The sequence below is a fragment of the Ochlerotatus camptorhynchus genome, unplaced genomic scaffold (assembly GCF_037179485.1).
Source record: "Ochlerotatus camptorhynchus isolate MF236.1 unplaced genomic scaffold, CSIRO-AGI_Acam_v1.1 ptg000193l, whole genome shotgun sequence".
Taxonomy (NCBI): domain Eukaryota; kingdom Metazoa; phylum Arthropoda; class Insecta; order Diptera; family Culicidae; genus Ochlerotatus; species Ochlerotatus camptorhynchus.
Window position 1 is genome coordinate 42084 of NW_027040683.1, and position 72089 is coordinate 114172.

Below are 72089 nucleotides of genomic sequence, written 5' to 3' on the forward strand. Positions count from 1 at the left end.
CGCAAGTTCTACGAGAAACTCTTCGCATCCCGCCAAAGCTTTGTGCCGCGAGCCGAAATGTGTCGGTTTAAGGAAGGGGGTATCTTGAGAGGACCAAGGTAGCAGGATGAATGGCTTTGTCGGTACAGTGGATGAGGGGGACAAGCCAGCTCCCACGATAGGTGAAGTTAAGGATGCTATCCGACAGGTTAAGAACAACAATGCAGCTGGTAAAGATGGTATCGAAGTGGAAATTATTAAAATAGGCCCGGATAAGTTGCCACTTGTCTGCACCGACTGATAACCAGGATCTGGGATACAGAACAGCTACCGGAGGAGTGAAAGGAGGGAGTAATATGCCCAATATATAAGAAAGGCTATAAACTAGAATGTGAGAACTATCGAGCGATAACTATTCTCAACGCGGCCTGCAAAGTACTTTCCCAGATCATCTTTTGCCGTCTATCGCCGCTAGCAAGCAGATTTGTGGGAAGTTATCAAGCCGGTTTTGTGGACGGGCGATCGACAACGGACCAAATCTTTACGTTGCGGCAGATCCTCCAAAAGTGTCATGAATATCAAGTCCCTACGCACCACCTATTGATCGATTTCAAGGCCGCTTATGATACTATTGGTCGTCAAGAGCTATGGAAGATTATGAACGAGAACGGTTTTCTCAGGAAGCTGACCAGACTGATCAGGGCTACAATGGATGGTGTAGAGTGATGCGTGAAGATATCGGGTGCTCTATCCGACCCGTTTGAAACACGCAAAAGACTTCGACATGGCGATGGCCTTTCCTGTATCCTGTTTAACATTGCGCTAGAAGGTGTTATGAAATGTGTGGGTTTTACATGCGGGGACACGATCGGAAGAGCGGGACATTGTCGGAAGAACGTTTCGGGCCGTAACGGAGCAATACACCAGGCTGAAACGTAAAGCAGAGAAGGTTGGATTAAAGGTGAACACGTCGAAGACAAAGCATCTGTTAGCTGGAGGAACCGAGCGCAATAGGCCTCGCATAGGCAGAAGCGTGACAATCGACGGAGATGAGTTCGATGTGGTGGATACCTCGGATCATTGGTGACGTCGGATAACAACTGCAGCAGAGAAATTCTGAGACACATAATTGCCGGAAGTTGTGCTTACTACGAACCCATTTTTTACGAAATGAGCGTGAGAGAATTATCGAAAAATATTTTCGGTGGTTATATGTATATCTGTTTAAGGATCATGCACATAAATAAATAAAAATGTTAGCCTCAAATAGCAGGATAATCCGACAAAAATATAATGTTGTACATAGCGTTGATGCTGGGTAATACGCAATGCAGATCCCATTGAGATCACTAGCCTCTTCCCAGCAACTCCTATCCCTACCTCCCCTTGGTACCGGCCGGGAACTGTGAGCAATCTTAGGGAAGATCGGGTAACCAACCCCGGTGGGAACTTTGGTCATAGGCTGATAGGGAAGGAGGGGGGGGGGGGGGGTTTGCTTTGGCAAGCCTGAGCGTCTGTTCTCCAGGAGGAGTGGCTCACAACAGCGTCTGTTCCCCATGTTAGGAGCGGCTGATCTACGTCCGAGTGCCAGTGAAGGACTCTAAGCACAACTGTGCACCCTGGTCCTCCGGAAAGTTAGGGGGTTGGTGTCAGGCCCTGCGACCCAGCCGTAAAAAAAGCATTGCAACGGAAAATCAGCAACAGAGGAATACGAACCGAGACCAACGGTAACGACCCCAGCGACGAAATAGGACTTACGATTGGAACCTCGGCACGTGGAACTGTCGATCTCTCAATTTCATCGCGAGCACCCGAATACTCGCCAATCTACTGAAGGACCGCGGATTCGGCATCGTTGCGCTGCAGGAGATGTGTTGGACAGGATCCCTGGTGCGAACGTTTAGAGGTAATCATACCATCTACCAGAGTTGCGACAACACACGTGAGATGGGCACAGCTTGCATCGTGATGGGCGAAATGCAGAAGCGCGTGATCGGTTGGTGGCCGATCGACGAAGGAATGTGCAGGTGTTGAGGATCAAGGGCCGATTCTTCAACTTTAGCATAATCAACGTGCACAGCCCTCACTCCGGAAGCACTGATGATGACAAGGACGCATTTTACGCGCAGCTCGACCGCGAGTACGATCGCTGCCCAAGCCCCGACGTCAAGATCATCATAGGAGACCTAAACGCTCAGGTAGGCCAGGAGGAGTCATTCAGACCGACGATTGGAAAGTTCAGCGCCCACCAGCTGACAAACGGGAACGGCCTACGACTCATCGATTTCGCCGCCTCCATACGTAGCACCTTTTTCCAACACAGCCTCCCTTATCGTTACACCTGGAGATCACTACAGCAGACGGAATCGCAAATCGACCACGATCTGATTGATAGACGGCAGTTCTCCGACATTATCGACGTCAGGACCTATCGTCCGGATGTCGCCTTAGCATACGCGTAGAATCTTGAGGCAGCGTTGCCAGAGGAGGGCGAGCTCGATGTGCCCCCTCTAGAGGACTGCTGGAGTACAGTAAAAGCAGCCATCACCGACGCAGCCGAGAGCACCATCGGGTACGTGGAAAGAAGTCCACGGAATTAATGGTTCGACGAGGAGTGCAGAGCGATTTTGGAGGAGAAGAACGCAGCGCGGGGGGTAATGCTGCAGCATGGAACCCGACAGAACGTGAAACGCATCCCGCAACGGCTTCGTGCCGCGAGCCGAAATATGCAAGGATAAGGACGGGAGCATCTTGACGGACGGACGTGAGGTGATTGAAAGGTGGAAGCAGCACTTCGATGCGCACCTGAATGGCGAGGAGAACGGAGGCACGGGAGACCAGCGCAATGGAGGAAACGACTACGTCAGTGCAGCAGAGGACGGAATTGACCCAACTCCCACGCTGAGGGAAGTTAAGGATGCCATTCAGCAGCTCAAAAACAATAAAGCAGCTTGTAAGGATGGTATCGCCGCCGAACTCATCAAGATGGGCCCAGAAAAGTTGCCTGCACCGGATGATAGTCAGGATCTGGGAAACAGAACAGCTACCGGAGGAGTGGAAGGAGGGGGTAATCTGTCCCATTCACAAGAAAGGCGACCATTTGGAATGTGAGAACTTCAGAGCGATCACCATTTTGAATGCCGCCTACAAAGTGCTATCTCAGATCATCTTCCGTCGTCTATCATCTAAAATGACCGAGTTCGTGGGAAGTTATCAAGCCGGCTTCATTGACGGCCGATCGACAATGGACCAGATCTTAACCGTACGGCAAATCCTTCAGAAATGCCGTGAATACCAGGTCCCAACGCATCATTTGTTCATTGACTTTAAGGCGGCATACGACAGTATCGAACGCACAGAGCTATGGAAAATCATGGACGAGAACGGCTTTCCTGGGAAGCTGATCAGACTGATCAAAGCAACGATGGACGGTGTGCAAAACTGCGTAAGGGTTTCGGGTGAACTATCCAGTTCATTCGAATCTCGCCGGGGACTGCGACAAGGTGACGGACTCTCATGCCTACTCTTCAACATCGCTCTAGAAGGTGTAATGCGACGAGCCGGGCTCAACAGCCGGGTACGATTTTTACGAAATCCGGTCAATTTGTGTGCTTTGCGGACGACATGGACATTATCGCGGTGGAAACGGTGGCTGAACTATACACCCGCCTGAAACACGAAGCAGCAAAGGTCGGACTGGTGGTTAGTGCGTCAAAAACAAAGTACATGCTAGTAGGCGGAACCGAACATGACAGGATTCGTCTAGGAAGTAATGTTACGATAGACGGGGATATTTTCGAGGTAGTGGAGGAATTCGTTTACCTTAGATCCTTAATGACAGAAGAAACTACGGTCAAAAAAGATTCACCCCACACCAAATGTACCATTTACAGAACGCTAATAAGACCGGTGGTCCTCTATGGACACGAGATACGGACTATGCTCGAGGAGGACCTGCAAGCACTCGGAGTTTTCGAGCGACGTGTGCTAAGGACGATCTTCGGCGGTGTGCAGGAGAACGATGAGTGGCGGCGAAGAATGAACCACGAGCTCGCTGCACTCTACGGCGAACCCAGCATCCAGAAGGTGGCCAAAGCCGGAAGGATGCGGTGGGCAGGGCATGTTGCAAGAATAACGGACAACAACCCTGCAAAGTTGGTGTTCGCTACTGATCCGGTTGGCACAAGAAGGCGTGGAGCGCAGAGAGCACGATGGGCGGACCAGGTAGAGCGTGATCTAGCGAGCATTGGGCATGACCGAGGATGGAGAGCGGCAGCCGCAAACCGAGTATTGTGGCGTACTATTGTTGATTATGTCTTATCTTAAATGTGATGTTGTACAAATAAATGTATGTATGTACATAGCGTTGAAGATTCGTGGAAGAACTGTAGACTTCAGACCAAGGCATGACACATTGATCTTCCAAGAAACTCAATGAAAATTAATATGTTTTTAAATGGCATCATTTTTTCTCATCCTTATGGAGGAAAACTAACTAAAATTTATTTTTTCATGTAGATCGATTCCTTCGGTTGCATGTGGGAGCCACCCTAGGAACAAAGGTAATTGCAATTAGATATTTTTGTAAACAGTGACAGATAGTGGACATGAAGAACCAGTGGAGGTGCCGGGCAAAGGTGTTATATCCTAGACAAATGGTAAGTTACAAATTCGCGGTTGTCGTTGTCGTAGGCGCCGTCGTAGTCGCCGTAGGCAGTACCATTAGTATATTTAAAATTATCCATCAACCGCTGAGAATATGAATTATCGCGTATTTCATGCCAAGTGAAATTCTAGAACGTAATTTCATTTGAATAGCTTGTTTAACCAGGTCTTAAACAATCGTCACGTCGGTCATAGCTTGTTATGATTGCCTGAACCATGCGTAAAGAGAAAATCGAAACATTGTACGTCGCGTGAAAGTGGATTTTAATGCAGGCTTAAGTACGCTTTCGTAGCTTTTAGTTTTAGGATTTCAAAGGTCGTCGGTTGCAGTGGCTTGCTTACCAAGCAGAAAAACGCGGTCCCAGCTCCTTTCATATTAAAAATGTATGGTAAGATCGCTTGTTTATCGTGTATTTTGTAAAACTTTTCGTTGTCGTCGGTGCCGGGTTTGAATAGTTATAAAAACTTGAGTAACGCTATAATGTGATATGAGAGGCTTGGTGGCCTTAGAGCAACCGGTTTTGCTTACTGAGCAGAACATCATGAGTATAATCTCAAGCCCATCCACATTCAAGATTCGTCAATCGTTTTTATTTGTTAACATGACTACATGGTAATAACAGCAACTCGATGATTAAAAATGAGCTCGTCTGCCTAGTGGCAAACGTTTTTGCTTACTGAGCAGAAGACCGTGGGTTCAGTACTAAGATCCTTCGTGTTATATGATTGTTAGGACATCAATTCAGCTTACCGTTTACCAAAACAAACCTTGCTGCAAACCCAACCCTATTACCCAATATCCCACTGATTCTCGTGAAAATGCAGAGGTGTTCTCGGCTTCCATCAAAGCGAGTGTCACGTCAACACATTCCTACCCCTTCCTTTCTTGACCTGTGTTCGGGCGCGGCCGGCGCTGGTATTGCCTAGTCTGAGATCACCAGTTTTTACACATTGAGGATGATTGCTAGTCCCAAGCATTGTCTATTGGTTCTCTGTGTAATTACAGCTGGTCTGGCAATAACAGAGAAGCAACCGTGGGCGGTCAATCATGCTCATGTTCATGCATGTGGGAGCCACCCTAGGAATCGGTTTTGCCTTGATCTAGAATACTTTTTTTTTAACGATGTTAAAACAAACCCTTAAAAAATAAGCCATTATTGTTTTCTGCTTTTAATAATATTTCAATAAAAATTAATGCTCATATTTTTTTTTTATATTAATTTTGGATTCAGGAGCATCAAATTCCTTACGATTTTTTTTAATGGTTACGATTTTAAACAAAAAAAGTAGAAGGGTCTGTGCCTAGGGGCACGAACGGAAGCTTGACGTAGGACCGCTAGTGGACGGAATAAATGTGAAGAGCATTTAGTTCTTTTAATTGATCAGTTATCTATTTTCAACTCTATTATCTATTATCTACTCTTTCCGTTTTTGAATTGTAGGCGTACAAAATTTGTAGTAATTTTTTTCACAGAGAAAGTTGATTAAGAGAATCAATCAAAATCACTTGCACCCCTGCTTCCAAGTTTGGATACAAGATTACAACTCTGGAGAGCATTTTGTGTGGTCGTTGGGGGCTTATGGTTCTGAATATGGACAAACAAGCACTGATAAATTCTATTCCAACTCTTTACTGATGTAAGCTTGATGGCCCTGAAAAGGGCCGTTTTATTGAAGAGGACATCCATGGCCACTTATGCTTTGCGTGTTTAGTGTAGGTGACAGCATCACAGACCTTATTTTCCAGGAACACCTTCAGCAAACCTCGTAGATCAGACCGGAGATACGGTTGACACCACCACGGCGAGCCAGACGACCGATGACGGTTATCTCGAAAAACTTTGCGATGACGCTTGGCGCCTCCTTTGCCAGACATTTTCCTCCTTTGCCAAGTCCAGTCAATTGTTGCTTGTTAGGTGTGAAGGAGTGGACTAGCCACCACCTTCCTACTGCTGCTATTGCTGTTCACCACGCCGTCCGAAGCGAAAATGAGCTAATGCCATACAGCAGCGCTCTTTTATATCTTTTCAGGTTAAAGCAGAATGATGTGCAACCTAGTGGTATAAAAGCTACAAAGACTCCTCCCATTTTGAGAAGTTTGCTATCAAGTAGCGACACTGGCTCTTTTCCTTTTGCGTACATGGTGAATGAGACCGGCCCAAATTTGAGTTTAGTTCACTCATAATCGCCAAAAGTGCAGGAACTCAGCGATGAGAAAATTTGTCTCATGGTTTTGTGTGGAAAACCTAAAAAATCTGCCAGAAAATGAGGAAATTGACGAAAATTTTATTCAGTCTCGGAGTAGTACCAATAAACTGAGTGAATCCAATCTTTGCTTTTCTCAAATTCGGGAATTTTTCCCTGGAAAATCCTGGAAAATCCTGGGAAACATGAGGAAAATTTACTCATCGCTGAGTTCCTGCCCTTTATTTCTTATTTCTGAGATAAGGCCGGAACAAATATCAAGTTTTTCTTTTGTCACCCCCAGCCCCCCCCCCTTCAAAATTTTGGAATATCACCAAGGGGGAAATAAAATAAAACTTTCAGTGTATATTTATTTTTCGCAAATTCATTTGGGTATGGATACTCGCTTTGCTAGATTTTATTATGTTGTTGTTGTTGTTGTTGTTGTTATTTCACCTTGTTCTTTTAAAGAATTTTCACCTTAATTGGTACTTGACCAGTACGGCATGACAGGTCCTTAAAATCGGATCAGCCGATTTCAGTTGTTGAAAACGGATTTTATCGAACATCATTCCTAATCTTGTTTGGCAACTCACTAGGTAAGCCACCTTCAATCTGATCGATCCCTCTTGTTCGTTACGCACATCTTCGTCTTGTCCCAGTCACTAAAAAGAACCATTTTCAGTGGGTCGTTATCCGACATTATTACGATATGCCCAGCCCTCCGTAGTCACCAGATTTTTGCATTCGATCTGCATTTCTTAACTTACAAACCTTCTGCAATGCTACTTAATGCACAGACAAACAGACGTAACTCTTCATTGTGTATCTTCGTTCATGCATTTAACGGTTGATTTGAATATTATCAGTTCCGCGAACTACTCGCCGCAGCGCTGGCATCGGATCACTTTGACGTTTCTATACATTCTATGGAATTTTTATGCAATATTGTTTACGAGTTAGCGAGCAAGCTTGTTTTCCGCGAGAAGCCAGAGAGATGTCGTTACTGAGGATAGATGTTTTGAGATACTATGTTTTCAAGAACAAGTTTTTCAAAGAGCTACGTCTGTTTGTCTGTGCTTAATGATTCACTTCTTTTCTACAGTGATTCAACAATTTCCGAGCTAAATACCATCTTTTCAAAATTGGTTTAAATTTTTTAGAAGTGTGTGTGTGTGTGTTTGTACAATCTAACCATCACTGTCCGGCAGTGTTATTATGGAAGAAAACTGCTTTTTATTACCCTTAAATTAAAGCAGGTTTAGTCCGGGAGTTAGAAGGTGTTAGCTCTATTGCAGCTCCAGTGACCCATTTCAGAATGCCTGGTAATTCACGACCACTCCGAGGTCACTTTTACTTACAATAAGCCCCGCATGTTCACTCTACCTTTATCAAATGGATAATGGTATCATAAACACACTTCCAGATTTAAAAAATATTATTTCCAAATCTGGCACGTATATAGTTTTGAAATTTGTTAAACTGTATTAAATCGATTTGAATGGACATTTCTTACCAATTTTGTTTCGAATACCTCTTGATTCATCTGCTGGCAGCACTACCCGAGTAGCACACTTTCATCACAATAAGTTACAGCAACTTATTTATGACTGAAATAAGTCGTATATAAGTTTCTACAATTGATTTGTGACAAGCGTGCTACTAGGGTAACTGGCCCTTACCGGCGACCAACTCGTCTGCCCGCAAAAGCAACAACGCCTAAATCTCAAAGCTCTCCGGACGTCCCCTCGAAAATGCAATCGAGATATATATAAGAACAATCTTCAACTGGAACGTACTCACCAAATCAATACATCCGGGACCACATTCCCGATGCTTATTTGGTGGTTTAAAATTTTTAGAAGTGAGACCAAATCAGAAACGATTCAGGAAATTCCTAACTGAGGTGACACTTTTCAAAGCAGATTCAAAACTGAGTCTGGACTTTTTTGAAGTGAGTTCAAACTTTCGAATAAGTCATCCATATTTTTCTAACTGAGTCTAAACTTTTCTGTTATGTAATTCAATACTTTTTAAAGTTGTCAAAACTTTCCTGAAGTGATTCAACATATTCCAAATCCAATCTTTAAAAAATTGGTTTCACATTTTCTGAAGTGAGGCAACATAAGCTGATTAATCCTCTTCCTAAATGAATCCAAGGTTTCCTGCATTGATTCAACTTTTTCCGAACTGAAACCAAACTAGTCAGAACGGGTTTGATATTTTCCTAAGTGAGCTCCAGATTTTTGTTAACTGCTTTGGCATTTGGCAAAGACACAATCTTGATTAGTGAAAGTGTAGAAAGTTTTCCGAAGTGAACCGACAATTTTTTTAGCTTAGATTTTCCAAATGGTGTCCAACCCTTTCTGAAGTGGTTCAAAACCTTCGTTAGGGAGTCCAGACTTTTCTGTTGATTGATTGAATTACATTCAATGTTAGTCTGAGCTTTCCTGAAGTGATTTACCTAACTTTTAAAGTAGATTCCGCTCCCTTAGATCCCTTCCTTGTTCTTGTGAGATTCACATCCTTTGAAAATTAGGCTGAGATTTTAAAGAATGGACCTTCGTGTGTTATCTGATGGTAGATTTTTTTTAAAGCAAGCTCAATTGTTGAGAACACTGGGCTTACATCCACAAAAGTACGTATTTTATAGAAATTTGGGTTTCTTGATCAGCCAAGTTGGATTTTGGCTCCGTCCTTTGAAAAACAGGCTTGGATGTTACGGAATAGACCTTTGTGAGTTCATACGTGATGGTAGATTTTATTGAAGCCAGGTTGGATTTCGGTTCAATCTTTTGAAATTTGTGCTTGGATTTTATAGAATGGAACTTGCTGAATACCGGAAAGACGAATCTGGTTAATATTCATAAAAGAAGGTATTAACATAGAAAATTAATTTTTCTGTTTTTCCGAAATGAATTTTGGCTTCTATCTTTGAAAAATAGGCTTGTATTTTTAAAGAAGTTGCTGAATCCATACGTGAGGGTTAAATTTCTGAGAATACCGGTTTTAAATTCACAAATGTACGTATTTTCATAAAAACTTTGATTTTCTGTTCTGCTAAGTATAATTTCGGCTCCGATCTCTGAAAATAGACTTGCATTTTATAGAATTGTTTTTGCTGAATCCATACGTGATGGTAAATTTTTTGAAGCATGCACATTTTTTTTAGAAAACTGAGTTTTAATTCTCAAAAGTACGTATTTTATAGAAATTTGGGTTTTTTGTTCAGCCAAGTTGAATTTCGGCTCCTTCCTTTGAAAAATAGGAGTGGATTTTACCGAATTGCTTAATCCATCCGTATTTTCATAGAAATTTGGTTTTTCAGTTCTGCCAAATTGCATTTTGGCTCATATATATGAAAAATAGGCTTGTATTTTTTAGAATGGACCTTTGCTGAATCCATACGTGAAGGTTAAACCGGGTTTGCAATTCGAAAAGGTTTTTTTTTTGGTTTTCCTTATCTGCTAAGTTGGGTTTTGATACTGTCCTTTGAAAGTTATGCTTAGATTTTATAGAATTGACCTTGCTGAATTCACATGTGATGATTATTTTTTTAAGCACACACAAAACCAGGTTTAAATTGACAAAACTACGTATTTTTGTTAAAATTTGATTTTTATGTTCAGCCAAGTTGGTTTTTGGCTCCTTTTTTTTAAATATTACGCTTGGATTTTGTTGAATAGACCTTCCTGAATCCATACGTCTGAGTTATATTTGCATAGGGTGGAAGTTACGTTACGTTTGTGGTATTCTGCTTGATGATTTATCCGGAATTTATCAATACCCAAAAATCAATTGCTTTGATCCTATTCATCTACATTATTACCAATGTTCTTCCTTGAAAGGATACAAAAACTTATGCGCGAAATGTCTTGTTGATAACTCGAGTGTTACACATAATAAAGTCAACATTTGTGGCATTAGTGTCAAAAATCACGACTTCAAAGAAGTATAAGGCTAAAGCGAAGGCTAAGAAAAAAATGTTAGCGTTTGAAATATACGGTTTAGATATAATGTAAGACGAATTTTAAATGTTTTATTTTTTTTTTTTTTTTATCTCCCCGGTGCGAGCATCGAGTGACAAAAGAAAAACTTGTGATTTGTTCCGGCCTAACTAAACTCAAATTTGGGTCCTTCTCATTTGCCGCGATATCACATTGAAAGATATCCGCGCCGGTGGTTAGCGTGATTACCTCTCACCCCAGCAGGCCTGGGTCCAATCTCAGTCGGCGCCACCGGGATGTTCTAAGGCATAACATCTCTGATCACGCCTTCCTTCGGGAAGCAAAGCCGTTGGTCCCCAGTTGAGTTGATGGGTCGATAGGTAGGGTCCAGGTGTGGAAGCTGCCTCCCTGGCGTCGGTAGCATTGGAGCTCAGTACGGAAAACAAATCTCGCGTCACTTTTCAATAGGTCCTATCTACATTGATAGATTCTCTTCATCAACACTCTCTTTCGTAAATAACTCGGCTTCACAAATGTTTCCTGCCGTCTTCGTCGAATTAGATGCTAGATTGTTGCTTCTTCCATCGAAAATATCCGGCCGTGGCGATTCAAAGTTGATCAAGGTTGATCAAAATAATTTGTACCCTTGCTTCCAGTTTGATTACATGAGCATTTTGTGTGGTCGTTGGTTTTGAATATGGACAAACAGGCAAATGAATTATATTCCTACTCTTTACTGTAATAAGCTTGGTGACTCTGAAAAGAGCCGTTTTGTTGCCAAAGTTGGTGATGATTTAAACTCCGAAACCAAACAGAGTGCGTCTCTGTCACTTCAAAACGTAGATGACATCCATGGCCACTTACGCTTGGCGTGTTTAGTGTAGGTTACAGCATCACGGATCTCATTTTTCAGGAACACCTTCAGCACACCTCGTAAATCAGACCGGAGGAACGTCAGACAGCGCCTCGGCGAGCCAGACGACGGATGGTGGATATCTCGAAGAATTTGCGTTTGGTTCTGAATATGGCGATGAGTGTGCAAAATATAACGCAATTCCATCCTCCCTATTCGCACGTGCCCGAGGATCGGAGGCGAATGTCACTTCGACTTGTTTCGTCTACTTACTACTCTCTGATGACTGTGCTGGAGAAGCAGCATATGCATGTAGGTAATTGGTGGATTTGTTAGTTATTTCGACGCTTCTGGACAATGCTGGACATTTACCAGTTTTTCAATAGTTTGTTGTTGAAAATCAACATTTGGAAGCATTATTATCGATGCGTAGCCATATTTCTGATCGATTGGTGATAAAATTATTGAAATTGGACCAGGAGCAGCTGAGTTATTAACGTTCAAAATCTTTCTAAATTTGTTACATGTTCCATTTTCGGTTTTTACAAAGTGTGCCCCCATATAGAAATCAAAGACGTTGTCCTACGTCAAAAGCCCCAAGCAAACCAACATCAGGGACGGGTCGTCAGTGGCCCTCCGGAAAGACATCATCAAACTCACCCGGAGGAGCGGGAACTTTATCATCGCTGGCGATCTGAACGCAAAACACCAAGCTTGGGGCAACGGTCGGAGCAATCGAAACGCCATCATCCTCAATGAAGACCTGCAAAAGGGCCACTATACCATCTTGGCCCCGGACTCTCCCACCCGGTTGAGTCGGTCTGGGGTCCATGCGACCATCGACATCTTCGTAAGCAACATGGGACACAACATCTCGCAACCTGTGGCATTCCAGGAGCTGAGCTCGGACCACTACCCATTGGTGGCCGAAGTTGGATCATCGGTAAACCGATTCGAAGCTTCTCGGCGCAACTACCATCGAGTCAACTGGGCGCAATATCAACACTGCGTCGACACAAGCATCGACTACGATGTCCAACTGGGGTCGTCCGAAGATGTTGACCGGTGTCTACAAACCATCGAGGAGGCGATCTCCCGGGCCAGGGAACAACACGTGCCAGTATCCAGACAGGTGAGTAACACTCTGAACCTTGACAGCCCTACCAAAGATCTCATTAGACTCCGTAACACCATTCGTAGGCAGTACCAGCGTACTGGCCTGCCTAACTTGAAGACCAATTGTAATCGATTAACAAAGATCATTCAGGCCAGGATGGTGGATCTCAGAAATAACGATTTTGCTAGTAGGATCCGCTCTCTCCCAGATTGTGCTATGCCCTTCTGGAAACTTACAAAAATTCTTAAAACCAAGCCTAGGCCCATTCCCCCACTGACCCCACTGCATCGTCCCGGCGACCTAGTGGTTCATCTGATAACTCCTGAAGAGAAGGGTTCAGCGATAGGTCAACACTTCGTCAGCTCCCATAATCTCGGACAAAACATCGTCGGCCCTCATGAATCTGAGGTTGCTGAAAATGCAACCAATCTTCTTCAGATTCCTAACATTTTTCCAGAGGAATCCGAGATTACGGCTGACGAACTGTTGGCCTATATCAAATCATCTAAAAACATGAAGGCCCCAGGTTTCGACAACATCCTGAATCTGGAACTCAAACACTTGAGTTCCAGATTCTACAACCATCTGGCACTGATTTTTAATCAGTGCCTCAGACTTGGCTACTTCCCCTCGTGTTGGAATTCAGCTAAAGTCATACCCATCCGGAAACCTGGGAAGGATCCGTCCTCTCCTTCAAGTTATCGACCAATCAGCCTTCTCTCAGGGTTATCAAAACTGTTCGAAAGAGCATTGTACCACCGGCTCCTAACATCTGCCGATGAAAACAACTTGTTACTCGAGGAACAGTTTGGTTTTCGGAAAGGTCGTTTGACCTTCCACCAGCTGATTCGAGTAACAAACATTCTCAGACGGATCAAGTCTGTTTCGAAAACATCTGCCATGGCGTTGTTGGACGTTGAAAAAGCATTCGACAATGTCCGGCATGATGGCCTGGTGTTCAAATTGCAGCAGTACGGTCTTCGAATCTTCCTAGTAAAGATAATAAACAACTATCTATCAGACAGGACGTTCCAAGTCTCTCTGAATGGCATCATATCGGATGCTTTCAACATCGGTGCCGGGGTTCCACAAGGAAGCATCCTTGGCCCCATCCTATTCAACCTGTTCACCTCCGATATGCCGGCTCTCCCTGATGGTGGATTGTTGTCTCTGTTTGCAGATGACACATCCATCGTCTACAAGGGTAGGGTCATCGGAGCTCTGACTGCCAAACTTCAGAGAGGCCTGAATATTTCAACAGCTGGAAGATCCGTATCAACGCGGCAAAGACCCAGGTCATTATCTTTCCACACTCTAAGTCTCCCAGACTTGTTCCGTCGGAGAATAACAAGATCTGCCTGAACGGCACAGTGGTGGAATGGTCCAAAGAGGTCGTGTACCTCGGGCTAACACTAGACAGCAAGCTTCTTTTCAGGGAGCACGTTGACAAAACAAAAACCAAGTGCAACATCTTGATAAGATCGTTGTATCCACTTATCAACAGGAAGTCAACCCTGTCCCTGAAAAATAAGCTTGCTGTCTACAAACAAATCATCCTTCCTGTAATCCAGTACGGTATGCCAATCTGGAAGAGTTGCGCAAAATGTCATCACCTTAAACTCCAAAGGATCCAGAACAAGATCCTCAGGATGGTCCTAAACAGTCCCCCGCGGTCTAGAAATTTTGAGATCCACCTCCTGGCTGGAATTCAGACATTAGAAGAACGGAGAGTATTCATCCTGGCAAGGTTCAGAGACACCTGTCTGAGATCAAATCATCAGATCATACGTGATCTAGCACGTAAGGTTAAGTTATACTCGTAGTTAGGTAGGTTATCACTTTTTTTTCAATTCAAATAAAACAAATCCCGAAAGGGGTATTCTGTAAACTAGTTGAAAAACGCAAATATTAAATAAGAATATCAATTTAAACAAAGATGAAGAGCCAGATAGGCTAATCAATTAATATGATAAATCAATGTACTACCATAAACAACATAAATAAACACAATTTAACTACTACTACTACCTACGTCAAAACATCATTAGGTCTAGTTTTTGCAAGGAGTCGCCCCACTATGCAGTGCTGCGGCTAAGCAAGTCAAACGTTTCATCCAAGTTTCACCTACCTGCTCAATTAGCCCTTACTGGCATGGACTCTGCTGTGGCTAGAACTATTGTTTGCCTGATTCTGCGAATCCGTCGTCAGCCAATCTGTCGGAGATCGAAGTCAAAACAAACAAACGTTCGCACTCACTCACTAGTGGTTGGCGTTGGTTGGTCGTGCGTTTATGTTGTTGACCGGTAGATAGAGAGGAGCTGTTCGTGCAGTGTTTTCGAAAACAACATCCATTGTCGTCGTGGTCGTCGTCGTTGTCGACAGATTTCAGTCAGCCTCTAAATGATTAAGTCACAAAACCAGTTCACCTGAAAACAAATATGTATCTTCTGCTCCCGTCGCATTCGGCATTGCACTCGCCAACACGTGATGATAATGGCTGGGTGCGCTGCATGGATAATATGACGAGTTGTTTGGAGCAGTTTTCCTGACTGACTCTTTCATTTTTTTTTGTTATCTAGGTATACCGTAATGCAGCGGCAAATTGATCACTCTTTTCCCGAGCGAAGGTCTACCTGTGAACGCAGTCCTCGGCATTGCAACTCAACGACGAGCAAATGTTCGCGGCAAGAGCGTGCAGTATTTGTTTGTTTGTTTGCTTAAAAACTCACGCCGGGTGCGAAAAATAGTGCGGTTTTCCCAAAAAATGAAACGACTGTCCTTGTGATCCACCATCATTGACAGGTGATAAAATTCTATTCTTGCTAAATCCAGACCGTTATTTATTTACGTTTTGGGTTCAAATCGCACGATCGGTCGGTTCTCGGACAAGCACAAAGCTACTCGAGAGTGGCTAAAGTAAATAAATTTTGAATAATCAGAACAACTCTGGAACCTCTGACATATTTGATAACCATAACCACCAGCAAGAATTCACAGTTTCCCGTCACGAGCCATTTCTAATTTAGTGCCAAACGCGAGAAAACCTCACTGAACTAGGTGAATGCTCCACCCAGGTAGACTCCAACGAGAAAAAAAAAGTCATTAACAAACATGTAACAGTCGAGAAATTCGTTTTACATTCAAATAATATGCAAATTACAGCAGCAACCAACGACGACGGTGACGCTAAAACGGAATAACCTACACACAACGGCTCTTCGCCGGGAATCTAAAGCAAATCCGCTGAAATGTGAACACACACACACACACGAAAAAAAAGCATGCAAGAATACAACGAATTCTAAATGAAAATTTCCACATTTTGCAATCATCGCTCCCTCACTCTCCCTCTCTCTCTCTCTCTATCAGGCCCACAGGGCTGCAATGTTAAAACCCAAGCAAACCGACACATTCAGTGTAATTTAAATGTTATCCAGTATCGCCCGGTCGGTGGATTTTTTTATTCATACCGAACAAAACGTTAAGCATTCTAACCAACCCGAGCGAACCCGGTATGGAAATGACAAACAAAAAAAAAATTAATTACGATGAAATTCACACCCCCGCTTTCCAGGTAGACGTGGTTCTCGTGAAATGTGTACATGTTTTTTTCTCTGTTCTACTCACTTTTGGATTTGTGAACATGGTTTTCGTTTTGTATCGTCGGTGTCGAATGCATTCTTAGAAGACTGAATAATGCCGACTCTGGTTTTTATTCATCACGGAGAAGAATGAGTCTAGTTTGAAACAACCAAAAATATGGTTGAAGTTCAAACTAATATTCTTGTTGAATCAAAGTCAATATTTGTTTGTTGAAAACCAGTGAGTTAATTTGAAATAAACGACTTAATCACCTGGTTTCTACCCATAAAATCCTATTCTCTCAACATGAATTTTGGTTGATTCAAACTAAGGGTATAGTTATTTTCAATCATAAACAGATTTGTTTAAACCTAAACTTAGGTTGTTAGATACGTATTATTCTTAACTGTTATCTTAGTTTGAATCAACGTAGATGTTAGGTATAAACAAACTAAATTTTAGGTTGGGTAAATACCAATCTAAAAGATATTTGGAAACGAACCAACATATTAGTTTGTCATCGCTCGTTTGCTTTTACCTTCGATTTGTTTTGCTTGAAATTGTTTGTTTGCTGGCTGCATCTAAGTCGTTTCCAATCGCAAGTCGCATTTTCACACGGTAATGTGTTTAAATTTCAGTGAAATTAGTGAATACTCGCCTAAATAATCTACCTCAAGGTAAGAAATTATATTTTCCGTAAAGGTAATCCACTGTTCGAGAAGAAAACCATTTAGAAAGGACGATTAGAATCACAGCAAAAAAATAATTTTGATATCACGTCAAAGTGGATGCACTACAATCATGTCGAAAATATGGTGTAATATTACTTGCTAAAAAGGACAAAATTATCATTAATACAATGCATGAACTGACATTACGCTGCTTTTACTGCATTTGTTTATTTATGTGGTCATAAAAATTACATGAAATTTTCGACATGATTGTAGTGCATCCACTTTGATGTGATATCAAAATTATTTTTTTGCTGTGATGGCTTGTTACTGAACTAAGAGGCCTTTTACCTTGTGGAGTTATCTTTTTACATCAGGATTCTCGTTTTGATTGGGATTGTTGGGATGAATTGTGTATTCTAATGGAACCAGTGGTATGCCGTCAATGAAACATTTAACAGATACAGAAATCATGTTCCGGAGAGACTGGTACCGATCAATTCAGTTTAGTGTTTTGTTTAAAAGTACAGGAATTTTTCAAACAACGCGATGCGTAATTCAGTCCACCCACCCATGTGAGCATCCCGCACTCTGGCTCTGGACCTCCAGCCGCTCGAAAAAAAAACAGCGGGTAGTAGGTTCAATAGCAGTATGATATTGATCTTTCCTCAAACTAACAAACGGCCAGAGCACATGATGGTCACTATGCCCCTTTTACTCCTATATTTGTTTGTATTTCAATAAAAAATGGCATATGCACATTTTCGTTTAGAGTAGCCATGAATGACGAAAAAAAGGCAGAACGGTTAGAAACTAGTTCCTCAGATGAATCGAACTCGGATGTTCTCGAAGACGATGTTAATGAGGAAGCTAACATATCGTACGAAGAAGTAAATTTCGAAAACCTAGCTCTCGTACAACTGCTGCAATCCTTCCGTGTGTCGATCGAAGTGATCAACAAGTTTCTTGGTAATATGTCAATCTCAATTATACAATACATAACTTTAAGACTTGTTTTATAATGCAGTAAACGGATATGATTTGGAATCTCTCAAAATTATTGAAAGACAAGACATTGAGGAACTTCTATGTGAACCGTACCTTGAAGATAGGACAAAGATTATCCATGGATTGAATTTTTGGAGGAAACCTGTGAAGGATCCGTCCTCTCCTTCAAGTTATCGACCAATCAGCCTTCTCTCAGGGTTATCAAAACTGTTCGAAAGAGCAGTCTACCACCGGCTCCTAACATCTGCCGAACAAAACAACATCTTACTCGAGGAACAGTTTGGTTTTCGGAAAGGTCGTTCGACCGTCCACCAGCTGATTTGAGTGACAAACATTCTCAGACGGAACAAGTCTGTTTCGAAAACATCTGCCATGGCGTTGTTGGACGTTGAAAAAGCGTTCGACAATGTCTGGCATGATGGCAGCAGTACGGTCTTCCAATCTTCCTAGTGAAGATAATAAACAACTATCTATCGGATAGGACGTTCCGAGTAGTGTTTTTCCTTTATTTAACGTCGGTCTCTGTTCCGCAATCTAGTGCCAATCACCGACGGACATCGATTGCAATCCATTGACAGCAATCGAATGTGCAGGAAGGCAGCTTCCACACCTGCGTAGGATATCGCACCCATTCAAACACACATGGGCCGGGACCAACGGCTTTACTTCCCTTCCGAAGGAAGACGGGATGAATACTCTCCGTTCTTCTAATGTCTGAATTCCAGCCAGGAGGCGGATCTCAAAATTTCTAGTCCGCGGGGGACTGTTTATTTTTAGGTTATCAGGGTTGACTTCCTGTTGATAAGTGGATACAACGATCTTATCAAAATGTTGCACTTGGTTTTTGTTTTGTCAACGTGCTCCCTGAAAAGAAGCTTGCTGTCTAGTGTTAGCCCGAGGTACACGACCTCTTTGGACCATTCCACCACTGTGCCGTTCAGGCAGATCTTGTTATTCTCCGACGGAACAAGTCTAGGAGATTTAGAATGTGGAAAGATAATGACCTGGGTCTTTGCCGCGTTGATACGGATCTTACAGCTGTTGAAATATTCAGACAGGACGTCCAGGCCTCTCTGAAGTTTGGCAGTCAGAGCTCCGATGACCCTACCCTTGTAGACGATGGATGTGTCATCTGCGAACAGAGACAACGATCCACCATCAGGGAGAGCCGGCATATCGGAGGTGAACAGGTTGTATAGGATGGGGCCAAGGATGCTTCCTTGTGGAACCCCGGCACCGATGTTGAAAGCATCCGATGTGATGCCATTCAGAGAGACTCGGAACGTCCTGTCTGATAGATAGTTGTTTATTATCTTCACTAGGAAGATTGGAAGACCGTACTGCTGCAATTTGAACACCAGGCCATCATGCCAGACATTGTCGAATGCTTTTTCAACGTCCAACAACGCCATGGCAGATGTTTTCAAAACAGACTTGTTCCGTCTGAGAATGTTTGTTACTCGAGTCAGCTGGTGGACGGTCGAACGACCTTTCCGAAAACGAAACTGTTCCTCGAGTAACAAGTTGTTTTCATCGGCAGATGTTAGGAGCCGGTGGTCCAATGCTCTTTCGAACAGTTTTGATAACCCTGAGAGAAGGCTGATTGGTCGATAACTTGAAGGAGAGGACGGATCCTTCCCAGGTTTCCGTATGGGTATGACTTTAGCTGACTTCCAACACGAGGGGAAGTAGCCAAGTCTGAGGCACAGATCAAGTGTTTGAGTTCCAGATTCAGGTTGTTGTCGAAACCTGGGGCCTTCATGTTTTTAGATGATTTGATATAGGCCAACAGTTCGTCAGCCGTAATCTCGGATTCTTCTGGAAAAATGTTAGGAATCTGAAGAAGATTGGTTGCGTTTTCAGCAACCTCAGATTCATGAGGGCTGACGATGTTTTATCCGAGATTATGAGAGCTGATGTAGTGTTGACCTATCGCTGAACCCTTCTCTTCAGGAGTTATCAGATGAACCACTGGGTTGCCGGGACGATCCAGTGGGGTCAGTGGGGGAATGGGCCTAGGCTTGTTTTTATGAATTTTTGTAAGTTTCCAGAAGGGCTTAGCACAATCTGGGAGAGAGCGGATCCTACTAGCAAAATCGTTATTTCTGAGATCCACCAACCTGGCCTGAATGATCTTTGTTAATCGATTACAATTGGTCTTCAAGTTAGGCAGGCCAGTACGCTGGTACTGCCTACGAATGGTGCTACGGAGTCTAATGAGATCTTTGGTAGGGCTGTCAAGGTTCAGAGTGTTACTCATCTGTCTGGATACTGGAACGTGTTGTTCCCTGGCCCGGGAAATCGCCTCCTCGATGGTTTGTAGACACCGGTCAACATCTTCCGACGTCCCCGGTTGGACATCGTAGTCGATGGTTGTGTCGACGCAGTGTTGATATTGCGCCCAGTTGACTCGATGGTAGTTGCACCGGGAAGCTTCGAATCGGTTTACCGAGGATCCAACTTCGGCCACCACCGGGTAGTGGTCCGAGCTCAGCTCCTGGAATGCCATAGGTTGCGAGACGTTGTGTCCCATGTTGCTTACGAAGATGTCGATGGTCGCATGGACCCCAGACCGACTCAACCGGGTGGGAGAGTCCGGGGCCAAGATGGTATAGTGGCCCTCTTGCAGGTCTTCATTGAGGATGATGGCGTTTCGATTGCTCCGACCGTTGCCCCAAGCTTGGTGTTTTGCGTTCAGATCGCCAGCGATGATAAAGTTCCCGCTCCTCCGGGTGAGTTTGATGATGTCTTTCCGGAGGGCCACTGACGACCCGTCTCTGATGTTGGTTTGCTTGGGGCAGTAGGCCGCGATGATGGTGATTGGGCCAAGTGATGTGCTCACCTCCACTCCGATGGCTTCAATTGTTTTCAGCTGGAAGTTTGGTAGCAGCCGGCAACTGATGTTCCGTCTTGCAGCGAGCAAGCGTTCCAATTTGCAATTTTTATAGCTTCACGGTCCATACTTGGTGACGAGTGACAAGGCAGCATGAAGCTGTTCAGATCGAGTCTTGCAGGTGCGCAGAATGACGATCACCTCTGCAACCAGTGTTACTAGTTCCTCTGATGTGAACGGAGATTCGTCAACTGAGTCACCTGAGGCAACACGCGCATACGATAGTCCAGACGCCGAGGCAGAAGCTTGATTTGGCAGAGCTGCAGCAGGAGTGAGGCGATGCTGAGCTGAGGGGGCGGCTCGTTGACTGTTGTTGAGAGGTATTGGTGGAAGATTTGGGACCAGACGACGAGGATGGATTGCCGGGTATTGTTCGTCCGTGATTGCTGGTGGTGCACGTTTATTTCGATGCCGGCCTGGCTGGTTGCTAGTAGCCACCTTCTTCCTCATGGTGATGAATTCCGTTCGCTTGGGACAGTCCCGAGTAGTGGCACGGTGAGTTCCGCCGCAATTCACGCACTTCGGGTCGGTGCCATCAGCTTGAGCACAGGTCGCCGTCGAGTGGGTCATAGCACACTTGTCGCAGTTTGGTTTCATATGACAGTTCTTCGTGTCATGGCCGAAGGAGAGGCAACTTGTGCATTGGGTCACATCACGGTGTTGCGGCTTGTAGTATTCCCAGTCGATAATGACCTGAAACAGGTCACCTATGTTGCTCTTGAGCGCAGCAAGGGTGGTGGAGCCCTTCGTAAGGTGGACCAGAAACAGTTGGTCACGATAGTTGGTATTGGGCATAGGCCGTCGATTAATTGGGTGGACTGCTTCTGGTTTCAATCCGAGCCTCACCAGCTCATCTTTTACGGTAGCCGCTTCGTACGACGGCAGACCTGGTAAAACAACCTTCAATGGTTTCATCGAAGGTAAATCGTGAGTGTAAAACTCCACTGTGCTGTTCTTCAGCAGGTCACCGACCGACTTGTACTGCTATAGGCTGGAGCATATGATCTTTGTTCCAACGCTGCAGATTTTGAATCGCGGGAACAATTTGCGTTTTGCCAGCTCATCCCTAAGCTGGGCGACGTCCTTCATCGGGGTTAACAGCGGGGGAATCCACTCCTTTTTCGCAATTTCAGCGGCGTCACCACCGCCATTTTCTACTCCGAGCACTGTAGCAGCCGATTTGCTGCGTCATCCGAAGCAGCGCTGGGATCCGTTTGGGCCTTCTTGCTAGGGCCCTCCGATGCAGGAGCAGTAGTACGCTTGCGTACCATGCTTTGTTTATTGGCAAGTGCAATTAGACTTGCCAATGCGCCTGTCGATGACGGCACTTCCACGACGCGAACGTAGCAATAAAACGAACTAGAAAAAAAAAAACTCGATAGCGAAGCGAACGAACGAACGAATGAACTATACTGCTAGACGGTCTAGCAACGAATGATGATCTGTAAAACATATCTGGTACCTCTAGGGTAGAGTGCTACTTCGTCGTAATCGCCCATTTCCGTTCTATCGATCAGAAAAGATCAATAATATCAATGATCTCACCGTGCACAAATCAATTATAAGTTTGTTCCGATGCGTTAGTTCATTAGCTACAACATAAATCCTATTAGAGCGCATTGTATGAATATTTACGCTCATTGTTTTCAAAACAAAAGAAGCGCTCCTAGCGAATTCCCTGGTTCTACGTTTATCCATATGACGAAGAAAATCTAATGGCGTTTCAATGCGTTAGGACGGAATTGAAACTCATAGAACGGATTTAGAATCAAGAAGCAGTGTTAGATTTTAGACAATATCTCAATAATTTGTGAGTCTTTATCAAATCCAATGGTACGTATGGAAAGGTGAATAAATTTGCAAGTCATCTTTGACAGAAATATTCCCCTTTTTGTTTAAACTCGTTCAGAAAAGAGAGATAAAGCGTGGGTTTTTCTTAGTACGACGGAAATTAGATCAAAAACCCTATATATGAAATTATATTAACATCCAAAGTCCATCCTTTTTTCCATATTCTGCACAAAAGAAACGTTCTGCCCCGCCCCCTTTCATAATAAAATGGCGGGAAATCCTGTCAGTTGCGGGGCTTAGAAAGTATTTTTTCTGCAAAGTATGTAAAAAAGGAGAGACGTCGGATGTTAACCAAAATGTATATCTCATGCATCATAGATAGAGATAGATATATACATTCTGCATCAAACCGTTGTGCAGTACAGTCGGTTGTTTGATTCGCTCGTTCAGTGCCAGTGATATTAGTAATGCTACGCGTTTGTTCACGTTTTCGGTCGATTCGGTGCATCGCGTGTGATGTCGAAGCGGAAGAAGAAGACAGGCTCGAACCAGGGTTCGAACCCTGCAACCCAGTCTAACGCTGCCCAAGGCGGCAAAAAGACGAAGAGAGACACATCCGACCGTGGAAGTGTCCATACCAAAATGAATAGTGGTCCCCAGGATAACGCCACAGCAATCAACGGTAGTGACGTTGGTGATTTCGGCGGGTCCGTTGAAAACATGGCCACGGGCGGCCAGAACGGTCCGAAAGTGAAACTCACACCTCTGGTGGTGAAGACAGTACCACTCGACAAGCTGGCTCAAGAGATGGCATCCCTTGGCGTCGCTGCCGAGTACAAGCTGTGCGGGGTTGGCACGAAAATCATCCTCCACACCAAAGCGGACTACAACAAAGCTTTGGCTTCGCTGAAGAATTCCAAAGTGGAATTTTTCACACACGACATCCCGGGCGACAAGCCATTTAAGGTAGTCATCCGAGGCCTTCCGAATTCCCCCCCCAACCAACGCCCGGTGAACAAATTCCACTCCCCCCTGGATCCTGGAGAACACCGCCAACGCTAGAAGGTATGTACTCTGTGGACGAGTGTTGGAACATGTTCGTCCATGTTACAAGCGCTTTCCGCAAGTGCACCAACAAGAACGAACAGTTCGAAACTATCGTGAAACTGGCTATGCATTATGGCGTCTAAATCACTATGCATAGTCACATGGAACGCTTGCTCTTTAAGAGCAAAAACCATCGAGCTTGCGGACTTCCTCCGCAAGCATACCATCGACGTGGGCCTCCTCACCGAGACCCACCTCAAGTCTGGCGACAGTTGCTGGTTACCGGACCACAACATCATTTGGCTTGATCGTACCAGCTCCAGGGGGGGTGGCGTTGCGATCATCGTCAGAAAAGGGATAAAATACCGCAGTCTGTCCCATATCCGCACCTCTATCATCGAGGCCCTTGGTGTGGAGGTGGAGTCGGCGACTGGATACGTCCAGTTCATCGCCATCTACTGCCCTCGACAGTGTGCCGCCAGCATCGGACTAGCGGCTAAATTCAAGAAAGATCTGTCCACCATCACCCGTACCGGTTCCCGCTTCGTTGTTGGAGGAGATCTGAATGCTCGCCATGAGGCCTGGCGGAACTACCAGCAGAACCAACACGGTCGTCTGCTGTTCGACCACTCACAGCATGGATTGTACTCCGTTTGGTTTTCGGATGAGCCAACATTTATCTCACCGGCGGGCAACCCATCCACGCTACACGTGTTCCTGACAAATATCGGCTTGTCCATCAACCGGTGGTGGCTGAACTGAGCTGCAACGTGGCTCCTGCTTCAAACCTGCGCAAGGACTACCATCGCGTAAACTGGGCCCAGTTTGGACGCGTGGTAGACAGGCACATCATCGACAACCCGCCGCTTGACTCCGTGGAGGACATCGACCGGGCGTTGGAAGGACTCCACCAAGCCATAACCGTGGCTGACGAGGCGTGCGTCCGAAGAATTCCTGTGAGGGGTAAGTTTATTGCCATTGATTCCCACACTCAACTTTTGATTCGTCTGAGAAATGTTCGTAGACGCCAGTTTCAGAGGACTGGAGATCTGGGCAAAAAATGTGAAATGGCCGATCTGAACAGGCAGATTGCTTCCAGAATGGACTCACTCCGAAATGAAAGTTTCGGACGTGTTATCCAGAATCTGGACGACCGCTCCAGACCATTATGGAAGGTAGCCAAGGTCCTGAAAAATCATCCCAAACCCGTTCCACCTCTCAAAGTCGAAAATGATGACGATCGGCTTTTAATTACCCCACAGGAGAAAGCAAATGCGATCGGCAAGCATGTCGCTTCATCGCATTTGCTTGGCTCAACTATCCAAAGTCCGCTCGATGATCAGGTTGCGCAATGCGTTCAAAACCTTGATGCCTCCCCTTGTGTCGTGCCACCGGCGGATATGATTACAGTACAACAGATTTGCTCAGCGCTGAAATGCACCAAGAACATGAAGGCTCCCGGGTTTGACGGTATATTCAACTTGATCTTGAAGAGACTCAGCATGAAAGTGCAGTCTCTTCTAACCGCTATCTTCAACAGATGCTTGGAACTGCACTACTTTCCAAGCATCTGGAAAGTAGCTAAAATCATACCAATCCGTAAGCCCGGTAAGGATCCAACATTGCCTTCAAGCTACAGACCAATCAGCCTCCTTTCAGCGCTGAGCAAATTGTTCGAGAAACTCATTCTCAATCGTTTGCTCAAGTTTGTGGAGGAAAGCAACATTCTCCTTCCGGAACAGTTTGGATTCAAAAAGGGGCACTCTACCAATCATCAGCTAGTACGGGTGATGAATAACATCCGAAGTAACAAAGCTGTATCCAAGTCCACAGCCATGGCCTTGTTAGACGTTGAAAAGGCGTTTGACAATGTTTGGCATGATGGACTTGTGTACAAGCTTTTTAACTTCAACTTTCCTTTACATCTGGTTAAAATCACCCGTAACTACCTCCAGCAAAGGTCGTTTAAGGTATCGTTGAATGGTTGTCTTTCAGACACGTTTTCCATCCCAGCAGGTGTCCCGCAAGGCAGTCTGCTGGGCCCCTTGCTTTACAGCATTTAGACTTCCGACATTCCTCCCCTCGGTGACGGTTGCGTGTTTTTCCTGTTCGCAGATGATACCGCAATAGCCGTCAAAGGAAGGATGCCTCGCGAAATAACGAACAAACTTCAACGATGCCTTAACGCCTTTGCTGATTATGCCACCACGTGGAAAATCAAAACCAATGCCTCCAAAACACAAGCGATCATGTTCCTCCATCGGCAATCGCCCAAACTGAAACCGGCTCCATCCTGTAATCATGGATGGCAAAAGGGTTGAGTGGTCTACCGAAGTAACCTATATCGGGATGTTGTTCGATGAAAAGCTCCTCTTCCGTTCGCATGTAGAGAAAACCGTAGTCAAGTGTTCTACCTTGGTTAGGTGTCTGTATCCGCTGATTTGCCGCAGATCCCGCCTCTCAAGGGTAAACAAACTGGCTGTCTACAAACAAATAATAGCACCTGCGATCCTCTACGCAGCTCCGGTGTGGGAATCATGTGCACAGACTCACAGGAACAAAATTCAGGTCGCTCAGAATAGAGTGCTGAGGATGGTTCTTGATCGTCCTTTCGACACTAGAATAACAAATTTACACGAAGAGGCAGGCATTGCCAAAATAGATTCCAGAATTAACGAAATTAAGACTAAATTTGCACAAAAATGTAATTTATCAGAACATGTTTTGATAAGCAATTTGTATATAGTAGATTAGGTGTATATAGTAGTTGTAGGTTAGTTATAGTTGTAAATAGTAGTTATAAGTAGTCTCCTTTTCCACCAAGGTGGTCATACTTTAAAACAGGCCTGATAGAACTAGGAACTGTAATTAATAATAATTGAAATTTCAAAGGTACTAAAGTTGAAAAGACGCGTCTGTGTCACTTTATAAGTAATACATGTAAACCACACAAATTCAAGAAATATAGAACATTTAAAGTCAAATGGACCTCATCAGCTTTCGCTGTTTCTTCACTCTTCTATCCAATGTTCGTGCCTATTTGTGAATCCATTGTGCTTCTCTGCATCACTGCTACTGCTAGTCCTTGCTATTCTCCCGTGTTATTTCTGATGAGTCCTACTACATTTTGACGTCCGTTATCCCGTAACACCACACTCCGGATATTTTCTGAACGAGCATCTCTTCATTGTCGTATCGCATCCCAAGTAACAATTCAAGCTGAACAGTAAGATCAATAGCTGATTATTGGTTGATTTAAGGTGTACAAAGCAGATTAACTGTCGGCTGAATATATAGTTGATTAGTAGTGCATGAAGCTAGTTGTATCCCCATAATTCAACCTTAATAAGTTAGCTGATCTAAAGATTGATTGGTTGAATGTAGTTAGTGTCACTCGTTGCATTTCCGGCATTTTAGTTCTTCTCAATTCACTGTCTACCTTTCCAATCCCAAGCAGCGGCAGAAGTAGATGCAAGGTAGAGAAGATTTTTAGGAATAACTCCAGGTAGAAGTGGGCTGCGACGATGATGGAAGTATTAACATTTGTATTTCTGTGTTTTGACTGCTATATTGCACTGAATTTTCAGATTGCATTCCAAAAATATAACTCAATTATAGCACTTAAATAGCTCGAAATAAATTGCGCACTTGTGTCGACATTGTGCTAACTACACTTGAAAATGAGAGGAATGTTTTATTGTCACCAATTGTTGTCTACAATACTGCATTGCTGTATAATACTCTTCCGGTTGCTGTTATTCAACTTAAATTTGACGTGTTTCAAGTTAATGATCATACCTTTTGCCACACATATGCATAAGTGGTCCAGTAGGTTTGATTGATGCCTGTGAATCAGCGGCCGGTTCGAATCCCGAAACACAATGGTTATTTTTAGACTTATAATAACATTATAAATATGTTAATCCAATTAATCAGTTGCAGTTCCATAAAAAAAATATAAGATAAAAAGCGGTCTTGTATTATTTTTTTCTTTCTTTTAAATAACACTAGCAGGCTGAACAAGGGTTCGAAAAGACTGTTTTTTAATGCCTTAATATAACTGTTAAGCTGTCGGCTGAATAAAATCACCAGATTTAGATGTTTAAAAACTAAACAAAGCATAACGTGGTATATTTACAACAATTATTCAAACTAACCAAGACAACCAGAAGTCGTATAACAATGTACAGACAGTATCGTTAATTGCTACAATTTAAGTCAACATCGCATATAAGAATAACATACATCCTCAAGGGATCTTCGCTAGCGCCAAATTTCATTCAGGCTCTTTGGAACTGCAAGTGGTGAAACATGAAACGCGCATTTTAAGAAAAATTGTAAGGACACCCCAACAAACGATTGCCTATTGAAGAAACGACTTTTTGACGATTTTATTCCAATTCTTGCTTAATAATACTTGTACTATTTTTAATAATAACTTCTGTTCAGGCTTTGTTCACACAAATCTGGAGAATTTATTCAACCACAACATCGAAATATTTGGTGTTGAATAAGGTATGTCGAGAAGCTTTTATTCTACTTACAAGAGTTGTAACAGAGCTTATTCGATCAAATTTTTGATTATTCAGCGTTTACTAGACATCATTACTTCCTTAAACAGCGATGGTATAAAGGTGTATATAGACGCTTAATTCTCATGTGAAATAATGTTTAATTATACACTATTATACATTTATTAAACGATTATTCAACTACGGGATAATTAATCCGAAAATAAGAACGGGACAGAGCATGGTTGTTCTCGTTTAGTGATTGTTGTGTCATTATTTCTGTCGAAGCACGCACCCTCCACACATAGATCATAGAAAATTTATTACATACATACATACACTTACACACACATGTCGTTAGATGGGATTCGAACCATGACCTTCCGATCACCAGCCGCTTGCCTTGCCATCTGAGCTATCCTAGAATACATCATATGGGCAGCTAAATAAGCAATAAAAGCATGAATCTGAATACCTATCAGCACTCCCTGCCGTAACTCTAGCTAATTCAAGGAGATGTGAGAATGATTAAATCATTAATAGTTGTTTTACATGAGACCAATGTTACCTCTCCATCTCTCTAATTTCAATGGAAAGGATGCTGGGCTATTCTTTTAGATTGATTTATGAATTAGTTGTCGTGAGTGATACGATCTATGATTACGATTTAAATAAATAAGGCGTAGAAAATATATATAACAAAGGGTTTATGTTGGGATTGAACTCGTGACCTTCTACTTGGAAAGCGGAAACGGTATCCACTATGCTACCAATTTCGTTTTGTTGTTAGTCTGAAGCAGTGCTGTGGAATAATGAATGAATACGCCGTTTGTAAAGCATTTACGAAGCATGAAATTAAAACATGGACGCATAGTGGTATAATAGCTACTATGTTGACTGTATTCATCTTCATTCAGCAATATTGTTAAGCTATGCAATGGAATCTAATAATGGATCTAGAAAACAATTATTAGATGTATAATAAAGCATGTTATTGAATCAATTTAAAACAGTCAATTAAAGCGTCAATGTATGTGAAAATTACACTTATTCAGTATGTTATTAGATCAAACTTCTGGTGTGGAATCAGGAAGACAGTCATCGTTTGTATAGATTTTAATAAGCATATTAATCAGATCAGAGCAATCAGCGGAACAAAGGCGCATCTTTCGTTCTCAATGAGCTTTTTTCAGCACATAATTCGACATCCTGTTTTATTCAGCAATGTACACTATTATACAGCAATTATTCAATGTGTATGCTTATTTGTGACTGTTAATTGTTTGTTGGGTCCATTTTGAAAAAAAATCATGATCCACATTGGCCAAATTTTAGCAATGGCTTCGACTTGACCACCCATTGACTGTTTTTGAAAACCAAAATTTAAACCAGGTTAAATGAGTCATTTTCATAAGAATGTGAACAGCCATCCGCCTCATCATTCACTGCCTCGTGAGAGTCTGAATGATTGGGAAGTAAACGAGTCACTGACAGCAGCACGATTATTCTTCTGTGATGGTACCCAATTCTTGTTTTAAATTACTGAGCGAACATTTGTATTTAAACGATTCCTTAGTCTTTCAGCTGCAATCTGTTATGCCAGGTTGTTCTTCAAATGAAACATACGATCTACAAAATACGGCTGATTTCGAGTTGCCGATAATAGAACGACTGATTAATTCGCAGTTACCATTAAAGAAAAAGAGGCTGCCAACAATAGTAACTCTCACCTGAAAAGTTTGGAGCGTCGTCAAAACGTTTTCAAACCGGTTTGGACAATTCTGACGATTGGAATCGATAGAATAACAAGCATCAGATAAATGTAAACAAACAAACACGTCATATGTGTGCGTGACGCTGATATATTTCTAATAGAAGTGCGGACGCTGCTTAGGCCGAGAATACGTTTATTCTCCTACTTAATTTCGACCCATTTCACTCTATTCGTCATGCATTCTTCATTAGACAGAACGCTTTTGCAAATTAATAACCAGTTTACTCCTTGTATCACTTAACTCCCAAAATTAAAATCAGCCCATAAAGCATGACGTGACACAAAAGTGTACTCTTTGCACATTTTTTTCAGTTTTCAAAAGGACAAGTGCCACTTTGGTTCGGATGATCGCCCATAACACACTACTCAAACGAAAGGGCAAGAAAAGTGTTGAAATGAAAATAAATATTTTGATTACTCACCATCATCCTCCTGAGATAGCAAGGCCACACACACACACATACAAACACATGTGTTGTGCAGCTTTCGGATGACCCATCATCCTTGAAAGAGCTATCGTCGGGAGGAAAAACCGCAAAGAAAGTGGATTGATGGGATTTCAGGATTTCTGCCTCCGCCCCGCCCGGATCGTTTTCGCCATCAGAGATTTATGCCTGTAACGTTTCACTTTAATAAGCCCATCTTATCTCGCTCACTCATCGTCTTTGAGGGCATCGGGAGAGCAAAAAGGGTCACCCGCCCGCATGTTGTGGATCTCCCTCGCGTCCCTAGCACCATTTAAGAAGAATCCGAAAGCGTGAGATACACTTTTCTACCCCGTTCGACAGCAGTAATGTTATCAACACTAAATTTATCGACTCATAAAACATCCGCAAAAAAAAAAAAAAAAAAACGAACAATGCCGACTCGGAAGCTTCACACAGAAAAGTCTAAACGGATCCATTTCCCGCCCCGAAGCACCGGAAAAAGTACCTACAAGGAGAAAAGGATGGTTTCCAGCGAAATTGGACCCTCATTTCTGTTGGTTCGATTCTTTTGTGTAACGAGGAGTATAGTTGTCAGTCGGAGTGATTTCGAGGGATATTTTTTTTTTATTCTCTCCGTTGACACAAATGAAGATGTGCTCTGTCATCGGAGGGCTCCCATTCAACGACGGCTGGTAATTGATCCTGTCTTGTATTTTTTTTTTGCTGTTGTTGAAATGTACAAGCTGGCACGTGCTTGCAAAAGCCCTCCCGACACTGCAGCTACAAGCTTACTGGTTTATTCTCCTCTGGGTTTATCCGGAAAGGATTATGTTATTTTCGGTTGACGAGATGAAAATTCGATTCGATGAAATTGGGCGAGAAGGTTGTTTTTTGGAATTTGATTTCTGCCTGTCTTATGGTGCAAGCATAATTATATTCCTATAAAGTAATGAAGCGTTTTTGTCAGCCCCTTAAAATACTTTTGACGTACGACTACGTCTTTGTTTTCTATATGGGAGAAAAATGAATATGTAACGAAAAGCGGTCAGGTTTTGAGCGCATATTTCCTCAAAGCATTCATGTGAAATCGGTCATGCAATATGCCATTCGATGGGAGCTTCATTCAGCAATTTTGTGGCATATAGGGGAAATGGCTCTAATGTTGGCCTTTGGATCTAAGATTGGACCCATCGCTAAAAATCTGCTATTTATCAATTTTATCTAGATGAACGCTTTTTTGGGACGGTACTAATGGATATTTTTGGTCGCTATTGAAAATTTAGTCGATTGCTGAACGACAAAAACAACCGAAATAACAATGATGCCGCCGACTCCGGTTGGAGGGTTTTGGGCGACAGGAAGGTGTGGAAAGCTGATTGGACGGAGTACGATGCTCGAAAATCGCGACATCTGAGCCAGCAAAAATTGGCTGCAAAGGCTAGTAAGCGGAGGAAGCAGAAAAGGGCCTACCAAAAAATGTTCAACAAAAACAACAACTCACACAATCGTAGCAGAAACAACAACAGCAACAACAAAATCAACCACAACAACTACAACAGAAACAACGTCGACTACAACTGCAACACCAATCACGCCAACTACAATAGAGACATCTCCAATAACTATAACAACTACAACAATAACTGCAACAATAACAACATCAGCGCTCAGGGTAATAACATAGTAAGCAGAAAAAATGGCAACCACTTGCTTCCGCCTGACAGAGTACTTCTTGCGGCAGCGAAAGATCAGTTTTCGCGACCGCCGGTTAACTATCGGCCTACAATTCAGTTTCGAAGGGGAGAGATATTGAACCCGTACCCGACGAGTGCTGAATTTCCACCTTCTATAACAGCACATCCAACCAACCGGTCAACTTCAGCTTCATCGTATGAGGCGTGCTCATGCAGGCACTCGTGTTTTCAACACAATTGACGCACCCTTTGGAGGAAGAAAATGTGTTTCTGCTTAATCTGATGCTCTCTTCAGAAGAAGTCTGTGACGTACCGGATGCGGCTGAGAATGAAATTGACGAGGATCACGATGTTTCGCAGGAGATGAACCTGACGCACTTTTCTGAGGCAGACTGTGACGAACCGGATGTGACTGGTAATGAATCCGATATTTTTAATAATATTCTAAGCTCTGACGAACAAACAAAAATTTCATCTGAAACACATTCTACGGAAATTGTGGTATATTGTCAGAATTTTAATCGTATGAAAAGTGCAACAAAAATGAATGAAATTTATAAAAATATACTGAGTTCCTCTTTTTCAGTTATTTTGGGCACTGAAACTAGTTGGAACGAGAACATTAAAAGTGAGGAAACTTTTGGAAATGATTATAATGTTTTCAGAGATGATCGTGACTTACTCGAAACCCAAAGAATGTCAGGTGGTGGAGTTCTTATTGCTATTTCTTCAACATTTATTTCAGAACTTATTGTTTCATCGAAAGTAAAAGAATTTGAGCATGTGTGGGTAAAGACAAATATAGCTGGTGAAACTCATATTTTTACCACAGTCTATTTTCCCCCAGATTACGCTTGTAAGTCCTCGTATGAAAAGTTTTTCCAAATAGCTGAAGAAATCGTATTTCAATTTCCCCCTGAATTCAAAATTCATATTTATGGAGATTTCAATCAACGCAATGCTGATTTTATTCCTGATTCAGATAATGAGAGTTTTCTTCTCCCAGTCATTGGGGAAAACGAAACATTACAATTTATTTTTGAAAAAATGGCGTCTTTAGGATTAAACCAAATAAACCATGTAAGAAATCAACAGAATTGTTTCCTAGATTTCTTGTTAACGAATATACATGAAGATTTCTGTGTAAGTAAATCTATTTCTCCTTTATGGAAGAATGAAGCATTTCACACAGCAATCGAGTATTCCATATTTGTTCATGAGAGTCAACACCCCAACGACAGTGAGTATGAAAATGTGTTCGACTACAAAAATGCTAATTATGATAATATTAAAACTAAATTCAATGGACTAAATTGGAAAACCATTTTGAAGGATCAGGTAAATGTTGAATGTGCCGTGGAGGTTTTTTATAAAATTCTGTTTGACGTAATTCACGAGGAAATTCCATTAAAAAGGAGACGACGCAATTATTCCTCCAAATATCCGGTTTGGTTCACTAATCATATCATTAACTTGAAAAATCGTAAACAAAAAGCTCACAAATTATACAGAAAACATAAAAATCGTGATAATCTCGAAAAGTATTTAAGGATTTGTGATCAACTCAATGATGCAATTTGTTTGGCACTTTCTGAGTATAACATAAAAACTGAGAATGAAATTAAATCATGTCCAAGAAACTTCTTCAATTACGTCAAAACTAAAATGAAATCGTGCAGTTTTCCATCAAAAATGACATTGGATGAAAAGGAAGGTAATAATTCTGATGATATATGTAATCTTTTCGCCACTTTTTTTCAAGAAACATACACGAAATTTTCAGATAATGATCGTGATTATGAATATTTTTCTTATTTTCCTGACTTTTCAACTACTGTTGGCATTAATAACATTTCGCGTCATGATATTTGGAATGGCCTACGAGATTTGGACGCCACTAAAGGTTCAGGACCAGATGGAATCCCACCTACTTTTATGAAAAACTTAGCAACTGAACTCACAACCCCTTTATTCTGGCTGTTTAATATGTCGCTTGAATCCGGTATATTCCCGAAGGTATGGAAAAAATCTTACTTAATACCCATATATAAATCAGGTAAAAAATCCGATATTCGAAATTATCGTGGGATTGCTATCATTTCGTGCATTCCAAAACTCTTCGAATCAATTATAAATAAAAACATTTTTGGCCAAATAAAACAAAGAATAACTAGTGCACAACACGGATTTTTTAAAGGCCGTTCAACCACCACAAACTTTTTGGAATTTGTGGACTTTGTATTAAATGCAATGGACAGAGGTAACCAAGTAGAAGATCTATATACAGACTTCAGTAAAGCGTTTGACAGAATTGATATCCCAATGCTGATTTTTAAATTAGAAAAAATGGGAATTGAGATGGAGCTCATCACCTGGATTAGATCGTATTTAGTTGATCGCCAGCAAATTGTAAGATTCAACGAAAAAACATCTAAGCCAATTCATGTCACGTCAGGGGTTCCCCAGGGATCGCACCTAGGTCCTCTTCTTTTTATTTTGTACATTAATGACGTCTCTCTTATTTTAAAAAATATCAAGGTACTTATATACGCTGATGACATGAAGCTATTTTTAGAAATAGGAAGCGATAACGATATGAATGTGTTTCAGAATGAAATAAATGTTTTTTACAGATGGTGTAGTAAAAGTTTATTGAAACTAAATATCAAAAAATGTAATATTATAACGTACAGTAGAAAACTAAACAAACAAAATCTTTGTATTACATTAGGTAATGAAAATGTTCAAAAATGTGAAAATGTAAGAGATTTAGGTGTTATTCTAGATTCTAAATTGACATTTGTGGACCATTATAACACAATAATACATAGAGCAGGCAATATGCTTAATTTTATAAAACGTTTCGGTCTCCACTTTAAAGATCCTTATACAATTAAATCACTTTACGTTGCTTATGTGAGGTCAATTTTAGAATATTGTAGCGTTGTTTGGTCACCCTATATGAAAAAGCATGAAGAACGAATAGAGTCAATCCAAAAGCAATTTTTATTATATGCACTACGTAAGTTAGGTTGGACGGCTTTTCCTCTCCCGTCATATGAAGCACGTTGCTTGCTGATCAGCATTCAAACATTGAAAGAACGTCGGGATTACGCAAAGATTTCTTTATTAAACAATATCGTTTCGCAACGCATTGACTCAGCTGATCTATTGTCAAGGTTAAATTTGTATGCACCTTCCCGACAATTACGCAATCGACAGTTGTTCGCAGTAGATCGCCATCGGACCAATTACGCTAAATTTGGACCGGTAAATCAGATGATGACTGTTTATAATCATCATTGTGAAATGATTGACCTAAATATGCCCTCAACAGAATTAAAAATATATTTTAGAACCCTGCGAAGTCATAGAACATAAGTCTTAATGTTAATATGTAGTCTACGATTTGATTGATTGACGAATAAATAAAATAAATAAATAAATTTATGTCTGGGCCCAAATTAGGGGCATTAAGGCCGACATTACATCCATTTTCCCTATGTTACTTGGGTTGATGGTTAATTTTTGAGCTTGAGCTTGATTGACCGCCCACGGTTGCTACTCTGTTATTCCCAGATCCGCTGTAATTACACAGAGAACCAATAGACGATGCTTGGGACTAGCAATCATCCTCAATGTGTAAAAACTGGTGATCTTAAATTAGGCAATACCAGCGCCGGCCGCGCCCGAACACAGGTCAAGAAAGGAATGGGAAGGATTGTGTTGACATGACACTCGCTTTGATGGAAGCCGAGAACACCTCTGCACTTCCACGAGGAATCACTGGGATGTTGGATAAGAGGGTTGGGTTTGCAGCAGGGTTCGTTTTGGTAAACGATAAGTTGAATTGATGTCTTAACGATCATATAACGCGTAGGAGCTTGGGACTCAACCCACGGTCTTCTGCTCAGTAAGCAAAAACGTTTGCCACTAGGCAGACGAGCACCTTTTTAATCATCGAATTGCTGTTATTACCATGTAGTCAAATTAACAAATAAAACTATTGACGAATCTTGAATGTGGAAGGGCCTGAGATTAGACTCATGATGTTCTGCTCAGTAAGCAAAAACGGTTGCTATAAGGCCACCGAGCCCCTCCTTACCCCAAGGTTCATGTTTAAGTCCCTTGCTTTATAATTTCTATATCAAAGATACTGATAACTGCTTAGATAATCTATGCACGCTTAGACAGCTTGCAGACGATGCCGTGGTTTCCACGAGAGGTCCACGTGCAGAAATCTTGCAAAGACCATTGCAAAATTCCCTAAATAATCTGTCTCTCTGGGCAAGAAATTTAGGGATCGAGTTTTCACCGCAAAAAAACTGAATTGGTAGTGTTTACAAGGAAGCGGTTTCCAGCCCAACTGCGTCTAAATCTTTTGGGCAGAGACATTACCCAATCTTTAACCTTCAAATACCTTGGAGTCTGGTTTGATTCAAAATGCACTTGGGGTACCCACATTACGTATTTGAAACAAAAGTGTCAACAAAGGATCAACTTTCTACGATCAATTTCCGGGACATGGTGGGGTGCTCACCCGGAAGACCTCATTAAACTATATAAAACGACTATTCTTTCAGTTCTTGAGTATGGCTCTTTTTGCTTCCTCTCGGCAAGAAAAACCCACCTAATTAAAATGGAACGCATTCAATATCGTTGTTTACGTATTGCCCTTGGCGGTATGCATTCAACACACAATATGAGCCTAGAGGTACTAGCGGGCGTAAAACCCCTGCAGAACCGTTTCTGGGAGCTCTCATTAAGAATATTGATTAAATGTAGTGTCAGTAACAACCTTGTGATTGAAAACTTCGAAGAAATGCTCGAATTGAGCATCCAGTCTAGATTCGTGCGAATCTATCTTAATTATATGTCATCGGATATTAGCCTTCCTTGCTATAACCCCTCTCGTGTATGCTTTACTAACTACAGTTCCCCCATTGGCTATGATCTCTCCATGAAACAGGCTATTCAAGGAGTTCCAGATCAACTTCGACCTATCTCAATTCCCCGCATTTTTGCTGAAAAGTACCAACAAGTCAATTGCAATAGAAGATTTTTCACTGATGGATCACGCATTGATGGATCCACTGGCTTCGGCGTCTTCAATGAATACTCAACCGCCTTTCGGAAACTTCAGGAACCTTGTTCCGTTTATGTTGCTGAGCTAGCAGCAATCAACTTCGCATTGGGGATGATTTCCGATATGCCCATAGACCATTACTTCATCTTCTCGGATAGTCTCAGTTCGATTGAGGCTATTCGGTCGATGAAACAAGGTAGGCACTCATCTTATTTCCTTTCAAAGGTAAGGGAACAGATGAGTTTGCTGGTCGAAAGATCATATATGATTACCTTTGTATGGGTCCCCTCACATTGCTCAATCCCAGGCAATGAGAAGGCAGACTCTCTCGCAAAGGTGGGCGCACAACAAGGCGAGATTTATGATAGAAGAATTTCACATGATGAATTTTTCCCATTAGTACGTCAGAGTTCTCTTTTAAGTTGGCAAAACGATTGGACAAATAATTCTCTTGGGCGGTGGTTACATTCCATTATTCCAAATGTTTCTTCGAGAGCGTGGTTCAAGGGTCTGGATATAAGTCGGGGATTCATTCGAGTGATGTCAAGACTTATGTCCAACCACTACTCGCTAGACGCATATCTCTATAGAATAAACCTCGTTGACAGCAATATATGTAGGTGCAGAACCGGTTATGATGACATCGATCACGCAGTTTGGTATTGCCCGGGTAATGACGCCTCCAGAGCACGACTATTGGATACCCTAGTGGCCCGAGGTAGACAACCCTTCCGTGAAGTAAGAGATGTATTGGGAACACGTGATCTTCCCTACATGCAAGCGATCTACGAATTCCTTTGTTTGTCTGATGTTAGAGTTTGATGTGACTATCCCCTCCTTTCCAAACAATTTCCCGCCATTGTGTCCCAGTCTTATTATCCTCCTGTTCCTGTGCTACTTGCCCCTGCCCATCCAGGATTTGGTCAACCGTCCGAGAGTAGTATCTGAAGGAGGCTTCAGAAACCAGTTTCCTACCTAGATCCTTCCAATTGAAATTGTTACCTATTAACCTCGAGCCCGCCACGAGTAATTGGTACCCAATACTAACCTAGAAATACTGCTATTTAAAATGTAAATCAAAAATTACTGATTTTGGCTCCGCAAAGTGTCACACACGACTGAGCCTAGTAAATAAACGAACTAGTTAAAAAAAAAAAAAAACCGAGCCCCTCATATCACATAATACCGTTGCTCAAATTTGTGTATCCATTCAAACCCGGAACCAACGACAACAACGAGTTTCGCAAAATACACGATACACAAGCGATTTTACCATAAATCTCTTTGATATGTAAGGACCTGAGACCGCATTTTTCTGCTCAGTAAGCAGGCCACTGTAACCGACGATCTTTCAAATCCGAAAACTAAAAACTACGAAAAAGTACTTAGGCCTTCATTAAGTTCCACTCTCACGCGACGTTCAATGACAGGGTCCTATCCAGGATTACATCTGAAAAATCCAAATCTGGCCAACGCCCACCCTAAACCTAAACCTGTTCTAATCCACCTGAAATGACTAACGAATGGAAGACTTTGACTACCCAGCCATGCAATAGTCTCATTCCGTGCCTTATGGCAACTTGATGATTCTATTGCGCTCATCTTCTGGCACCACCCAGGGGAGACTTGGTCCTGTACCCAATGCTCAACTTATCTCCATTCCACTCAGCTACTCGCAATTTCTTGTGATAAGTGGGCGGAATATTATTATATAAGACAATTCAATGCAGACATCTTTCCAAATTTGGCAGATCGACAGGTAATCGGTGAGTTACCACGATAGTTGCTATTCAACAACTCGACAACGTCCCATCGTCAACGCCTGCTATGAGAAGTTCCCATTGCAGACCCCAGCGAAATGACGTCATCGAGCTATCGATCAACTACCCTGGTTATCGCCTGGTACCTTATAGCACGATGCTAGGAGGCGAACCGGAAGAATCGATGAGCTACCTCTCCCCCATTGGGTTGATGGTTAATTTTTGAACCTGAAAACTCATCGATGATTATTGCGAAGTTGAAATCTGCAAGGGAAAACTCATAAGCGAATAAAATCACGCATGAGATTTAAGTTTTTAAGTTTTTTTCGAGCACTGTCAATTCGACAGTGTACTCTTTTCTCGGCTTGAGGTCTAATGCATTGTCCACTTTCTACCAGGCATCCATCCACCGACATACATCCACAAGTAAAACAACAACGGACTACCATCCACCGTCAAACACCGGTCAAAATTCACTTGTCCGTGACTGGTCAACCGAACCGATAAAGACGTCAGCTGTAATTATGGTAATCTCGTGAAGCGCAGCCACCAAAATTGTCCAAAGGCCAAACCGATAAACAGCCTGTCACTAGTACTGGCAGATAGTGTCACTCAGTTGCCAGTCTCGTCCCCTGCGTAGGAGAGCCGTCCAAACTGGTGGGAGAGAGGGAAACTGCATGTGCTTGAATTAACATAATTAATTTAGACGATTTTTCGCTCGGATCTGAAATCGTGCAATCGTGTGCTTCGGGGGGTAACTTTATCTCCAAATAGCCTTCAGTTGAAACCTTTTGGCCATGGCGCGGAGAGATAGCGCACTCAAAACACACCCACACACGCTCGGTGTGCAAATCGCAATATAGATGGCTAGATGTGAAGCGGATTAGAAATTGATGCTTCGAACCCGGAGTGACTCGGCTCCGGGTATTGTTCGGGGTGGGAAAAGTTTCATTCTTCCATTATCGGAAAATGCGCCCTCCGGGTCTCTCGCTGTCGAGTGCAAAACTTTTGTATAATGTGTGATGTTTGTTTGCTCCGTGTGGTTTTCCCAAAAGTCTCCCATAAGGTGGCACTGTCTGGTAACTCGAAGGGGGGAAGTGGAGATATTTCATACTACTATGGCTCGCTATCTAAATCGCTAATGGCGAAAATTTTATCTGCTACTGCTGCTCTTGCACTGACTGGGAGGGTTTGCTTGGGTCGTTGGTTCGGTGTTGGGTTGAATGTGAGCGCAGTTGCTCCCAATCGATAGACGACGATATGTGTGACTACAACTTTGAGTCTTTTCTCCACTCTATTTTCTCCTCTCATGTGGTACAAGCTAACTTTTCTGAGGTCTGCGGTTTGGTTCCGGGGGAAAAGACCTTAATCTGAGGCGCCAGCACGGATTCGATGGTTATGGTGGGGGTAAAATGCATTAAATGGTTTGACTTTTGCTTCGATTATCATGATTTTTTGATCTTTCGGTGTCGAGTCTCAAAATGAATATTGGAGGGGTTACGGAATTCTAAAGAAGTTAGGCTTAAAGTAGTTCGAGCAAAAAATGCTTTGAGTTTAAGGGTATTTTATACCATGATACGGCAATTGCCTGATTTTGAGAGCCCCTCCGTGCATCAGGTTTTTATCTTTTAATATTTTCTCAGAGCCGTGATTGCAAATCTTTCTCATTTATATTTAAGATTGATGTTTAATTTACACTTAGGTGCAATAAGATCACTGAAAAGCGCATGGGAACTTTAAAAAACAGTACGAACAGTTGCCGTAGGACTACGCTGTTAACTATTTTGATCGATCGTTATTTAAAATTCCCGATATTATTATGACATCCGTTGATTTCTTCCAAAGTGTAATAACTGATCAGTGCCCATTTTCCGTTAATAACTAATAAGATTCTTTTTCAGTCCATGTGTAATTATTCTTGTTTTAGAAAATATTCCAAACTAACTCTTTGTTTGAAAATTGTGGTGACCCTGAAAAGGGCAGTTTCAATGTTTTATGGTTCTCAAAAGGACCGTTTTGGTGATTTGGTTTTAAAATGAAAGGTATGTAAGGGGACGAGCAAATTGCCTTAAATTTTGTCTCATCATGGTGTGATAGGGAAGGATTGAACATAAATCTTTCTAAAACTACTATTGTGCCATTTGATGATGATGATCCCACCTCTTACCCCTACAAAGGTTTGAGCTGGACGATTTATCTTTAAGATAATTATATGTAAACATTTTAACCAAGTTAGCAAAAACACGATCTGGTTACATTTACAGATATAAATTCCCTCTAGAGTTTACAGTTGTATCACAGAGTTATAAATGTGAAAGAGCTTAGTCGTCCACGTCTTAGTTCGCCTTTTTGTTTTTGTCCACCTAAAAATATTCATATTCACAATTTGATAGTATCATAATTTTCAGCAATGTCAGGAATTCTCACGAACCCCCAACATTTGCCAGAAAGCTTTCTACTAACTCAAGGTATCTTCCAAATTAGCTTCAAAATTGCATATTTTTTTTACGAAGAACTACGTCTTTGTCGACTATACTAGGGTGCAAATCAAAAAAAAAATGTTTTGTGAAATAGTGTTAGGTTTTGAACGCTTATAACTTTGCCATTTATACATGAAAATAAAATCCAAATACGCCAATTGATAGGATATTACATAACAGATCTGCTGAAATAAATATTTTTTTCAGTTTTCCACAAAAAAAAATATTTGAAAAACGTACAAATGATAATTTTATCTCTGTTTTCATGAAATAAACGATTTTCCCTAATCCAGTTGTCATAATCGAGTACCATTTGGATGTACATCGTTCTGTGTTAACACCGGTACCGTCGAGTTGGTCACCCTATCCCAACCGGTTCCACCGCTTGACTGATAAGCCGTCGCTATTGATAAGATGTCATGGATGGGATTTCGTAAATCAAAACAAATGGACAATAGATGAACAAAAACTTGTCGATACACATGAGGTAGACGTTTATATTGAAAGTTTATTCAATTCGTTATTCAGGAGTGCTATTCTATAAATTCTACTAATTAGTGTCTAAAATCTAGTTCCTTGTCTAACTAAGAACTAGTGAAGGTAAGAAAGGCTACTGAATTAAAACTAGAACTAGAATATAAATATAATGCAAATCTTACAAACTATGTACGTAGGACCTAAACCTAACCTGAAGTTGGACAGTGAAAGTGAAAGGCCGATAGAATTGCAAGGGCCACTGAAATGTAAGTGATTATCCTTATGTTAAAACTAATCATAAACTAAACTAAACCTACTGTTGCAGTTTGAAGCGTGAATAAATCTAGCTACAGAAGTCAGTGCCTTGGTTTTCATTTATAGCTGTCGCAACAATCTTCAAAATTTCATTGTGATGAGTCATCATTCTATGACCGGAAAGCAAGATGGATGCGCTGGCTGCAATAGGCCAGATGAAGCGGACAATATGGTTCAATGCGATTCATGCGATGCATGGTGGCACTTCAGTTGTGCAGGTGTGACAGGCTCGATCACCGATCGAATGTGGCTTTGTTCCCACTGCAATCGACCTTCTCGTGCTATGTCGAGAGCCAGCATCGCGAGTCGATCTTCGTCACATTTGTCAGAGAGTATGGCACGTCTGCGGGAGCGTCAGGAGTTAGAGAAACTGCGCGTGGAAGTGGAACTTGAAAAGAAGTTCATGCAGGAGCAACGAAAGCTATTGGAAGCTACGATTGCCACCGAGGAGGAGAAAAGAAGCCGGGTGAGTTGTGGAAACAGTCGAAAAAGGGTTCAAGAGTGGATTGGGAGACTGGGAAAACCAAGTGCCAGCAGCTTCAGCGGTTCAGCAGCATATTTCTCATCCCCTCCAAACGGATCCTGATGTTGGTGCTGTAGGAGGTGTTCCCGAAGAATTACCGTCGGGGTCACCATCAGCCTTAGACATCCAACAACACAGTTCTCCTCTTCGGGACCTAACTATCTCCGTGTTGAATGCCAGCGAAGGCGATTTAATAGACCTGAGTATCGTGGAAGTTGATGTTGATCAACGGAAGGCCTGGGACATGATACGTGAGCTACGAGTGAGACTGGAGCGTTGTGTAGAGAAATCGGAGCCAACCTTCCCTCAGTTGGATGATTTGCAACGCCAATTGGGGCTATGCAGGACGGAAATCGAAGAAATGCAGTCAACCGTGCATCGCTTATCAAGGGTGCCGTCGTCAGTTACCCAGGCGGGCGCATTGAATGTTGAAGGAACAGCCAGAAACCGGGATGAAGTGCTCGTGCAACCAAACGCATTGGTACTAGAGGCCATTCCGAAGCACTACCCCAGTGTGTTTCCTTCAGGTAAGTGTCATGCCTCTGAGAACCCAATCAATAGTTCGAAGAAAAACAATACCTCTCATCCAAATCCAAAACCAACCATGCCAATTCTCTCAAACGAGCAGCGTTTAGCCCACGCGCGCTCTAATTTGGTAAACAGCAACAAACTGTTGCAGCAACAGACTATTAGACAAAGTACACCTTTCCCCCTGACGATAACCCAATCTGCACCCCTACAATCTTCGGTGCGTCAGCCTCCAGTGCAGCAACCTCCAGTGCAGCAGCCTCCAGTGCAGCAGCCTCCAGTGCAGCAGCCTCCAGTGCAGCAGCCTCCAGTGCAGCAGCCTCCAGTGCAGCAGCCTTCAGTGCAGCAGCCTCCTGTGCAGCAGCCTCCACTGCAGCGGCCTTCGATTCAGCAGACTCAGGTGCAGCAGACTCAAGTGCAACAGCTTCTGATACAGCAAGCTCCGATGCACCAAACTCCGATGCACCAACCTCCGATGCACCAACCTCCGGTGCACCAACCTCCGATGAACCAATCTCCGATGCACCAACCTCCGCTGCACCAACCTCTGATGGACCAACCTCCGATGCACCAACCTCCGATGGACCAACCTCCGATGCACCAGCCTCCGATGCAGCGACCTCCGATGCAGCGACCTCCGATGCAGCAGTTTCCGGTGCAGCCTCTGACGCAGTTTCCGGTGCAACAGCTTCCGATGCAGCCACTTTTGGTGCAGCAGCCGGTTGGTGACCTTCCGATATTACTTGGTATTCCACGATCAAACTTGGACGAACCAGAGAGAGCACTAGAGCTGCAGCCCACACAACAGCAACTTTCTTCTCGTCAGTCTTTGGCTCGAGACCTTCCTATGTTCTCTGGGGATCCAGCTGAATGGCCGATATTCATTTCCAATTTCGAGTACACGACGAAGACGTGCGGTTATACTCACGGAGAGAACATGGTTCGCCTCCAAAGATGCTTACGAGGGCGTGCGTTAGATACTGTTCGCAGTCGTCTAGTATTTCCCGCAGCGGTTCCGGAAGTGTTAGAGACGCTACGCATGCGATATGGGCGTCCTGAGCTACTAATCAACGCCCTGTTGCAGAAGGTTAGAGCGATGCCTACTCCTCGAGGAGATAAGCTGGAAGCACTTATTGAGTATGGGATGGCTGTTCAAGAGTTGTGCGACCACATTGAAGCGGCGAATGAACGAGCTCATTTATCGAACCCTACTCTTTTGCAAGAACTTGTAGGAAAACTGCCCGCGGATCAGAAGTTGATGTGGGCGGGCTATAAACGAGAACGAGTGGTCGTGGACCTGAAAACTTTCAGCGAGTATATGACTGGGCTAATACAGGATGCTTCAAGCGTGGTACTGTACGAATCGGATTCACGGAAAAACAGCGGAAGAGAGAAAACGAAGGCATACGTAAACTAGCACGTAACCAAGGTCGACGAGGTGTTCACTCCGGCTACGACGCAATACAAGGCGGGTGGATGCCTACATTGCGAAAAAGAAGGTCATAAACTTCGAGAATGTCAGGCGTTTAGAACGCTCTCCATCGACGATCGCTGGCGACGGATATGGGCTCTGAGCGTGTGTCAAATCCGCTTATTCGAACATGGAAGAAGAGCTTGCCGCAGTAACAACCGATGCAACGTAAGCGGATGTCAGTATAAACATCATCCGTTATTGCATGGCAAGTCAACAGCTCCAACAACGCAAGTTGGAAATAGCCACACCCATCGGCTCCTGGATTCTGGTGTCTTGTTCCGGATTGTACCCGTGACATTGCACGGAAAGTCGGGGAAAGTTGATACCTTCGCTTTTCTGGACGAGGGCTCGTCATTGACCCTAGTCGAAGGTGATCTGGTAGCCCAGCTTGGTTTGGCAGGAAATTTGAATCCACTCTGTCTTAGATGGACCGGAAACACGTCGCGGGTAGAGAAGGAGTCACAGACCGTGACGATTACAATTTCGGGACCGGATCAGAAGCGACATTTCAAGCTTGTAAACGCTCGAACGGTACAGAATTTGGATCTACCGATGCAATCCTTCGACCTAGAAGAGGCAGCAAGGAAGTTCGCTTATCTGAAGCAGTTGCCAATTCACAGCTATCACAACGCTAAGCCGGAACTCTTAATTGGGCTAGACAACCTCAAACTTGCTGTACCGTTGAAGACAAAAGAGGGAGATGGATCTGGGTCGATTGCCGTCAAAACTCGATTGGGATGGTGTGTCTATGGGCGACAGGATTCACGGGTCAGTGGCGGATTCAGTTTTCACACTTGCGGATGTACGAGAGATGTCAAGTGAAGTGATTATCCTAATGTTAAAACTAATCATAAACTAAACTAAACCTACTGTTGCAGTTTGAAGCGTGAATAAATCTAGCTACAGAAGTCGGTGCCTTGGTTTTCACTTATAGCTGTCGCAACATTCTGCTTGAACCTTAAAATATATAAAACAGCGCTGCTGTCATGCCTACCCAAGTAACAATTCAAGCTGAATTGTAAGAACAAAAGTTGATTATAGGTTGATTTAAGGTGTACGAAGCTGATTAACACCAAGCTGAATATACAGTTGATTAGTAGTGCATGAAGCGAATTGTATCCCCATAATTCAACCTCAGTGAGTTAGGTGATATAAAGACTGAACAAGACTTATTTAAGCTTAATTCTACTCCACAAACCAGCAATGCGCTACAAATATTCTGATAGCCTAATAGAATAATCTGAATTTATTGCACAATATTTTTAAATGTCGTCAGTTGCATTTCCGACATTTTAGTTATTCTAAATTCACTGCCTACCTTTCTCATCTCAAGCAGCACCAGCAGTAGAGACAATTGACATAGAAGAAGAGCTTTTAAGAATAGCTACACCTAGAAGTGGACTGCGACGACGTCGGAAGTATTAACATTAGTATTCCTGTGTTTTGTCTGTTCACCACCAGTGTTGGAAAAATCATTTTCAAAAAAAGTTCTATCACAGCTCATTGCAGAGATAAATCCCAAAGGAACTTCTCACAAAAAGTTCGCGAACGAGAGATGATAAAAAGTTCATGAAAGCGTAGAGCGAGAGAAATTTTCATTTCGTATCGCGAAAGATCTTTCGTCTCTCCATCTCACATCATTTCACACGTACTCGTGATTCGAACCAACCAAATATCCCTTCAGCTTTGTTCTTTTGTTTCCAGCGAGTAAAGGTAGGCGATGATCACGCGAGAGTGTCTGTTTGTTTTCTTCTCGTTCTCCGATATTTTTCGCATCCTTCACATTAAATACCATTTCCAGAGAACTTTGAGATTTGGGCGTAATTGCTTTTGTAAACAAACACGTCATTCAGCGATTTCTCACGAATCAAAGCACAATCTAGCAAACTATACTATACCAAATGAATCATTCCTCTACCTGTCTGTGTTGTTAGTTTTTTAGATTGAACTTTAATTTACGAGAAATCGGCGAATTAAGTGTGTGTTTACAAAAGAAATTACGCCCTAATCTCAAAGTTTTCCGGATTTATTTATAGTTTTAGTTCTCAATGCAACCAGCTAATAGTAGATACTTGTAACTATTCACCAAGAGTCTAATCTTTGCTGACCAAATCATCATTTGTGGCTGTACTCTTCGACAAGAAGAACTATGCTATTAGTGCGAAGTACAGTTAGACCACTGAGATTGGCGCTTAGAAATGTTTAGTGTTAGCTAGCAAGCATTCTGTTGATTAGTCTTACTGCATTGAGAACATGCTTATTAGGGTGGTTCAAAATATCGGCTTTGCTTCACTTATTTCAATCGATTTTTAATCAGGTCCAGATAATTCTCCCAAAATTTGAGCTTATTGGGTTGTGATCTCATTCTGCAATGGCCATCTAAAATTTATAAAGGTATTACTATGGGAAAAGTGATTATTTTGTTCACCTCGTCTTTAAATTTCGCCATAATGATCTACCAATAAATTTGCCTTGTGTACTCATAGGAAATTTTCTCAGCTACATTTTTTTTTCTAAAGACCACTTTTTAATTTAACGTTGAAGAAATTAGTTATTAATTGATTTCTAATCTGCTAACTTTCTGATTTGATCACTCGACTGCATTAGGTAGAGGACAGCAATGTAACCCAGTAGCTCGCCCGGTAGCTTGAATTTCCACACAACCTTGAATGAAAATATTAAATTTGCTGGTCACTGGTGCCATAAAGCTACTGTACCTTTTTTCATGGATCTCAAAAAAAATCTATTAAACATCGATTCTAAAAATATAGTTTACTTGATAATTTTTATTCAGCAGGTGTATTCACTTGGGAATCTATCACTTCGCAAGTTGAAAGTATTTTGAGATTGTCTGTTAATTTAAAGTCTTGCAATACTTGTGGATGGAAAATTTAGATCCTTCTCAATCTGTCACTATATCAAAAGCTCAAGGTACATGGTACTTTGATTAATTTTGTGTTCATTTCCAGCCAACTGGTAATAATTTTTTGTTTTCTTTTTTTTCTGCCTATATTTTTTAAAGTTTTAATGGACATTGAATAACCTGCTTAAATTTTTTATCATCCTAAATTGCACACTAAAAAGATGTTTTTGTCAGATCCTTGGTCAGCAAATAAAGCATTTTGAAGTTCAGCAGTGCAGCAGTCCGCATACCTTATGGTTTTACATAGGGAGGGTCTAGACCCTTTCTAGTTTTACATTGTTTTACAGGATTCCCAGTCATGGGAGAGGACAGTAATAGCCAGTGCTGTAAATTTTCATATCATTCGATTGAAGATGAACCACTACAACCATTCAATCAATTCTGTGTAAACGAATTCTCACATGACCATAATTTGAAGAGCCCCTTTCTCATTCGAAGCTCATTGTCACTGTCAATTGAGTCACTCAGTATCATTTGATATACGACAGTGGAGTATGGAAGAAATCCAGGATAATGGTCCCGAACAGACAAGTCGACCCGATGTCGGATCAATGTAAGGCTTATTTAAGGTCGATGTCGACCCAATGTCGTGTTAATGTCGGGTCAATTTTGGGTTTATGTCGGGTCAATGTCGGGTCAACATCGGGTTGGGGTTTGATAGAAGTCAGGTTGGTGTCGGGTTGGCTTAGCTTTTTCGCCGGAATGTCGACCAGAGCTCCGTTTGTGTGTAGGTTACACTCAATCGAATGATATATAGCGTTTCTCAAATGAGAATGATCCATGCAAATGACTAAGCAACTGATATCACCCATTCAGAGGAGGTCCCCTTTGATAGCGAATAGCTACTTTTCTCATTTTCATCAAAAATGTTCAAATGATTTTGAGAATTTACAGCACTGGTAATAGCACAGTGAAAAAGTTCACCACCACCTATATTCCCAACCATCCCCCTGCATATAATTATTGCATAAGAGCTTACATGAACGATATTACGAACACTAGTGATGAGAGGAGCCATGCATTAACTGTATTTCGTGAAAATGAGGATACATTAGGCGCTCCTCCTTCCGCAACCCCCTATCCTGAGGAACGGTTTTAATATAAAAATTGCTAGTCACAAAATCTTACACTACCCTCCCCGTTCCTCGTTAATGTCGCGTTGACACTTGTGCTGATTCATTCATTTTTTGCCAGAAACCAATGCACCAATCAATCAGTTGCACAAAACTGTTCACATCATCCTGATAACGGCTACTTTAAACAACAGGCGCCAGTAGACAGCCAGGTACCAGACTTATCAGTCTTTAGAGATTGTATTGATTTACTCGGGATAGCTTTCTGTCTATAATCTTTCCCTTGTGAAATGTGCAGTGCAATTTTCAAGAACGAATGTGGTGTAAAGAGATAGAGAGAGAAAATGATCTGATATTTTTCGTATCCTCACGTTGGTGATTCGAGTTAAAAAAGTTCGCGATATCTCATTCTCTCATCCCAGAAAGTTCGCTCAGGAAATATTGGAGTGTGAAACTAGTGAGGGAAAGTTCCCAAGAGAAAACGTATCGCAAGCGAAAATGATATTTTGGTGAGAATTCCATCACTGTTCACCACTTTATATTGCACTTAATTTTCATACCGCATTTCAAAAATAGAATTCAATAATAGCACTAAAATAGCATCGAATTTTTAGACATATAATAACAATATAAATATGTAAATCCAATTAGTCAGCAATATTCTAAAGCAGTCTCATAAAAAAATATAAGATATGAAGCGGTCTTCCATTATATTTTTTTAAATAAAAAATTAAGGCTGAACAAGGGTTAGAAAAGACTGTTGGTTAATGCATTGAAAAGCTTATAATTTAGATTGTTGTTAAGCTTTGGGCTGATTAAAATCACCAGATTTAGATGTTTAAAAGCTGAACAAAGGTTAAAGTGGTCTATGTACAACAATTATTAAAACTAAGCCTGAATTAAAATCGTTGAAAGAACACTTGTTAAGCATCAATTTGTTACCTGGGTATGCTCTTTACCGCTTCGGACGGTCCTGAACCAAGCAGGAACAAGTCAGCGGATTAAGGTGGATCATGACGTGACCTTCTATCACAATGAGGAAATGAGAAACTTGGAAAAGTTATACACTCAAACATACCACCACAAGTCTGGGAGATTTAGAGTGTGCAAATATGATGACCTTGGTCTTTGCCGTGTTGATACGGATCTTCCAGCTGTTGAAATATTCAGACAGGACGTCCAGGCCTCTCTGAAGTTTGGCAGTCAGAGCTCCGATGACCCTACCCTTGTAGACGATGGATGTGTCATCTGCGAACAGAGACAACGATCCACCATCAGGGAGAGCCGGCATATCGGAGGTGAACAGGTTGAATAGAATGGGGCCAAGGATGCTTCCTTGTGGAACCCCAGCACCGATGTTGAAAGCATCCGATGTGATGCCATTCAGAGAGACTCGGAACGTCCTGTTCGATAGGTATTCGTTAATTATCTTCACTAGGAAGATTGGAAGACCGTACTGCTGCAATTTGAACACCAGGCCAGCATGCCAGATATTGTCGAACGATTTTTCAACTTTCAACAACGCCATGGCAGAGGTTTTTGAAACAGACTTGTTCCGTCTGAGAATGTTTGTTTCTCGAGTCAGCTGGTGAACGGTCGAGCGACCTTTCCGAAAACCATACTGTTCCTCGAGTAACAAGTTGTTTTCTTCGGCAGATGTTAGGAGCCGTTGGTAGACTGCTTTTTTGAACAGTTTTGATAGCCCTGAGAGAAGGCTGATTGGTCGATAACTTGAAGGAGAGGACGGATCCTTCCCAGGTTTCTGGATGGGTATGACTTTAGCTGACCTCCAGCACGAGGGGAAGTAGCCAAGTCTGAGGCACAGATTAAAAATCAGTTCCAGATGGTTGTAGAATCTGGAACTCAAGTGTTTGAGTTCTTGATTCAGAATGTTCTCGAAACCTGGGGCCTTCATGTTTTTAGATGATTTGATATAGGCCAACAGTTCGTCAGCCGTAATCTCGGATTCCTCGGAAAAATTATTGGGAATCTGATAAAGGTTGGTTGCGTTTTCAGCAACCTCAGCTTCGTGAGAGCTGACGATGTTTTGTCCGAGATTATGAGAGCTGATGAAGTGTTGACCTATCGCTGCAGCCTTCTCTTCAGGAGTTATCAGATGAACCACTGGAGGGGGGAGGGGGACTATCCAGTGGGGTCAGTGGTGAAATGGGTCTTGGCTTATTTTTAAGAATTTTTGTTAGTTTCCAAAAGGGCTTTGCACAATCTGGGAGAGAGCGGATCCTGTTAGCAAAGTCCTGATTTCTGAGGCCACCATCCTGGCTTGGATGGTTTTTGTTAGACGATTACAGTGGCATACCAGAGCGTTGGTACTGCCTTCGGATGGTGTTACGGAGTCTTATAAGGTCTTTGGTTGATCTGTCAAGGTTCAGAGTATTGCTCACCTGTCTAGGTACTGGCCCGGAAAATCGCTTCATCTTGCAGGTCGTCGTTCAGGATGGTGCCGTTTTGGTTTCGACGGACTGTTGCCCCAAGCCTGGTGTTTGGCGTTAAGGTCGCCAGCGATGATTTACTTCTCACGGCGTCGAGTTAGTTTGATGATATCTCTCCGCAAGTCTGCTGCCGACCCGTCCCTGATGGTGACTTGTTTGGGACAGTAGGCCGCAATGATGGTAATAGGGCCGACAGGAGTGGAGACTTCCACACCCACCGCTTCGATTATCTTCAGCTTCAAACTCGGTAGCAGTCGACAGCCAATATTTCTCCTTAATGCGATAGCCACTCCTCCTCCGGTCTAGCCTTACGAGCCGAAAATCGGAGAGGTGAACATTTAGCTCCGGCTTCAGGTGTGTTTCGGTGATGATGGCTATGTCAATGCTATGTTCATTGAGGAAATCAACGAACTCAATGATTTTGCTCTTGAGCGAGCAAGTGTTCCAGTTGACTATTTTGATGGCTTCACGGTCCATACTTTTGCACGAGGGACATAGCTGCACGATGCTGTACAGGTAGTGTCTTGATGGTGCGCAAGATTATGATCACCTCAGTCACGAGGATCACTAGTTCGTCGCTTGTGAGTGGAGAATTGTCTTCTGCCTCACCTGACACAGCACGGGCGTACGATAATCCCGGGGCATTAGAGCTATGGCTCGGCTGGGCCGCAGCATCAGGGGAACTGAACGGTAACTGGGACCCACTTGATCTGATGTTGGATTCGCAACGGGGGGCGCTGGTTTAGTGGAAGCGGTGCTAGGTTCGGGACCATACGACGAGCCGGAAGTACAGGAAACGTGTCCTTGTTGACAATAGGAGCACGATTATTGCGATGGCGACCAGGTTGGTTCCTCATGGAAGCCTTTTGTTGGATCTGGATGAAGGCCGCTCACTTGGGACATCTCCTATCGCTGCCCAGATGGTTGGAATCACAGTTCACGCATTTAGGTTCAGCTTCTTCTTCCTTCTTGCAGGCGGTAGTATTGTGAGCCCCAGCACATTTACCACAATGAGCCTTCATGTGACAATTCTTCGTACCGTGCCCACTTGCCAGACAATTAGTGCACTGTGTCACGTCATGGTGCCGAGGGCGATACTGCTCCCACTGAATCACGATGTTGAACAGCGCGCGAATCTGCCGCAGAGCAGCCCCACTTGTGGAGTTTTTATCGAAGTGCACCAGGTACAAATAACAATCCAAGGTTTATATCCTTAAAGTAAACATATATGAGTTTCCATAACTCCAGATCGCGTCTAGCCAAAATATTCCGAACTGGAACATTAGGTTGTCTACCTCGAGCCCGAAGGGAATCATAAAAATGTGATCTGACTCCACGATACTCCGCACAAGACCAAATAATATGATCGGCGTCCTGGTAACCTTGTCCACATTCACAGAGATTGCTGTCTCCCAACCCCACACGGAACAAGTGAGCGTTTAGACAATAGTGATTGGACATGAGACGAGACATCACGCGTATGAAGTCTCGACCCAAGTCCAACCCTTTGAACCGCCCATCTTCGCAAGTGAATCCGCCTTCTCATTGCCCAAAATTGAGCAATGCGAAGGGACCCACGCTAAGGTGATGATGAAAGAGCGCACGGATAAAACACTAAGCAGTTCTCGTATTTTCAAGACAAAATACGAGAAGTGCCTTACCGGCCTAATGGAACGGATAGCCTCGACAGAACTGAGACTATCCGTAAAAATAAAGTAGTGGTCTGGAAGAAGTGAAGCAATATTTCCAAAGTGTAGTGAATTGCTGCCAGTTCAGCCACATACACAGAACAAGGAGCTTCAAGTTTTCGAGAGGCGCTATGAAATTCATTAAATACACCAAAACCAGCGGGCTCCTCTATTAGAGATCCATCTGTGAAAAACGTTCTTGCAGAATCAACATGGCCAAACTTTGCAGCGTATAATGACGGAGCAATCATAGGACGATGATGCTCTGGAATTCCGCGGATTTCCTGCGTCATAGATAAATCAAAATTCACTGAATTGCCGAAATCGGAGAAGATTACACGATTGGGAATATTTCTTGAAGGGCTGACATCCTGTGTTAAATATAGGTAGTACAAAGTCATAAAAAATGTTTGAGGATTTAGCTCCAGAAGCTTCTCAAAGTTTTCAATCACCAGTGGGTGTGACTTCGCAACGGGTGAGGAGCCTGAGCGACAATTCCGAAAACCGATCAGAGAGTGGCAACATGCCCGCTAACACTTCGAGACTCATCGTATGAGTCGAGTGCATGCATCCTAACGCGATACGAAGACAGCGATACTGGATACGTTCCAGCTTGATGATGTGCGTTTTAGCTGCCGACTGGAAACAAAAACTACCATATTCTAGAACCGATAAAATCGTTGTCCGGTACAACGTCAGAAGATCTGCTGGATGGGCTCCCCACCACGTTCCGGTAATTGATCGAAGGAAATTGATCCTTAGTTGGCATTTTCGTCTCAGATACTCAATGTGGGATCTCCAGGTGCATTGGGAATCGAACCAGACCCCAAGATATTTAAAGGACATGGAATGAGTGATCGGTTTACCCAAAAGTTGAAGCTTCGGTTGTGCTGGGCTATGCTTCCTAGAAAAAACGACCAACTCAGTTTTCTCCGTGGAGAATTCGATACCTAGCTGAATAGCCCAAGTAGACAAATTGTCCAAGGTATCCTGTAAGGGTCCTTGCAGGTCAACCTCTTTTGGCCCTGTGATAGACCCTACGCCATCATCTGCAAGTTGTCTCAACGTGCAATTGTCACTAAGACAATTGTCAATTTCTCTAACGTAGAAATTGTACAAAAGGGGGCTTAAACATGAGCCTTGGGGGAGACCCATGTAGCTAAATAAAAAAGCTGTAGAGTTTCCATGGGAAAAGCTCATATGTTTTTCTGACAGCAAATTGTACAAAAAATTATTCATTAATGGAGACAATCCACAAACGTGGAGTTTGTCTGAAAGGACTTCAACCGATACTGAATCAAAAGCCCCCTTGATATCCAAGAACACAGAAGCCATTTGCTCTTTCTTAGCAAACAACTGAATTTCCGAGGAAAGCAACGCGAGACAGTCGTTTGTTCCCTTACCCCTACGGAAACCAAATTGAGTATCTGAAAGAAGGTGGTTCGTCTCAACCCATTTGTCGAGGCGAAAAAGGATCATTTTCTCCATCAATTTCCGAATGCACGACAGCATCGCGATGGGCTGATACGAATTGTGATCTGACGTGGGTTTATCAGGTTTTTTAATGGCTATCACCCTCACTCGTCTCCAATCGTCGGGAACAATATTGAGCTCCAAGAACTGATTGTACAAGTTCAATATGCGCCTCTTAGCGACGTCTGGGAGGTTTTTCAGCAAGTTGAACTTGATTCTATCAGATCCCGGGGCAGAATTGCCACACGAAAGGAGAGCGAGTGAAAGTTCGACCATTGAAAAAGGCTGACTGATTTCGTCTACCGAATTCGCGGTTTCGCGAGGAATGAACTGCGACGGCACGGAATCCGGACACACTTTTCGCGCGAATTTAAGAATCCATCGATCCGAGTATTCCTCGCTTTCGTTGTTAGTAGACCGGTTACGCATTCTTCGCGCCGTACTCCAAAGCGTATTCATAGACGTTTCGCGCGATAATCCGTCTACAAACTGCCGCCAGTAACCCCGTTTTTTGACCTTGATGAGGCTCTTGAGTTCGCGTTCAAGAGATGTGTATGCGTCGAAATGCTCGCGTGTTCCGCGTTTCCGAAAAAGTTTAAACGCGTCGGACTTTTTACGGTAAACCTTCGTGCATTGTTGATCCCACCAGAGCGATGGTGTTTTCTTACGGATTGACGATCGCGGCACCGGTCGTGTTTGAGCTTGAAGTGCGCTGTCGACGATGAGATTAGAGAGGAAATTATATTCCTCCAACGGCGGAAGCTCTTCCACTGACGATGCTGTATCGTCTATCGCGGATTGGAACTTAGTCCAATCGATGTTACGGGTTAGATCATACGCGACGTTAACGGATTCTGACGAGTTGAACCCACTGGCAATCGAAATTTTGATCGGCAGATGATCACTACCGTGCGGATCCTGGATTACATGCCAAGTGCAATCCAACGATAGTGAATTGGAGCAAAAGGTGAGGTCTAATCTGCTACCATTCGAGGATGGACCAGCCAAACGTGTTACTTCTCCATTGTTAAGGATTGTCATGTTGAAGTTGTCGCAGAGATCATAAATCAAAGTAGAACGGTTATCATCGTATAGTTCCCCCCAGCCTGTACCGTGGGAGTTAAAATCTTCCATGATCAACCATGGAGCGGGAAGTACCGCACATATGTCGAAAAGTTGTTTGCGATTAACAGAGACTCTAGGAGCAATATATACAGAAGCAATACAAAGGCTCTTACCTTTAATGGTAGCCTGACATGCGACAACTTCAATACCGGGGAATTCGGGAAGATTCACTCTATAGAAGGAATGGCACTTTTTGATCCCCAAAAGTACCCCTCCTCCACGTGAATCCTCACGATCCAATCGAATAATGTTAAAATCATAATAAGGGAGATCAATTTCTGAAGAGAGCCATGTTTCACAGAGGACAAATGCATCGCAATTATTGTTATGGACTAAATACTTGAACGAATCTAATTTCGGAATAAGACTTCGACAATTCCACTGTAGAACAGTGATCAAATCCCCGACCTCGTTTGGAAAATTATCCATCAAAGGAGATGATAGTTGCAAGAAGGGGCCATTTTGAAGTCAATTGCTTCAAGAAGGATTTCACAGTGGGAAGCAATGTGAGGACAATGCTTTTCAGAGGATCAGAAATGTTGAGGTATTTGAGAATACCGGCCACAATGTCATCAAATGAGAACAACCCGGATGAAGAAGGGGTTTCTGTTCTTAAAATTGGGGCATCAGGGGTTTTGGATGTCCCCGGAAGAGGTGGAAAATCCTGGCTATAGTCAGTTCTGCGGAATCCAGGAGGAGTAGAAGTCTCCTTTTTTCCACCACTCCTTGATTTGGGTAAGCTGATTTGGGGTTCTTTATTTGCAACCATCCACGAACGGATGCGCTTTCGTTTCCGTGCAGAACCTTCCGGAAAACTGAAAGAAGTTCCCTCCTCAGCCAAGTCAGAGTCAGTCTCGTCATCTGACAAAAGAGAAAAGGGATTTTTGTCATTGGTCGATGGCGTGGCTGTCTTAAGCATTTCTGCAAAAGACCGCCTGGAACGTTCCTTAAGGGAGCGTTTCATTTTGTCCCCGAGCTGTTTGTACGCCGGGCACGACGAGAGAGCATGAGGAGGAGTTCCCTTACAGTACACGCATTTTGGTGCAGTGACTGTGCAGGCGCCATCCTCGTGCTTCTCCCCGCATGTGGAGCAGCGTGCCTTGTTGCCGCAGTGGGAGGCCGTATGTCCCAACCGCTTACAATTCTGGCAGTTCATGATCCGAGGTACAAACAACCGCACAGGAAGACGAAGCTTTCCCAGCTCGATGTATTGAGGAAGGGCAGATCCAGAAAAGATCACCCGAAACTAGTCTGAGGGGGTAATACGCGATACTGACTTCATTCTATGAACGGCCAGTATCTTTACCGGAGGAAGCAAGGGGTTCTTGAAACGGCCAACCGCTTGCTTCTCCAGTATCTCGGGGTTCAGGCTCGCCTCAGTGACCACGCCTTCGATCTCCACACACAAGTTATCCACACAGGCTGGAATGTACACCCTATATTCCAGTGTGAAAAACTGGGAAACAGCAATTTCATTGGCCTGTTTCAGGTTAGGGACGGTCACACGAAGTTTATTGTGCCTAACCTTCGTTATTTCGGTCACGGCAGAGAATCGCTTTGTCAGATCATCAGATTATCTGAACAACATTCAAGGGTTTGTTTTTGGGCTGAAGATAGACAACCCATGGGCCAGTCGAGTCATTCGGGTAGGCCCGCAATCTGGAGCTTTTCTCAGCCTGCCCGTTGACAGTCTGAGACGACGAACCTGGGATGACATCATCATTTCATCATTTTTCATCGTCTTCCGACAAAACATCCATTTTGTTCAACTAGTGGGAGCGCAAAACGCTCTCCCACTGAACGCATAGACACAATACACAGAAAACACTACAAACACAGAAATACAAAATGAAAATATAACTAATGGGGGAGGAAAAAAAACAAAAAAAAAAATACAAAAACTTATCTGATAATTCTATACTACTACCACCGAGCGTTATATGTGTAGGCGTTTACACAGATGGCTGGAAGAGACGCGCTGCGTGGATGACCTTCGTTGTGGTCAGAGTTACATTTTCCTCGTGCGTGCAAAAATGTGCTGCCTAGACTCTCAACAAACCGCCTCCCGTCGCAACGAAAACAACATGTGACGAGCGAGAAAGAGACACGCGAGAATAATATACGAGCGAGAAACAAATGCGACACCCAAAAATCCTGGCGTGCGGGAGGCTCGTGCTGATCTCATGTGCCCAGGCATGGAAAATCATTTGCATTCATTTCGTGCATTCATTTACATTCATTTGCCTCTAACTTTTTTCTTCAACAGCATTCCGCAAAATGATGTATGGAGCTTTTGTAGGTTTTGTTATTAGTTACAACTTTTGTTAACAAATCAAATCCGTATCTCTTATGTATGACGAAGCAGAGCAAACAGAAGCCACTACTATTTTTCAGTGAATGTATTTTACATTCATTGAAAAACAGTAACAAATTCTGGCCGCTCTAGTTTGTGATACATAAGAGATACGGATTTGACTTGTTTACAAAAGTTGTAGTTAATAACAAAACCTACAAAAGCTGTACACGTCATTTTACGGAATGCTGTTGAAAAAAAAAGTTAGAGGCAAATGAATGTAAATTAATGCACGAAATGAATGCAAATGATTTTCCATGCCTGCATGTGCCTCATCTCATGTGCTACGATTAATGCTAGAACTGCAGAGCTCGAAGTTCTGGAAGTTGTAGGTAAGCGAAATACAGGCTGTAGAAACTTGGTTGCTTTGACCGACATTTCATTTGCGTTTGCACAAATCATTCCTATTTTAGAGGAAAGGTAGCATATATTTGCAGTGCTTAAATTCTTGAAATCCTCTTATAGCAAAAGCCATTAATTTGCCGGTCAATTAGCATATTCTTTGTTTATTTTTTTCCGGTTCAACACTTAACTGCACTTGCATGACTTACATCTTTTGACACGTTATTTTCAAAATATAGAATGGAAAAAAATTCTTCAAAAAGTGTATCGGTATTGTTTAGTACGGGAACTTGACCGTTGCAAGACGTTCACACATTTTCAACGTAATTTAACCATTCATCGGCAACACAACTGGTATACATTGCTAGATGGGATGTTACGTATTTTGATAATCGGAATGCTACGAATGCAGTTTTAATAATTCAATGGGTGGAAGAATTTTTTGCAGAACTTTTTTTTCTTGGCGTATTACCTTTACGCTTTCACTTGTACTTTGTTATCATTACTTTAAAAATGTTCAGTTTTTTTTCAATGTGCCACATGTGATCGAGCATTCAGATAAACTCTATAACAGAAGCGGTGACCCACTGGGTCTATGCTAAATAGCTGCAGCAAAATAGTGACATGAGCGGGCATCGTTGGCTTTAACTCAGATGAGCGTGTAGACCAGTGCAGTGATATATTTACCATTCCAATTATTAATATCACCAAGTCTACCGACCTTCTGTTCCGTTCCTTCAAATCGCTTCTGGTTGGCACGGTACGATCTAGGTGGCATCTGCTGACCGCGGGTTTCGATGGCATCGTTTTCGCGTCGAAGTCCGTAATCGCTAAGAAGAAATAACCTTTCCGGTTAGAAAATGGGCGACCTTGCCTTTGTATACCAACAGTGTCAGAAAGAAGCGCCTGAGTATCGGCACCAATTCCACAAAGTGACCACCAAGCGCCACCATCTCGATACAGAACGTGGCACAGCCATTGCTACAACCTACAACAGATCAACCAATCAAATCACCATGTTGCCAGAGTGTATGGTTTAAGTTTGGAAAATGCCGTGTTGAAAGTTGATCTATCCTTTTTTTTTAAATTAAGATATTCAAAAACTTAAGCACATTCTTAAGTCATCCTTTTTTTAGCAACACGCTATTTCAGATCAGAAGAACATAAGCAAATGCTGATCTTTTAAAACTTCCTGGCTGTCTAGGGAGCATATCAGAAAGAATATCCTGTTACTTATGCAACGTTTCCTGAACATCTACAAAATTTCCTTAAGTTTTAGAAAATTTACTCAAATTTCAAAGTACCTTGAAATTAAACGATGGTCCAAAATCTTCATCTTTAGGAAGTTCATTGAGATTTTTAAGATCTCTGACAAACTGCTATGAAGTTCCCTAAACTCAAACGAAGATCCCTGAAGTTTTCTATCTTTACGAAATTCCCTGAACTTTTTCAAAAGGCCCTGTAATTCTATGAAGTTATACGCAGTTCCTCGAATTATTACGCAGTCCACAAAACTTCATCAAGCTTGCTTCACGTCTACGTTGCTCGTTGATTTTGAAGTTCAACGCACGAAATTTCCTGAATTTGTGCGGAATTCTCTGAGCTATTTCAAGTCCATGAGGTTACATCAAAGCTCTGAAGTTATAAAAAAGGTCCCTGAATAATAAAGAGGTTCCCTGCCATTAAACAATAAACTTCTACGAAGATACCTAAACTTGTATAAAGTTCCCACTTCTACGAAGTTTTCTGAACTTATCCATGATCTCAGAACTTCAAATAATTTCAATAAATTTAGCTCATGATTCATCTGACATATGTTGGTCTTAATGCATAAAACAAAATATAATAATAATACCAAAGAAACATTCAAAATCAGGACAGTGTTCTAGCGAAAACAGTTAACGGAACATTAGAGTCAAACGAAGCATAAGTGTTACTAATCACATTAGCGACAGTATGAATAGCCTCATTCAGCCCATACTGTCAATTACGAGCTGCGAGGTGTATGAAGTGTCGTTGTCTTATAATTTTTTCAGGTACGTAGAAGAAGGTAACAGTTCGATAAAACTCTACGAAGTTCACTGAAATTCAGTGAGCTTCTACAATGTTAGCTGAACTTTAAAGAAAAATCTGCACTTCAAGAAAGTTTCCTGAACATTTAAAAATTCCTTGCAACTCGGATAGCAGTTCGTACCCTGGTGTAGTGGCTGTAGGTGCATTGTCAGACAGCACCAGCAAATCAACAGAGGAAGTGGTAGAGGTGCTGCATGAAGAGGTGGTGATAATGGACGTGCCCTCAGGAATGCAAAACGAACATCAGCATCCTTGGCAGAAAGGGTTTGTGGATCTGTCGAGATTCGATGCGTTGCAAACAAAAAAAAAATAATATAGGAAATCGATTTAGATCTCCATTGTTATATTTGTTTTGTCCTTCGGCTCCGCAGAGCTTTTAAAGTAATTGAGCCTACTAAACAAACATTTTGGAAAACATGGTTTTCGATTCATATATCGTTGAGTGTTGGATTCATCCCATAATTTACAATCCAGTTTTCTTATTTCTCATCATATTTTCAGGTTGACTACTACTTGGGACGAACACACCATGCTTTTTGTCCAAATATATTTGAACAGTTCTCAAATTTAAGTAGATGTTTGAATTAACTAGTGATATCGGCTATAGCTTGAAAGGCTGAAAATACTGATGGATGAAGTCTTACGAATCAATTTCAACAACGAAGTTTTTTTAAAGGGCCCTCCGAACTATTGGTTCTCTGCCAGCAGCAAAATACCTATCAATTTGATCCACCAAGATCAATCGCATCCAAATCAGGCTGATCAATATCCCAAAATTTGAACTAATTTGGTGGCGAACTGATTCTGCACTGGCTCTTTGAAGTTTATATGCGAATTACTATATGAAAAGTGTATTTTTTGTCCTCATCGCCCTGCGCCATAATGATTTACAGAAAAGTTGTCCATCAGAGCCCCCCCCCCCCTCCCCATTCTGACGAGAAAAATTCCCAGCTACAGCTTTTTTGAATGTCAAGAAAATTTGTTATTAATTAATGTCCATGTTGATAACTTGCTGGTAGGATTAATCGGCTGTTTTCAGGGCAACACTGCATCTTGCCCTTATGACATAATAGCCTTGATTTTTTTGTCTACTGAGTAGTAAATGTACCATGTCAGAAGAACATCATCTTCCTTATCAATTAATAACTAATTATCCTAACGTTCAATTTTTCAATTCTCACATAAACTTCAATGGGCCAAGTGCAGTATGAGTTCGCATCCTAATGAGAACAAATTTTGTGGGAATGATCAGGTGCTGATTTGAAATCTTTTGAACTTGGTGGAGCTAAATCAATATTTTGAACCATGAAAATTCCATGCGCATGGATCGGTAACAAATAACCCCGCCGGTAATTGGTTCGTAATCGTTTAACTCATCTTCCGCTTGAAATACTTCTATAAAACCACAATCTCTCAACCCTCAAAAACTGAAATCAATCAGTTGTACCAGCAACACGAGAATGTGACAGGACCAGATATGGGAATTGTCGCGTTTGTCATTGACGAACGACAAGATACATTAAAAAATAGTCATCCTGGAAAATTCTCGTCAAACAACAATTTCTTGTCGCACGAGAAAATCAAGAATCCATCCAGTCGCGACTATCTATTCTAGTCATTTATGTCACTCATTCTGTTCTCTGAGACAAAGTCTATATAGGTTGTTTAAAAAGGGGGATCACGACAAGAAACCATCCATTCTAAAACGGAGGTAGATTTAAAACAAGGCCGGAAATAATGTTAATTTCCTTCAATATTGGTATTTCCTATTTCAGAAAAAAATGGAAAATACTGCCAAATACTCTTCAATAGGTGTATTTTTGGAATCGGGATGACGTCTCGAGACCGAAATTCGATATCCAGCGCCATCTTGAAATCCAAGATGGCGGCTTCCGATTTCAGAAAAAGTGGCAAATACTGCCAAATACACTTGAATATGTATATTTTTGGAATCGGGATGACGTTTCGAGACCGAAAATCGATATCCAGCACCATCTTGAAATCCAAGATGGCGGCTTCCGATTTCAGAAAAAGTGGGAAATACTGCCAAATACCCTTCAATATGCATATTTTTGGAATCGGGATGACGTCTCGAGACCAAAAATCGATATCCAGCGCCATCTGGAAATCCAAGATGGCGGCTTCCAATTTCAGAAAAAGTGGGAAATACTGCCAAATACACTTCAATATGTATATTTTTGGAATCGGGATGACGCCTAGAGACCAAAAATCGATATCCAGTGCCATCTTGAAATCCAATATGGCGGCTTCCAATGTCAGAAAAAGTGGGAAATACTTCCAAATACACTTCAATATGTATATTTTCGGAATCGGGATGATGTCTAGATACCAAAAATCGATATCCAGCGCCATCTTGAAATCTAAGATGGCGGCTCCAATTTCAGAAAAAGTGAATACCTTCGATATGTATATTTTCGGAATCGGGATGACGTCTCGAGACCAAAAATCGATATCCAGCGCCATCTTGAAATCCAAGATGGCGGCTTTCATTTTCAGAAAAAGTGGGAAATATTGCTAAATACCCTTCAATATGCACTTAAAAAAATTCACACGTTACCCTTATGTGTTCCACACTTCGATTTGCGTTAATTGCTAAACACATCCATTTCATGTGTGAATCTAATAATATAAATTATTCCCGAACACTACAAGTTCAATTGTGATACACTTGGATTTCAAGTGTCTCACAGTTTGTTATCAACAGTCTGACACTTAATCATCAAATTTCCTTCATTCAAAAGCATATTCTCGAACATATCTGGCTCGTTTATCTTATTTTTGATAATCGATCAAAACAATATTGCATTTCATTAAATTATTAATTCATTATAAATCATTATTAATTCATAAAAGATAAAAAGAAGAAAAAACACTGCAGCTCTCTCCAATCACGTCACTCCACCAGGACCTAGGAATCCAAGGATACTGTAAAAGACAGTTATGGAGATATAAAGTTTTTCAGTTTTTGATGTTATACTCAGTTATTAAATAGGATTTACTTACCATTCCTGATCAGTTTTCTGTTTTAAAGATGATCCAGCCAAAGGGCTGAAAATCTATCTAATGAAGCCAAAAATAAAGTTCTATTTCATATAGAACTGACCAACTTCTTCACACCGGCTGACAAATTGATCGCTACTGGTAAAAGTAATTATTGTCAGTAAAATAAGATCCCATGAATTTCAATAACTAAACACACGAAATTATGGTGTGATTTGTTTTGGTTTCACCGACAGGTGGGACATGTGATTTTTGAACATTGATCCCATGAAATGCGAATGAAATTCACATGATATCATGGTGACTGGCAATTAGCAAAATTCATATTTGAAAACACATGAATGGAACATGTGGATTTTTTTGAGTGTGGGTATTTCCGGAATCGGGATGACGTCTTGAGACCGAAAATCGATGTCCGACGCCATTGTTTAATCCAACGTGGTGGCTCTCAGATTCTGAAAATTCTGTCATATACTCTACAATATGTATGGGTATTTACGGAACGGGTTCGACGAAAATATATGTCTGACACTATTTTGTAATCCAATATGGCGGCTCTCAGATTCAGAAAAACTATCAAATTTGGGTATTTTCGGAACAAGTACTACGCGTACATCCCGAAAATCGAGGTCTGACGCCAGTTTTGAATGCAAGATGGTGGCAAGTGACTTCAGAAAAAAAAAACTGTCAAATACCCTATAATATGGATATTTTCGGAACTGGGTTGACGTGTACATTCTGAAAATTGATGTCTGACGCCATTTTGGAATCCAAGATGGCGGCCGTTGTTTTCTGAAAAGCTGTCAAATTCTACGATATGGATATTTTCGGTACAGGACGCGTGTATGATGCCGAAAATCGATGTCCAATACCAATTTTGACCTCTCAGATTCGGAAAAACTGCCAAATACCATCATGGGTATTTTCGGAACAACACTACAATTTATGTCCAACACTATTTTGTAATGCAAGATGGCGGCCATTGACTTTAGAAAAACTGTCAAATACCCAATAATATAGACTTTTGAGATGACATGTAGTTGCCGAATATAAATGTTCGATACCATTTTGAAATCCAGGATGGCGGCTTCCGGTTACAGAAAAAACATATAAATACAGTCAAATAACCTTCAATATGAGTATTTTTGGAAAAGGAATGACGTCTAGATAATTACATCTAGAAATAGAAAATGAGTGACCTGCAATCCAAAATGGCAGCTACAGGATACAGGAAAAGTTGGAAATACTATCAAATACACATGAATGTGGGTATTTTGAGATTCGCGGTGCTAGCAATTACTGTCCGATGCCATATCCAAGATGGCAGCTTTTGGTTGCAAATAAACTGGATAGTAATGTTAAATACCCCCATAATATGGGTATATTTTGAATGGGGACGGTATGTAGAGGCTCAAAATCGATGTCCGACTGTCAAATACCCTTCACTATACGGAAAATTGATGACTGATGCCATTTCGGCATTCAAATTTTCGGCATCTGCACGTCATCTTTGAGCCGAAAATATCCATATTGTAAAGTATTTTACAGTTTTTCCCACTTTTTCTGAAATCGGCAGCCACCATCTTTGATTTCAAGATGGCGCTGGAAATCGATTTTCGGTCTCAGGACGTCATCACGATTCCGAAAATATATATATTGATAGGTATTTGGTAGTATTTCCCACTTTTTTTTTTCTGAAATTGGAAGCCGCCATCTTGGATTCCAAGATGGCGCTGGATATCGATATTTGGTCGCTAAAGGTCATCCCGATTCCAAAAATATACATATTGAAGTGTATTTGGCAGTATTTCCCACTATTTTCTGAAATTGGAAGCCACCATCTTGGATTTCAAGATGGCGCTGGATATCGATATTTGGTCTCTAGAGGTCATCCCGATTCCAAAAATATACATATTGATGGGTATTTGGCAGTATTTCCCACTTTTTCTGAAATTGGAAGCCACCATCTTGGATTTCAATATGGCGCTAGATATCGATATTTGGTCTCTAGAGGTCATCCCGATTCCAAAAATACCCATATTGATAGGTATTTGGCAGTATTTCCCACTTTTTCTGAAATTGGAAGCCGCCATCTTGGATTTCAAGATGGCGCTAGATATCGATATTTGGTCTCTAGAGGTCATCCCGATTCCAAAAATATACATATTGATGGGTATTTGGCAGTATTTCCCACTTTTTCTGAAATTGGAAGCCACCATCTTGGATTTCAATATGGCGCTAGATATCGATGTTTGGTCTCTAGAGGTCATCCCGATTCCAAAAATACCCATATTGATAGGTATTTGGCAGTATTTCCCACTTTTTCTGAAATTGGAAGCCGCCATCTTGGATTTCAAGATGGCGCTGGATATCGATATTTGGTCTCTAGAGGTCATCCCTATTCCAAAAATACCCATATTGAAGGCCGAAGGGTATTTGGAAGTTTTTTTTCCACTTTTTTTCTGATATCGGAAGCCGCCATCTTTTATTTCGAGATGGCCGAAAATCGATGTCCAGCGCATCTTGAAATTTAAGATGGCACTGGACATTGATTTTCGGTTTCTGGACGTCATCCCGATTCCGAAAATATACATATTGAAGTATATTTGGCAGTATTTCCCACTTTTTTTGAGATTGGAAGCCGCCATCTTGGATTTCAAGATGACGCTGGATATTGATATTTAGTTTCTAGAGGTCATCCCGATTCCAAAAATATACATATTGATGGGTATTTGGCAGTATTTCCCACTTTTTCTGAAATTGGAAGCCGCCATCTTGGATTTCAAGATGGCGCAGAATATCGATATTTGGTCGCTAGAGGTCATCCCGATTCCAAAAATATACATATTGATGGGTATTTGGCAGTATTTCCTACTTTTTCTGAAATTGGAAGCCGCCATCTTGGATTTCAAGATGGCGCTAGATATCGATATTTGGTCTCTAGAGGTCATCCCGATTCCAAAAATAGACATATTCAAGTGTATTTGGCAGTATTTCCCACTTTTTCTGAAATTAGAAGCCGCCATCTTGGATTTCAAGATGGCGCTGGATATCGATTTTCGGTCTCTAGACGTCATTCCGATTCCAAAAATATACATATTGAAGGGTATTTGGCAGTATTTCCCACTTTTTTAAAACCGGACGCCGCCATCTTGGATTCCAAACATCGATTTTCGGCAGCTTTCAGTTGTGTCCGTTCCAAAAATACCCATCACTGCAAACGCGAAGTTCAGCGCCAAGATTCAAGCTACTTCGAGTCAGAGGTGAAATCACGTCAAAACAACACAATTCCAGTTATTTCTAACTTGTTATGTCTCGCATCCAAAGCGACATCCGTTTATTAGAAAACGACCAGCGGCAGTTTTGTCGCGACAGAATGGAAGAATGACATGACAGACTTTTTCGTCAATAACCATGTCGACAGTTTCCGTCAATCTTGTCGTCCGACGTACGTGAAACAACTAAGTCATTCTGGAAAACGTCACGCAACAGATGTTTCGTGACCAAATGAGAGAAAGACAAGAATAGAAAATGTTTCATCGAGCGACAGCCCAGTAGATCAGTCTTTCAAGCAGAATTTTGTTGCATCCTGCTTGTCAGATGAGCGTTGACTTTTTGTTGTTGTCGTTGTTACATAGTTTATCGTCATGAGGTTGACAATTCCCAAGCCTGCTCATGAGACACAGCACATGTGACACGAATGAGGCACGTAGGAACAAAAAGAAACGCGAAATAATACGTCTCGAAATGTACCAGGCACCTACGATCTTATAGAAAGCGTATCTCTATCACGCGGGATGGATGCACGTGTACATTAACTCTGGTTGTTGTGGTGCACTTGATCGAGGCTCGGTACTCAGCGCACACAGGCGCACGATGATTGATGAACGATGTAGATGTAGAAACGGGTGCTCACACTCGATGATGATGATACGTGAGTGGGTATGCGTGATCACGCAACAATGATGCTCAAATTAGTTTGCGAATTACCAATAGCACGGATTAATCTTTCAGCCGGCGCCGGTGGTGTAGTGGTAAGCGTGACTGCTTTCTAACACCCCAATGGGTCTGGGTTCAATCCTAGCCGAGGTCGGTGGGATTTTTCTGAGGCATAAAAATCTCTGGTCACGTCTTCCTTCGGAAGGGAAGTAAAGCCGTTGGTCCCGGCCCATGAGTGTTTGAATGGGTGCAATATCCTACGCAGGTGTGGAAGCTGCCTTCCTGCACATTCGATTGTCGTCAATGGATGGCAATCGATGTCCGTCGTTGATTGGCACTAGATTGCGGAACAGAGACCGACGTTAAATAAAGGAATGAAGAACGGATTAATCTTTCCGAAAATGACACTTTCTACTAAAAAAAACTCACTTTTCGATCAATTTTAGGATTGGGCGATCTTGGATCGATCTTTGGAAGATCGATCTTTTTCATCCCGATTTTCGATTTTTCGGATCGATTCTTTGTCCACTAAAAGATCGAAAAAATCGATTTTTTCTTTCGATCTTTCGATCTTCTAAAAAAAATAGATGTTACTGTTTGCGTTTCCGATATTTAAAAATACAGCAACATTTGAAGCTTTGCGCTACCTCCCTCCTGTGCCTATTGCTCCTTGCCGTCACATTTTGTCTTAAAAGAGAAATAGAATGATACATTAATGAGTCAAGATGAATCATTTTCGAGAAAAACGGAACAACTCTTAATGAAGAATAAATTTTAATCATTTTTGTGTAGTTTTGAATCATTAATGATTAATCAGTTTCGAGTTTTGGCAAGTACCAGTTGTTGATTGTTTGTTTGATTATGCAATTTCGTTCGATTCCATACATTTTCAATATTTCGTGGTACATTTAATTTCGATTAGTCCAGTACTCTTTGCAATTATTGTTATTTTTTTTTATTTTTTTTATTTTTTTTGTTATTTTTGTTATATCATTTAAAACTATAACATTTAATTCAATATTATAAATGAAAGAATTTCTTGGGGTACCAACGTAAACAAGCTTATTAAAAAAAATCAAAAGATCGATCTACCAAAGATCGATTCTTTGGTACCGATTTAATCAGTGAATCGATTCTAGATCCAAATATAAGATCGATCCGTCAAGATCGATCTTTCTCTGAAGATCGCCCAATCTTAATCAATTTACCGGGAACTATGCCAGGAGTCACTTAGTGAGAAAAAAACTGATGATTTACATCAAGTGAATACCGAGAAAACTTCCAAAATAACGGAGCGCGAAACAAGTCGACCGTACTTCTTGCTAGGACGCAGTGAGATGCGGGGAGTAAACTTAATTGGAACATGCATCTAGAGCAGGTAATAAACAAAGCTAATAATGCGCTATGGATATGCAAAAGAACGTTCGGTAAACAGTGGGGACTGAAACCATTTTCGGTTTCCATTGGATTTACTCAGGAAATGTGAAACCTATAATACTTATGGTGCATTGGTCTGGTGCCCAAATACAAAAGAGATTGTTGCTCTGAGAATTTAGAAGAAAAAAAATCCAAATGTTAGCATTTTCTAATTTTTTAAAATTTATTCTGTACATAAGGGGCGCTAGACACTTCAAATTTAACAATTTCAATCATTTTAAACATGCTTACGAGGGGCACAAGTCATTTAAAATATTACCTTTTTAATTATTTTTTTCCAGAACGTGTTTATCAGAGGCGCTAGTTATTTCAAATTTAATATTATTCAAACGCAAACCGACTTGAATGCACATGGCAAAAAAATTATTTTAATATCACATTAAAGTGGATGCACTTGCCAAAAAGGACCAAATTATCATTAAAACAGTGCATGAACTGATATTACGCTGCTTTTACTGCATTTGTTGATTTGAGTGGCCATAAAAATTACATGAGTTTTTTGACATGATTGAACGGCAGCCTCTTGGTTGTAATATTAAAATTTATTTTTTGCTGTGCAGTGTATTTTTAAAATTTAAAATTTCCGGTGAGATTTTGCTCTCTTTTAACTGTGTATAATTTTTTTTCCTCAGATTGGATCGCTATATTTAACCCTTTTTTCGATATGGAGCTAAGTAGTCGTCGACTACCTGCAACTACCCACAACCACAGCACTGACAATAATTGTATTGTCAATACATTCTATATTGACGCCAACACATCGATATTATCAATATTTCTGTATTCACATTATCAATATTGTCGTTAATCATTCCCCTTCGCTTTACACCGATCATTAACATGTCTTTCATTCTTCATGTTATTCTTTATGTTGACGTACTGCGATTCCCCCTCTCCTTTGTAATAACATTTCTCTTAAAATGCTTTCGTAATTATTGCATAGTTCCCTTAAATTTAAATCCTCAATCACTAGGACTTCATGCTTCCCAACTAGCATCATAAAACTGCAATCCATTTCCGCTAAAATCCGAAAACTTTCCTCCGGAAGAACCCCCCGCATCATCTAACAAAGAAACAGGATGTACATCATCTCCCAAGCAAGTCACGAACATGGCTTCCCCCATCATATGGCATGTTTAGTCCACTGCACTCTCGGAGCATGTAGCTAAGTTACTATCACATTTGCTCCCACCTCCTGTTGCCCTGCACTACAATGTAAGTTATAAGCAAGCGATGGCCACCGATCACGATCCCTCCTGTCAGAGCCAAAAGCGATCCACCTAGCAGTCGTAAGTCAACTCTCCCCACGGAGCGGGTGTTTGAGGATCATACACATATAAGCTCTTCCGACATTACTCGTTCTGGATGCTGCTGCAACCCGGGCTTCGATAAAATGCAATCTCCATAACTTTGATGCACGCCAGCAGGAACTGGCTTGGTCACGTTGTGTACGAGCAGCATCGTTCCGAACAAACGGGATATGAAACATTGCATATAAGGTAAGTATTTTATCAGGGCAAGTTCCATGATTCAAAGTTGCAGCCAAGCATCGTCATCGCCTGGAGAGGAGTGCATCATCGGAGTAGCTCATATTTTCCAGAACGACGGCGATGAGTTAGGATGTTGGTCGCGTTTCGAGCCCTGCCTGCCCGGGGACGATGAGGGGGAAGCTATAGCACTTGAATGAGCAGATAATGCATCCATGATTTTCGGTTTCTTCGTGGAATGGTTAATGCGTGCTTTGAAGTGTTTTGCCAACAACCGAAGTTTTTGATTATCAATTTTCCAAGTTTCGAACCCGTTACAACGCGTACCGGAGAGGAGTCTTTAGAATAGAATCAATAATCCATGTTCGCATCCTGCGCTCACGCAGGAAGGCACCACCAACCGGGGGGAAAACTTTATCCATTTTCAGAAGCGCTAACGATAAAGGCAACCAAGTCATCCAAGTTTTACTTCCTGCCACGTAGCATGGCAGTAATAGTTTCCTCGCGCAAAATTCATCAGTACCATCATCGACGGCGACGCTCTTTGCTCTCCGACCGGATACTGTTACCCGAACGCGAAAGGTAGTAAAATTCGTTGCCGGCACCGGAGCGCATTGGAGGATGTGGTGTGGTGTGGCAAACGTCTTTCGCTTTTACGCTCCCGAAATCCTTGTGTCTTCATGTGGCAGCGGTGTTACTTCCATCCATCTACGGATCCAAAAGCGAGCAGCTAGCTGGAGACAAAGTTGCGACATGCCACAAAATCGAATGAAAGTTGCCTCCAAGTGGTTTGATCAAATACGACGAGCACAAAGGCTGATGAGGTCGTCTCCCGCTTCTGATCATCCGGGGTTGAGACGGAACGAAAACTCTGCTACCGATTGGATTTAACGATGGACAGCCCATGGGAGGATTTCCACTTGGTGTTGTACTCAGTGAGCGTTGGTGATAAAGGCTAAAGGCTGACTAAAAGTAAATTGGCACGCACAAAAAGACATTCAGGCATTCTTAGATGTAAACTTGGGATGCCATCGTCGAGGATGTGTTTATGTTGCCGTGGTAAACCAAAGAGAAAGTCGATGAAGAGAATCTATCAACGAGGATAGGCTCTTTTCAAAAGTTACGCGAGAAACCACTGTCAAAGATTTTCGATTCCCAACACAAGAGGCGTGCTAGCGGCGCGCGACGGGCGTACCAATTTACTTTTAGTCAGCCTTAAGTTACACAGTAACAAATTATGAGACGTTAACTACCTGGCATGTGAATTTTGGATTTATTCATTTTGTCACAAACGAGTTGCTAAGAAGATGGCCTACAAGTTGTAAGCTAGATTGGCATTTTAAAACAATTAGGTGCTTTGCACTGTTTTAAAATCAGCACTCACCACTAGAGGGTGAGCCGTCTTCAGATGTTGTTGAGTGTACAGGGCTGGTAGTGCTGATGCGTGACTTTAGTGACTGAAATTACGGAAATAGTGACTAAATAGTGACTTTCAAATAATAAATAAGTAACCAATAGTAACAATTCTATGATGACTCAGAAGCTCAAATGAGGTTTAATATTGAAATAAACTGTTTTTTTCATGGTACTTAAAATCACATTTCATGAATTCCTCTAATTATATCGAAACTCTCAACGGAATCTCCTATAAAGAGAATTTGAAGTTATTTGAATAATTTCCTTATGATTACGTTATTCATGATTGTCAGCAAATAGCAATCTCCGGATTTTCCCAAAGTTTTTTTTTTATATTACTGGTTGAGCGGTACATGTTAAAATTATTGTGTATACCAATAAACTACAATTAACCACCTTAAATAGTGTTAAATAGATCATTAAATTTTTTTCGAAGATCTAGAATTTGATTCAGTCTTTGATATCTTTAAAATTTTGATATAACTTTGATAATTCGCTAAGA

At 42.0% G+C, this 72089-nt stretch overlaps 1 protein-coding gene across 1 annotated transcript; it reads right to left on the reverse strand.

The window, feature by feature from the left end:
* Positions 1–20956: 20956 nt before the first annotated feature.
* Positions 20957–21814, reverse strand: LOC135702564 (uncharacterized). The gene has a single exon (XM_065223626.1). It carries the CDS (start codon positions 21812–21814, stop codon positions 20957–20959), a length of 858 nt encoding a protein of 285 aa, XP_065079698.1.
* Between the last annotated feature and the right edge of the window lie 50275 nt (positions 21815–72089).

Bases quoted from the DNA above. Each gene is read 5' to 3' on its own strand.
- LOC135702564 (XM_065223626.1), bottom strand. From the start codon at position 21,814: ATGAAACCATTGAAGGTTGTTTTACCAGGTCTGCCGTCGTACGAAGCG.